Here is a 62,850-nt window from a genome sequence, read left to right on the forward strand (position 1 = left end):
TTTAATCAGTTGCCAAAGCAAACAGAAGTGCGGGGAGGTAACGAGGTACCTGCTCCCGCCGCCGGATCCAGCACCTCCGGCTCGGCCCCAGCCCCCTTCCCACGGTGTGTGCCGGGCCCAGCGCTCCAGGGCACTGCCAGGGGCAAACACGCTGGCAGCAGCAATGGAAAACCACCGCTACCCAGTTGCACCAGTTCAACACTGGGGCCAGGTGTGGGGTTCACACTCCCAGCGCAGCCCTGGAGCCCAGCGCTGGCCTCGGACCCTCCAGCGGCCCTTAGATGAGGCCTTTGCTGCGGTAGGAAATGGTTTCTCCGAGGATTTTGTTTGCCAGAGGAGAAAACTGGGCTGGAATTTGCAAGAAGAAAGTTTGAAGGGAATGGCAAAGAATTATTATATTAGTTTTCCAGAAGGAGCTTCCAACTGTGCCGGAGCACAGCGAACGTGTCCCGGAGCGACACAAACGGGGGGAATACCCAAAAGTGATTTTGGGGAAAGAATCCCTTTCCCGGGAAAAGTTTGGCAACTCGCAGATTCCATTGCCAGCCTCTGTCTGCAGCTAAACCAATTACTGCAGACAAATTGGCATGGACGCTCGCCTTGCCGAGCTCTCGGCCGCACAAAGGGCTCGGCTTTCCCTCCTCGCCTTCCCTCCTCGCCTTCCCTCCTCGCCTTCCCTCCTCGCTTTCCCTCCTGGCCTTCCCTCCTCGCTTTCTCTCGTTTTCCCTCCCTTTCCCCCTTCCCTGCCACGATTTTATGAGAGAGGAAAATTACTCGGATGCTGAGCGTACTGTAAGTAATAAGGGTTTTGAAAATAGGCTCCTAATTAAAAATGATACCACCGCTCGTTTGTTTTTAAGCACATATTAAACTTTTTTTTCCCTTCCCTGCTGCATTCAAATGTTGGGGTTGCTGGCTTGGGTCTTTTTTTGTGAAAACTGGCTTTCCGTGCCGTGATTCTGGTTTGATTTGATTCCCCCCTTCTGCCCCCCCGCCCCCCCCCGGGGTCTGCTTCGAATTAACGAAAGCCAAATCCAAGAAGCTGGAAAGGGATATTATAGAATTTTCCATGTCCTTATTATTTTTTTTATTAGCGGGACCAGGCAGCTCAGCAGAGCGGGGAGGGAAAATGGGGTTTGTGGTTGGGGGGGCTGCGTGAGGCACTGGTGGGGGGGCAGCAGCCCCCACCTGCAGCTCATGGACCTCGGGCTTGGGGGGGGGGCTTGTGGCCAAAGTGTTTAGCACAGGCGCTTGAGGTGCACCAGGAGATGGGGTGTTCTGTCTGAACATGGGGTTTGCAGGGTCACCTACTCTGCAGCACCCCAGGGTGGTGGCAGGGGACCCCCAAGGTGGTGGCAGGGGACCCCCAGAGCTGGCGTGGCACCCGCACCACAGTGTCCCAGCATGTGCCGGCCTGGGCACACGGAGCAGGCACTGAGGGATGCTGTGAACCTGCCGGAGGCTCCCTGGGGGATGTGGTGGCACTCAGGGGGTGTGGGTGCTGCTGGCTGTGACAGTGCCCCAAGGCCCAGGCATTGCCCCGGGGGCAGGTGCCCAGTGGGTGCTGCGATACCCCGTGGGGTCAGTGCGCAGGGCCAGGCACCCTGTGCAGGGTGGGGGCCTTGGATAGCCCTGGAAAGGGGGTACAGGGGCTGTTTCATGGTCCTGGTCCAGCCCTGGCTCATAAAGCCCAAATTACGGCCGGGCCCGGGGCTGGGGGCTGCGCATTAACGAGCAACTGGGGGCTCCCCCACCTGCCCCGTGCCAGGGCGAGGGAGCTCGGTGGGTTTGGATTTGTTCCCTGCCTGTTTCGCACTCGGGGCACTCGGAGCAGGGCCTGGAGAGTTAACACCAGCCACGCCAGCTCTTGGCCGCCGGCACATGCTCTGCCCGGCCCTGAACCGCCGCCAGCTCCCGCTCCGGCAACAACAGCCCCCATTGTGTGCCAGGCGCCCTGCGCCAGCACCCAGCTGCCGCCCGGGCCGAGGGTGCAGCGCAGGGCCACAAGTGGACTTTGTATCCCCGCTTTGGGCTGCTGGGTGGTGCTTTTTCTTTTTTTTTTTTCTTTTTTTTTTTTTTTTTTTTTTTTTTTTTTAATGGGAAGCAAGGAAAACAGGGCGTTCGGCTCCCGGCGTTTCGCCCAGCCGCTCTGCAGCGAGCCAGGAGGAAAATATTTTTTTAAAGACAATTGCTTGGCTCTTTTTTTGCCTTTTATTTTGCCTCTCCTTTTTTGCCTTTATTTTTCCTTTTATTTTGCCTTTCATTTTGCTTTTCATTTTGCTTTTCATTTTGCTTTTCATTTTGCTTTTCATTTTGCTTTTTTGCCTTTCATTTTCCTTTTTTCTTGGCCTTTCTTTTCTTTTTTTTTTCTTTTTACTTTCCCCCTCTTTTTTCTCTCTCTTTTTTTTTTCCCTCCTGCTTTTTCCCCCCTTTTTCTGGTTTCTTGGGTCTCTCCCTATGGTGGCCCCGGACGCATCGCCTCCGAGGGGCTGTGTTTACCCAAGTGGCACCGTGTTTGTCACCGGGGCTGGCTTGCTCCGGTGTCTAAATCTGTGGTGGGAGGCACATGACAGCGGGAGCAAACATCCTCCGCCGGCTGCCAGCGCCGGGGCTGCTCCTTCTCCCGTAGGACTGGGGCTGAAGCCTCCCAGCTGCTGCACCCAAACGCTGCCTCGGGGGCTCAGCCCAACCCTTCAGCTCTTTTGAGGTGAAGAAGGGGATCTGTGCTCCCCACGCCAAGCTGCCTCCCGGGGCCCAAGGCAGGATGTGTCCCTGCTGTGCCATTCCCACGGAGTTGCAGGAGAATCACCAGGTCCCTCTGTGTTCCGAGCGGGGAAGCCGAGGCACAGCTCCTTACTTGCAGGGGCAAATCAGACCCATGCGGGAGGATTTTCCTGAAGGTTTTTAAATCAGCATTCGGGGCCTTTTGGGGTGAAGGCTGTTGCCGTGGCAGAGATAGGGGCTCTTGCACCGCGCTCCTGGCTCCCATGGCACTTTGGACGTGGGTGAGCTCTGCTCAAGGAGCATCCCTGGCTGAGCATGGCGGGTGGTGGGGAAGGTGCCCATCCCAGGTGTGGCAGCACGGAGCCCACGGGACCCGCAGGCTCTCACCGGAATGCCCGCGCTGGCACTCCCCACCTGCCCGGCAATCCTGGCTGTGCTCCCAGAGTGGGGAGGAGGGGGAAGGCAGCGTCACGGGCCGGGAAGCCGAGCCAAATCTCAGCCCAGTGATAATGTTGAACATTGATTTCTGTATTCCCCTTCCTCCGGCCTGGCAGGACTGTGGGGTGCGCGGAGCCAGCAGCTCCTGCAGCCGGAGCCTCCGTCGTGGGGCATCCTGCATCCGTGTGTGCCCTGCATCCCAGCCAGCTCTGAGGCCCAGACCTGCCAGGGGGAACTTCAAGACAGGAAGAGCCTCCAAATAAAGGGTATTTTGGAGGAATGGAGGCACCATTTCTGAATCATGGCGGGGTTTGGCTGCAAGCAGGCCCTTCTGGGTGCTCTGCTGTGTTCAGCGTGTGCCAAACTGAGTCCTGAATCCCAGCCCTGCCCTGGGCTCCAGATAACCTGGACACCCCAAACACCCCTGACACCCTCCAGACATGCCCATGCTGCACCTGTGTCTGACACCGAGATGGGAGCAGGGCTGTGGGGAGCACAGTGCAGTCTCTGGGCTCCAAAGTGTCTCAGAAATGTGGGTTTCAGGTCACATTCCCAAATCCCTGGAGAGGACCCTGCAGCCCCAGCCTCCCGCACAGAGCAGGGGTCTCTCCAGCCTGGTGCATCCCAGAGCTGCCAAGGTGCTGGTGCAGGTGTCACCCTGCTCCTGCCCCATCCTTCCACCAGCCATGGAGGGGCCACGGCAGCACTGGCACCCCAGAGCAGCCCCGCAGCACCATCAACCCAGCTCCAGCCTCGGAGCTGGGAAGTCTGTCCCGAAACCAGTTCGACTAGAATAACTGGGAAGGCAACTGTGGTTTCTTTTCAGGAAAAAAGAGATCTCGAAAAAGAACTGAAACTGTTTTCATTTGGACAAAAATATTCCTAGACATTTTTCCACATTTTGCCAGCAAGAAAGAGCATTTGCTTTTCATTTTTCAATGGAAACCCAGAGAAATGTAATTGAAAATGATGTTTTCCCTGAGAAAGAAGAAAAAGGCAATTACTGTTAAAAATCCATTTTGGTAAAAACAAAGCAACTTGGTGAAAGAAAACCCTCCCCAAACCAGGCCTGGCCTGTGCTGACACGGTTCCCCCCGAGCTCTCATCCTGCTGGGGGCCGAACGCCGGGACCGGCCAATGGCCACTGGTCATCCTGACTCCCTTGGGTCCGGAACGGCCGGGAGCCAGGAATGGCCGGGAGCTGGGACCAGCCTGACAGCGGGAGTAGGACACAGCAGGACACCCCCACCACGTCCCACCACGTCCCTGCAGCCCGCCTGCATTTTGGAACGGGGTGTGAAGCAAACATGAGACGACCTCAAACACTCAGTCCCATGGTGCTTTTTGGAATAGTGATAATTAAATTCAGACTTTTTTCCTTTCAAAATGCCCTGGAAAAATCCAATCACTTTGCAAATCAAAATAAGCATTTCCAATTAATCCTCTAACTTGAACCACATGGCTTTTAGGGAACGCGGTTGCACTCTGCTGAGACGCTATTTTTAAACCGGTGACGGCTCCGGCGATGTTCCGAGCGTGCTGCAGACAGGCACGGCACGGCCCAGGCCGCCGGGGGCTGCCGGAGGGAGCTCGGGGGCACTTTGTTCCCCTCCCTGTCCCCCAGGTGTGCAGGTGCTGCCCTGTGGCCAGCGCAAGGGCAGGTGACACCCGGTGAACTGCAGGGACACAGCTTGAGGCTTCCTGAGTTCAGCCTTCCCCCTCCGACGGTTGTGGCCATTGTTGCAGAGGAGCAGCCACAACCTCCTGCTCCCTCCAGCCAAGGGGTCCCAGCAGCAGCACCCCCAAATTCCTCCCCTGGAGGCTGAGGCTGCACAGACTCATCACAGGCTGGCTGGGCACCGGGGCTGTGCCGGGGACAGGGGTGGTTGGGGGGTGTGAGGACAGTGCCCATGTCACAAATGGAGCATGAGGACATTAAAGCCTCCCCCCAAGCCCCTTCCTGGATTACTGCAGAGACTCTACCAATGGGGAAAAGCCCCGCTTACAAGGCCACTTTGCCTGGCACCACTCCCAGGTGTGTCAGTGAGAGGAACTGGTGGCATACTGGGTCACCTTCCCCTTTGACACCTCTTTTATCCCTGGGGACAGGAGCCTTGAGCCCGTGGTGGGTGAGGGCGCCCAGGTGAGGGATGAGGCCAGCTCCTGCCTCCCGGTCCCTGTCCTTGCCCCATTCCAGCAGTGGCATTTCTAGGGCCCCTCCATGGCGGTGCCAAGGCGGTGCTGAGCGGTGCCAGCTGCCACCCGCCAGGCCTGGGGGGTTATTTTTAGCCCTGGCTGGGGATTTGGGTGCTAAGCAGCCGGCACCTCACAAGCTGATTTGAGCACTAAGCTGAAAAGCTGGGGACGTGGCCAAGGCAGGCACGGATCCGGCCCCGGCCCCTACCTGCCCCCAGTGCTGGGGGAAGGGGCACCGAGCCCTCCGGGGAGGGGGCCACAGGCGAGCCTGCGGTGCTGTGGGGTGGCACCCCCATCCTGCTGCTTGTGCCCGTCACCCTCCGGTGCCCAGCGTGCCAGGGGCAGTGCCACTGGGGGGAAAGGGGGTGTTGGATCCCCTCCAGGCCGCGGGGGCTGGCGCTGGGAAACGCCGCCGTGGGCAGGGAGAGGCGGGAGCAGGCCCCAGCCAAAGTCAACTCAGCCACCGACGTTCCCAGGCTCCGTGTGCTGACGGATGCCCCAGTGCCCGGGGCCTGGGCAAGTGGGGTGCTATCCACCCCCCACAAACCCTCCTCTTCCTCACACGTGTGCTCCTGCACGTGTTTTTCCCCTGGGACTGTTTTGGGAGCAGCCAGGAGCCTGCAGCATCCCCTTTCCTCAGGGGCTGAGGCTGTGGTGGGGCCAAGGCTGGGTTTGGCACTGCTTTGGGCACTGAGCCAGCACGTGGAGCTGGGGCCGTGGAGATGCTTGGGGCCTGGTTCATCCCACTGTGGGGATACTGTGGAGCACCCACATCATCTGTGCAGGGAAAAATTAGGGTGCTGAGCTGCTCTGGGAGCCATGGCATAGGAGGGCCGGCAGGGCCAGATACTGGAGTGCTGAGAGCACCCTTGGCCTCAGCCCAAAACTTCCTGCTGTGTCCCCAACCAGCTCCTTGTCACCTTCATCACCTCCTGCCCATTCCTTGTCCCCCATGCTGGGGTCTCCAGCAGCCAGGCTGCTGCTTGGGAAGGAGCCATTCCCCTGCAGACACCAGCACGGCGACAGGCTGCGGGTGGCTCAGCACAGCGGGTGAATGGCAGAAGGGCTCACCTCGGCCTGTCTCCCGTCGCCCCTCACCAGCTCTAGGGTGGTGCCCGCTGCTCACAGAGCCCGCAGCCTCCCTGCCATGCCAGCTGGCTGCCAGCCCTGCCTGGCATCGGGGCCTGCCCGCTCCTGCCCGCACACGCCAGCAGCAGAGCTGGGCCCAGCCCCGGTGCTCAGCACCTGTGCCAAGGAGCACAGCCTGACCCCGCCAACACTGAGCCTGGCCCCGCACGCCACGCTCTGCTCTCGCACCCATGACGGGTCTGCTGCCCACAGCGGGGCTGCGGCACCCAGCACCTGCCATGCCCAGGAATGGGCAGCGTGGATCCAGCCAGCTCCGTTCCCCCTCCCGAGGGAGCCGCAGCATCTCCGGGCTGGTGGGTGTTTGGCAGACGGGCGCGGAGGCGGCTCTCGGCACTGTACCTGTGCCAAGCTGGCGGCTCCAAAACGCTGCAGATGCCAGCGGGGCATGGCTGGACCCCAGTGGTGGCTGGGGCTGCTGGGGGAGCTGATGGGGGGTGAGAGCGGGGACCAGCCCCAGCCCTGGGGGAGAAGGGCCCTTCCCTGGCACTGCCAGGCGGGGTTAGGGCTGTTCTGCGGGAGGAAGGAGGCGGCTGCGTGCGGCGTCCGGCCCTGCCGTGTGGGCTTCCCAAGCTGCTCGCCCTTCATTTCGGAGCTTATTAAGAGCTGGGCTTTGTCAATAAGGCACCATATAAAGCACATTGTTGTCTCTTAGCAACCTTAACTAGTTTAAGAAGAATTTTGTTTGGTTTTTTTTTTCGGAATATAGAAGAAATGCACCAGGAAACGGCTGCGCCAGCCGGGTTCATCCGGGAGCACCCGCTCTTCCCGCACGAGTCGGCGGCACAGCACAATGGCTTGGCCCCAGCTCCAGTCCCAGCTCCCGGCGAGCAGGGCCTGCTCCCAGTTACAAAATGGGAGTGCAGGGAGCACCGAGAGGCTGCTGGGGGAGAGACACAGATCCAGGGGTGGCAATGTTTGCGATGGGGAGATTACCAGGCTTTGCCAGACCCTGTCTGGGCAGCCTGCAGGGAGGTGGGGAGGGTGTGGGGGGACCCTGTACCCGGTGTGAGGACAGGAGGGAGCCTTGGCCATGTCCCATTATTCCCTGTGTCCCCAGCCCTGGCCCTGCACAGGAGCTGATGGGGTGCCATGGCCAAGGGCACCGGGCAAGTGGTGGCAGAACCACAGGTCCTGCACTCCTGCCCAAGTGGGACCAGAATGCATGGAGACAGGGCTCCCACCACATCCCTGCCCGGGCTGGACTGGGATAACTGGGCCCCAGCCTCTCACTCTGCATGGTGCTGGAGCTGGTTAATGGCAAACGGCGCCTGGGAGCATTAACCCAAGCGGGGGGGTGAGAAGGGGGGGTACAAACAGGCGCTGAGGGTGAATCTGCAACCACAGGAAGTCAGTTATTAATTCGAGGGAGACGTTTTGCCCCTTGATTTACTGTCATCGGGCCTTTATGTAACGGCAGGGGAAGGGTGGGCGATGCTGTGGGGAGGGGGTAGACGAGGCAGGGTGCAGTCCAGCATCCCCCCAGTGCCCCCTTCTGCTGCTCCCCGAGCCCCCCCATGAGAAAGGAGAAGGGGATCAGGGTGGGAGCCCACCGGCTCCGTGTGCCACCGTGTGCCAGGGGAACATGGGGGACCCTGAGAGAATCCTGTGCCTTCCCCCTGGGACTTCCTCCTCCCCGCCCCCCCAGTTCTCAGTCTGGGCCCCGGCAGGCTGTTGACATGGCTGGGGCCTCGTGTCCTCGTGTCACCTCCTGGGTCGGGGGACAGGAGCTTGCAGAGCAGCTGCCGCCTGCGTGGTGCTGGTGTGCAAACACGGGGGTGCTTGTGCACGGATGCACATGTGGATGGAAGCGCACGTGTGGCCACGTGGGCACGTGCACATGGCTGTGCGTGTGTGGATGTGTGTGCACGCGTGGGTGTGCTGGCACGCGCCGTTAGGTGTGTGTGCACACGGGAGCCTCGCTGTGCTCTCAGCACGCACCGTGGGCACGGCCACGCACACGCTGAGCACCGCACCGTGGGACCCACGGCGGCCCTGTGGCAACGCCGAGTGCCGGGGGACGCGGCAACCCTGTGGCAGAGGACACGCGGCGTGTCAGGACCCCGCGGCGGCTCTGTGGCGGGGGGACACGTGGGGTTCCAGGGGACACGGCAGCCCTCGGTGCCGGCTGGCGGGTGGCCCGGGCGGGAGAGGGCTGGGGGATGCAACACTCCCCTGCCTTCAATTGGCTGAGCGGTAAATAAATAAAAGGGAATTAAATAAATAGAGGCGAGTCGGTTTATATAATCGCTGGTACAGTTTGTCCTGAACCTCTGCACGGATTAGAGAGCTGGCACCAGCCGTGGGTCATTAGCAGCTGGGCTGAGCCCCCCCAGCGCGGCCGCCCCGGCCCCAGCCCCCGCCGGTGGCCCCCAGCCTTGCCCCCTATTTACCTACCCGGGTACTTTTTAACGAGAAACCTTGGGAAGGGCTGTGCGTGCGTGTGCACGGGTGTGCGAGCGCTTGCAGGGATGTGTGTGCATGTGTGAGCTCTGCAAACGTGCACAGGAGGGCACACGGCTCTGTGCGGGCACCTGCCCGTGCCCAGGTGTGCCAGAGCAGGTTGGTGTGTGTGCAAGGGGCTGCGCGTGTGGGTGTGCACAGTGTGTGCATGCACGTGTATTTTCGTGTTTGTGTGCACGGGGGCCGGCACACGCGTGTGCCTCTGTGTGTGGTGTGCGTGTGCACACGTGTGTGTGTGTGTGTATGCACCTCTGTGCACAAGCACGGGTGGTTTCCCTCCCTCTGCTCAGGAAAGCACCTTTCTCCCACAGCTCCGGGTTCTTCCTGGGTGCTGGGGTGTTCCTGCAAAACCATTTCGTTTCTTCCCTGCCTTTTGGAGCAGCGCCTGGGAGGTGCGTTTGTTGGGGTGTAACGGGAGCGCCCTCAAAAGCTGTGGCACCCAGGCAGGAGGTGTCAGTGTGCCACAGGACACACTGGGTGCCAGCTGGCCAGGGCGCCCGTGTCCCCCCGCACCCTCCCCAAGCACCCCCACGCCCCGCCCCCGGCACCGAGGGCTGCCGTGTCCCCTGGAACCCCACGTGTCCCCCCGCCACAGAGTCGCCGCGGGGTCCTGACACGCCGCGTGTCCTCTGCCACAGGGTTGCCATGTCCCCTGTCCTCATGCCCTCCCACCGTCGCCCGCAAACCTCGACTCCCCTCCTCAGCTGCCCCAAATTGCTCCGAGCGTCCCACGGCAGAGCGTCCCACCCCGGGGACGGCCGGCGGGAATCCCCGATGTCCCCAGGCTCGTCCCGGACTGTCCCCGCAGCGCCCCGCGGGGAGCCCCGAGCCCCACAGGACGCAGCTGCGCTGCCGCCCGGTGCCGGGGTTGAGTGTGCCCGTGTCTGTGTCCGTGCCCGTGACGTGTCTGTGCCGCTGCCGGTGCCCGTGCCCGTGCCCGTGCCCGTGCTAGTGCCAGTTCCCATGCCCATGCCCGTTCCCCTGCCCGTGCCAGTGCCCGTGAAGGTGCCGATGCCGGTGCCCATTGCCCTGCCCGTGCCCGTGCCGGTGCTGGTGCCCGTTCCGGTGCCCGTGCCCGTGCCGATGCCCGTGCCCGTGCCGGTGCCGGTGCTGGTGCCCGTGCCGGTGCCCGTGCCGGTGCCGGTGCCCGTGCCCGTGCCCGTGCCCGTGCCGGTGCCCGTGCCGGTGCCGGTGCCCGTGCCGGTGCCGGTGCTGGTGCCCGTGCCGGTGCCGATGCCGGTGCCGATGCCCGTCCCCGTCCCCGTGCCCGTGCCCGCGCCGGTGCCTGCTGCCGTGCGCGCTCTTCTGCTGCCATCTAGTGCCCACCCACGGGCGAGTCCCCGCAGGGCGCCTGTGGCTCGTGGCCTTCCCCGCCTGGGCAGTGCCCCCGGCTCGGTCTGCCCTGGAGAAGCCACCCGCGCCTTGGAGACACCTTGGTGCTCTCTCTGGGGAGGTGCCGGTGGGCTGAGCCCCATGGCTTTGGACCCTGTGGGAGTGGGCCCTTGGCTCCGAGGGGACGGGGAGCACCATTCCCCCTGGAAACTGGGAGAAACCCAGCAGAACCACGGTGCCCAGGAAGAGGTCAGTGGCATGGGTTGCTGCGATGGCACTTGGATGTCCCACCAAATCCCACCATCCCCATCTCACCGGGCACAGGCTGTGATGGGGGGGGTGGTGCAGGATCCTGGTTTTACCCACCAGTGACTATCCAGGTGCTCTCTGTCCCTGAAAGGGACAGTGCCATGGAGGGGCCATGGCTGGCACCAACCCCAGGCACCACCAGCCACCTCGCTGCCGCTGCGGCCGTGAACGCCCGACCTGCGGACCCCACCGCAGCCGTCCCCGACAGAGCCATTCCATGCAGGATGCTGGAGAGCAGCTTTCCTGCCTCTCTCCCGAGCCTCTCATCCCTGAGATGGATGGACGGCCTCACCCTGCGCTCGATACCTGCTGACTCAGGGACTCGTGCGCCAGCATTGACGGATCAACCTCTGCATCGCTGCCGGGGCTCAGCAGTAAATCGGCTGTGCCGGAGCCAGCCGAGCCCACGGAGCACTCGTGTGTGGATGCTGGCCCTGCCCAGCGAGGAGGGGGTGATCGATGGGGTGTCAGCAGAGATTCAGGCTCCTTGGGGCTTTGCTCAGGGACGTCTCGGCAGGAGATGCCGCAGAGGTATTTTTAGCCACGTAATTCATAGCTACCTCCAGCCTGATTAATTTTTTTCTCCTTTGGTCAATCCATCACACGTTCTTCCCCAGTGGATGGATGCGTGCTGGGAGCTGGGCGTGCTGGGAGGGGCTGGGGCAAAACCTGGACACTGGGGCCATTTCAGAAAGGTTCATTTGATTCTGTTTTCCATGGAGTAACACAAAACACCTGTACGGGGGACCCCAAATGCTGAGAAAACCCTTCTCAGGTCCCCCCCAGCAGGCCAGGGTGGGTGCAGCGGTGAGCACCTGTGGGGCTAAATTGGTTCTGGGACTGTGTGCTGACCTGGGCCAGTTCCTGGAATGCTCCAGCCTTTCCCAGGGCACTTTCCCAGCCAGAGATGTCAAAATGGGAGCCAGGGAGAGGCTGCAGCATCCCACATCTGTCGTCTCTCGTGAAAGCATTTCCACTCAGGCCTGATTCAGCAAAACAGTGTTTTTCCAATTGCTGCTGCACCCAGGATGAGGACACACAGTCCTGCGGGCTGCCGGCATCTCCCAGGGGTGCGGGCACAGAAGGTGGGTCAGGCAGCTGCTGTGCTTGTCCCTCGTTGGGAAATGTGAGCTGAGCGATTAATTTGGGTCCAGTCTGGGCTTTAGGCTCCCGTTTGCGCCTGCACCCATCCCCCCTTCCGAGCCCTCACAAACTCTGCAGCGTCACGGCACCAGCTACCCGGGTGGGACGCAGCGTTTGTGGGTGCACCACGGGGCACGCAGCAATGGGGTCACCCTGACACCCCGCAGAGGCTCTGGGCTCCTGCCAGTCCCTCTTCCGGCCGGCCGAGCGTCACCCACCGCCCCCGTGTCCTGGCGCGACCCGGCTTCCCCGCGCCAGCGGCTGCGGCCGGAGGCAGCGCGGGGCTGCGGGGGCTGCCTCAAAGGCCCGATTTTCTTGCTCTGAAGCCCCGGCTCTGTTCGGCGTCGGGCAGGGCAGTGGGATGCTGGGCAGCGTGGGTGATCCCGAGGGAAGGGGCACCGCGTTCCCGCTGGGCACGGGCGCTGCCAGTGCCCCCCACCTCCAGCCCTTTGATTCCGGCTCAGCCTCTTGCCCTGGAAACTGCAGCTGCCCACGGCAGGGTCGGGCAGGGCAGGATCTGGTCTCCTCTCCCTGTGCTCCGTGCCTGAGCAGCAGCAGAGCTGGCATGATGCCAGGCACCATCCCTGCATGAGGAGGGGGACACCCCAGTGTCCCGAGGGTTTGTCTCTGAGTGGGTTTGCGGGGCTCCCTTGCAAGCCTGAGTGTCAGCGGTGGCAGTGGCTCGTGCTTCCCAGCAGGAGTCTGCTCAGCATGTCTGCTTCCCAGTTATCCTGTCCTGGGAGAGCTGTGGGGTCCCTTGCAGAGGGTGATGGCTTCTCGGGAGCTTGAGGAGTGAATCCCCTGGCTCAAGATTTTACTGTGAAGCTGCAGAGAGATTTCTCTGCTTCCCAAAACCAGTCCGAGGTTGTGCCCAAAGCAGTCTTAAATCCAGTTTAAGGCCATTCACAGCCCCTGCCTTGGGCCAGGGTGGGTGCTGGGGGATGGACAGACAGACAGACACCCAGGTCCCCTTGCAGGCAACATCTCAAGGACAGGAACTGAAGGGACTGGATGGGGCTGGCAGAGGTGGGATGGGGCTCACACCAGCAGAGCCCTTCACTGCCAAGCAGGGAGATGCTGTTTCCTGCCAGCAGCAAAGATTTCTCCAAAACCACGTGAGCCAAGCACCTGGAGTGAGCTGGGGCAAGGACAGCCAGTCTGGGACCCAGGGCAAGGCTGGGATCAGTGGGAAACAATAGAAATCCAAGCCCCTGAAACAGGGAGGTGATCCCTGAACACACGTGGGTGGGTGAGTGGGTTCCACCCCAACCCTCCCTCCCTTGGTCCCAGCCAGGGCCATGGCACAACCTCCCTGTCATGGCCCCAAGTCCTTCTTCTGCCCAAGATCAGCTTCCCCCCTCCAAAATCAAACAGCCAAGAGCTGACCCTGCACCCCTGACCCGGCCGCCCTCACTCACCATCCACCAGGTCTTGGCCCTCACGTCGTAGCAGAGCTGCCACCTCACCGAGCCCTCGGCTGCCGGTGCTGCTGCCATGCCTGGCACCTCCGTCCCCACCGGCTACTCCAGGAGGTGGCTGGCATGATGCCCTGCTCCCAGTGCCATCACAGATCCTTTTTCCCTCAAAAAGCACTCAGAGCAGCTCCCAGCCCTGGGGAAAAGCAGCTGGATGGAGGCGAGGAATAATCCCAGTCCCAGAGTTCCTGGGCTGCCCCCGGGGAGGCGGGTCGGCTGCTCTGGGTGGCCTGGTGGGTGGTCACTGCCGGGCAGAGGCTGTGCCAGCGGCTGGACACGCCGGAGGGACAGCACCCACGTCAGCAGGACGGAGGGATCCTGGTGGGTGGGACAGCAAAGGGATGTGCTGGGTCTTGGAGGATTTGGGAGTTGCTTTGGCTTTGTCTGCCCAGGGAAGGGGCTGCTGCAGGTACCCCCTACAACCTGTCAGCCCCACACCAGGGACCCTGACACATCCGTGTGTGGGTGATGGGCTCCCATGTCACCCGTTCCAGAGCTGTCCTGTGTCCCCCAACACACATGTGCTCAGATGGAGGGGCCTTCCTTCTCCTCCTTCTCCTTCTCCTTCTCCTTCTCCTTCTCCTTCTCCTTCTCCTTCTCCTTCTCCTTTCTCCTTCTCCTTCTCCTTCTCCTTCTCCTTCTCCTTCTCCTTCTCCTTCTCCTCCCCTCCGTCTCTGTACAAACTCAGGGATGAAAACGGGGTGCGTGGGTATCTCGCCTGAGGGTCTGGGGGAGCCAGGCACCAGCAGGGCTGTGTGGGCTGATCTCTGCTCCCAGTGTGGGGGCAGGATCTGGGCACTGGTGGTTCCTGGCCCTGTCACCCTGGTCCCAGCGTGACCTGGCCCAAGGAAGTCAGAGGTGCCTCAGGGTGTGACATCCTTCTGGCCCTACTGTTTCCACGTGTGCTGTGGGGTTCTCCAAAGGATCCCAGGGGGGATCACGTCTGCCCCCTTCCCTCTGAGCCTGCTCCCCACCCAGGGATGAGCCATCCTGGATTTTGGGCTTGCCACAGGCAATTCTGATCCCAGTGAGTGCTCAAGGCTCTCAGTTGTCCACGTCATCATGTCCATTTATCATCTGTTCTCCCAGGAATTGTGATTTGATTTGGAGTTTGGAGGTTGTGGGCTGACCATCCCCATGTGTGGCTGAACAGCTGGCTCTGGCTTTGTTATCCTTAGGGACAGTCAAATCCTTCCCAGTGCTGTGCAGTGGGACAAACTGGTCCCTGCTGGGTGCCCTGCCTTCCCCCTGTGCCCCCTGCCCTCCTCCCCGGTGCTTGCAGACTTTCCAACCCCGGGGTTTTGCTGCAGGGATGGAGGAAGTTTTTGAGGAGGTTTGGGGTTTTTTTTTGGCTTTCAAAGCCCAGGAGTCACAGGAGAAGCTGGGTTTGTGCTGAGCTGGAGATTTGATGACATTTGGGGATATTCAGACAAGAAGCTTCTGGGGATGGAGCCAGCCTGCTGCCTGGGGTCCAGGGGGCTGGGGCACCACCACAGACACAGCGCCAAAGGATTTTGGGATGGGTGAGATGGCTGTGTGGGAAGGGAAGCAGCATGAGGGGCAAGTTGCAGGAATTCAGCTCCTGGAAATAATTAATTTCAAGGCACGGAGATTACTTCCTGATTTACTTTTTTTTTTCTAAATACCAGGTTTTTTATCCTTATTTTTGATCAAAAGCCAGGCCTTCTCTTGGGAAAAGAACTCTGGAGCTTCTCACGAACACTTCCCTTTCCAATGAGACTTTTTTCATCCGAACAAGGGTTTGGGGCAGAAAATAAACCCAAAGTTGAGCCGTGGTTGCAGCTGAGAGCTGGGTACCAAGGCAGGAGGGTGGCACCGGGCATCAGTGGGTGCAGGGGGAGTCAGATGGATTGAGCTGAGTGAGGAAAATCTTCCTGCTTGGAATCTTCCAGAATTGCTGTTTGGCTTGGAAAGGGTGGTGTGTGAGAATGTGAGTGTGCGTGAGAATGTGAGTGTGTGTGTGCCTGCACTACTGGTGTGTGTGCACAGGCAGGCACGTGTGTGTGTGTGTGTGTGACACGAGCACGTGTATCAGTGTCACACGTGTGTGTGAGTGACAGGAGTGCATGTGTCAGTGTCACACACGTTTGTGTGTGTGTGACAGGAGTGCGTGTCAGTGCCACACGTCTGTCTGCGTGTGTGACACGAGGGTGTGTGACAGGAGTGCATGTGCCAGTGTCACACACATGTTTGTGTGTGACAGGAGTGTGTGTCAGTGTCACACGTCTGTCTGTGTGTGTGACACGAGTGTGTGTGACAGGAGTGCATGTGCCAGTGTCACACAGCTGTGTGTCTGTCTGTGACACGAGTGTGTGTGACAGGAGTGCATGTGTCAGTGTCACACATCTGTCTGCGTGTGTGACATGAGTGCGTGTCAGTGTCACACGTGTGTCTGTGTGTGTGACACGAGCGTGTGTGAGTGACAGGGGTGCATGTGTCAGTGTCACACACGTGTATGTGTGAGTGACAGGAGTGTGTGTGTCAGTGTCACACGTGTGTCTGTGTGTGTGACAGGAGTGCATGTGTGTGACAGGAGTGCGTGTCAGTGTCACACATGTGTCTGTGTGTGACAGGAGTGCGTGTGTCAGTGTCACACGTGTGACTGTGTGTGTGACATAAGCGTGTGTCACACATGTGTGTGTGTGTGTGAGTGACATGAGTGCGTGTGTGTGACAGGAGTGCATGTCAGTGTCACACATGTGTGTGTGTGTGAGTGACATGAGTGCGTGTGTGTGACAGGAGTGCATGTCAGTGTCACACATGTGTGTGTGTGTGTGAGTGACATGAGTGCGTGTGTGTGACAGGAGTGCATGTCAGTGTCACACATGTGTGTGTGTGTGAGTGACATGAGTGCGTGTGTGTGACAGGAGTGCATGTGACAGTGTCACACGTGTGTCTGTGTGTGTGACAGGAGTGCGTGTGTGTGACAGGAGTGTGTGTGTCAGTGTCACACGTGTGTCTGTGTGTGACACGAGTGTGTGTGTCAGTGTCACACGTCTGTGTGTCTGTGTGCGTGACACGAGCGTGTGTATGTCACGTGTGTGTGTGTGTGCGTGACACGAGTGCGTGTGTCGGTGTCACACGTGTGCCAGCACACGTGGACCATGCGCTGACGGTGAGCGGAGCAGACACGTCCTGCTGGAAGCAGCTCTGCTGCCCCAGGGCCGCAGCGCTGGCAGAAGCAGGAGGAGATGCCATGAGCTGGCACCCAAAAATACATTGAGAGGCCTTGGTGGGGTTGGGAAGAGCCTCGGGCACATCCCTGCCTGTGGGGAGGGGCTCTGGGGGTATCTGGGGGGACCCTGAACCTCCTGCCAGGATGCGGTTGCGAGGGTGGGCGCTGTGGAAATGCCGTGTGCCGGGGCTGCGGTGCCATGCAGTCCTGGTCCATCGTCAGGGGAGTCTGGGAGGGCTTTGGCAGGCAATGGGGGGCAGAATGGGGAGAGAGCCCCCCCGGAGTGAGGAGTGGGGGGAGGTAGCCTCGGTGCTGGCACCCACCCTGGCATGTGCTCGCTCTGCCATTCCTGGGGCGGGGCTGTTGGGAAGCAGAGAGCCAGGAGGATGGATGTGGTGGGGAAGGGGCTGGGCTGAGCCAGCTGCTGCAGCCTGGGCACCTGGGGGCCCTGCCGTGGCATCTCAGCATTGCCCAGGGTGATCCTGCCTCCTCTGGCCTCTCATTGGTGCAAGTCCAGCTCTCCCTGCCTCAGTTTCCCTGGCAGGAAGGGCTCTGCCCGTTGCTACCCACCGTACCCTGTGTCCCTGCAGTGTCCCCCCGGGAAAAGAGAGGGAGATGGCAGCGGGGCTGTTTGCAGCCCGGCCCCGTGGGCCTCCCTGCTGCCCAAACTGGGTCACCCTGCCTGGGCTGTCACCTCAGGAGGGGCTGTGTGCACACGTGTGGGGGACAGGGGGTGTGCAGGTGTGTGAGGGCACACATGGATGTCCAGCTCCCATGTTCCCTGCCACCGGTGGCTCCGTCCTGCACTGTCAAGGGGCTGACCCACCCCAGGCCTGGGACTGCTTTGGGAAAGTCAGGCCCTGCTGCTCTTTTGGGACCCCTCATTAGTGTTGAGAGACCAGTGAGCAGGGTCAGGCTGGGGCACCCAGTCGCGCAGGTACCCTGTGTGCACATCTTCCCTCGTTGCTCCGTGCCTCAGTTTCCCTTGGCATCTTCTTTTGCCCCTGGTGTTCCTGACCCCACTTCCTGTGGCTCCCTGCAAGATGCGATGATCCCATAGGAGTGACATGGTGACACCTTTGCTCGTGCCACAAAACCAGCAGGATGGGAGTGTGAGTCCATCACCTGGCTCCATGGCAAGAGGAAGCCGGCGGGGACAGGATGAAACCTTGTCTGAGCTCGTGTCCCCAGCGATGGAGGTGAAGGTCTCTGCTTTACCCTCATGTGGGACCCCTTCCATGAGGGTCAGCATCTGCAGCTGGGTGCTGGTCCCTGTCTGGGACCACGGCAGCTTCTGCAGCCCCTGAGCTGGGACCACTGCCCAGAGCTGAGCATCTCTTTGGGATGTCACATGTGGTGGCCGAGAGGAGAGAGGGGACAACAATGGGGGAGTGACAACGACAGTGTGCCCCCACCTGCTCAGACCCATCCCTGGACATGCACAGCGCTGCCCGGGGGGGGGGGGGTGAGGTAAATTTTGCACCCCAAAACCACCCCTCCTTTAAGGCTGTGCAAGCAGGACACAACACCCCCCTCCCCGCCCCCAGCTGCACAAACCAGACGACCCCACCCTCCCAGGGAAAGGAGGGCACGACAGCCCCCCAAGGCTGTACGAGACAGACAGACCCCACCCCCCCGGCACGGTCCCTGCGATTCGGGCAGGAGCCTCCGGCCGTGCCGCGGGCGGTGCGGGTGTGGCCGCGCTCCGTCCCGTCCCGGCCCCGGCCCCGGCCCCGGCCCCGGCCCCGGCCCCGGCCCCGGCCCCGGACCCGGCCCCGGCCCCGGACCCGTCCCGGACCCGCCGCGGCCCCGGCTCGGGGGGGCTCGGGGGGGGCTCGGGGGGCGGCGCCGCGCGGGCGGGGGCGGGGGTGACGTCAGGCGCTGTCCGCGGTGCTGAGGGAAGATGGCGGCGCGCTAGAGCCGGGCGGCGGCCAGGGCCCCCCGCGCCCCCCGGCACCCGCACCGCCGCCATGTCGCTGCTCTGCGTCGGAGGTACCGGGGCACAGGGCACGGGCCGCGGGGACCGGGCGGGGGGCGCGTCCCGCAGCCCCTCTGCTCGGGGCGGGGAGGGGGCAGCGCGGGGCCGGCGGGGCTGAGGGGAGTGTGGGCAGCAGGGGGGGGCGGTGGATGGGGGGGGGGGGTCGTGGGAACGGCTCCATTCACAAGCACCCGGCGCGTGGATTTATGAATGAACCGGCGGGGGCGCGCGCGCGGCGCGGGAGCCGGGAGTGGGGGTGGGGGAGGGACGGGGCTGTGGGCGCGCCCTGCCCGCGCAGGGATCCCCCCGGAACCCCCCGGGATCCCCCCGAACCCTGACCCTAAACCCCTGCCGGGAGGGACGGGGCTCCCCCTGCGCCTCCCCTCGCCCCATGGGGACGGCGGGGGAGGGACGGGACTCCCCCGTAACCCTCCCTGGCTCTCCCCCCGCCGCTTCCCACCCCGCCCTGGGAAGGGGGCTCCCCCCGTAACAACTCCCGGGCTTCCCCCATAGCCTTCCACCGCCGTGGCGAGGGAGCTCCCCCCCATAACTTCCCACTGCCGGGGACGGAGGGGGCTCCCCTATAAGCCCCCCCCCGGGCTCCCTCCGTAGCCCTCCCCTGCCGTGGGGAGGGGGTCCCCCCGAGCCGCCCACCCCAGCCGCTCCTGGCTATCAATCTCCAGCTTCCCGCCCCCTCGGAGCCCCTTTTCTCCCACCCTGCCCCCCCCGCGTCTCTTCCCACACCCCCCTCAAACGCAGACCCCCACGTGCTTACCTCCCAAACACCCCTGCCCGTACACCCCCACCATCCCATCTCTCCCCAAATACCCCCCTAATCAACCCCCCCAGGACCCCACCCCTCACGCCTATCCTCAGGCACCCCCATCCTGCAGACACAGCCCTCTGCATTCCCAAACACCCCCTCATGAAAAACACCCCATACGTGCCCCCAGCACCCCACATCTATCCCCAACCCCCCAATTCCACCCTCAAGCACCCCCGGCCCCTAAAATCCCTCCAACCCCAAGCATCATCTTTCCCCATCTATTTATCTCTACATTTTCACTCCCCCAAACAGACCCCATGCACCCCAAATCCCACAATCTCTCCCCTCTTCCCTCTGTGAACCCCTAAATACCCACCTCAAATTACACCCCGAGCCCCAGCCCCACCTCCTGCAGCCCCCTATGCCCCTGCAGGTGTTGCCCCACCTGGGCATGGTGATGCTGGTGGGAGCCAGGGCAGCTGGGGGGGTTCAGGGTAGGAGCCTGGGGGTCTGGTGCTGGTGTGTTAGGGGATCTGCTGCCCAGTTAGGGGATCTGGTGCTGGTCACCCTATATTGGGATGAACCGGGGGGAGTGCACAGGGAGGGGATCCCGGCACCCAGCACATTGAGCCTTGCCCAGCTCGATGCACAGATGAGTCCTGCTGGCTGGGCCTCAGCCCCGCTGATCACTCTGGATTGAATGCTCAGTAAGGGGGGAGTAGAAGTCGGAAGGGGATCCCTTTACCCCCTTCCCAAGGCCCTGATGGGGATGGGGTAGCACTTGTGTGTCATGGGGTCATAGGATGGAGGTGGCAGAATGATATCTGAGACAAGGTGGGGCATAGGGTGTCTGGGATTCCCCCACGCCAGGTGAAATCTGGAGGAATATGGGGGCTCTCCTGGTGCTGCCCGAGTTCCTCAGGATGGGGGCTGTGCCCCCTCCCACCCCCTGCCATGTCCTTGTCCTTTAGGTGCTGTCACAGCCCCCTCTCCCCTGGCAGTGTCACAACTACCGTGCCCCCGTGTGCCCCCCAGCCAGCCCCAGATTTGGGGTACCCTCTTCTGGCGGGGGGGACGCCTCTTTACTCCCACGTAAAGGACTGTCACATGTGGTGACACCCTCGGCGGCGCTGGGGGTGGCTGCTGAGAAACAGCTCCGAGTGGGTTGGGGCTTCCCCCAGGGCCCCGTCACCACTCGCTGGTCACGCTTCTCATGCTATTTCTGGGGGTCCCGGGGGCGGGGGTGCCACCCCAGAGCCTCCCCCAAGCTTTCCCTGCCCCTCCTGGGGGGCTGCGGCCACGTGCAGCCCCTGGGGGCTTCGTGCCACGGGGTGTCCCTGGGTGACAGGCACTGGAGTGACCTGGGACTGTGGGGTGAGTGGGGACAGGAGGGGGTGTCTGGAGTGGCGTGAGGCAGACGGACAGATGGACAGGCGGGCGGACGGGCATCCGGAGAGACAGATGGAGAGACGGAGGGACAGATGGATGGAGGGGATGGGAGACGTGAGCACGGAGGCTGAGGGGTGGGTGGAGGGAGTGACAGAGGGGTGGAGGAACAGAGGGAGAGGACAGACAGAGGGGTGGATGGATAGATGGACAGATGGAAGGATGGACAGAGGAGTGCACAGAGGGATGGACAGAGGGTTGAATGGACAGACAGAGGGATGGACAGATAGATGTATGGGGGGATGGACATAGGGATGGGTGTGTGGACAGATAGTGGGGTGGGCGGGCAGAGGCATGGGTGGATGAACAGATAGGGGAGTGGATGGAGAGACAGGTAAATGGACGGACAGAGGGGTGGACACACAGGAGACGGACATGGTGGGTGGTGGGGTGGGTAGATGGACAGACAGGTGAATGGATGGATAGACAGAAGATAGAATGGATGGGTGAATGGAGAGGCAGGTAAATGGACAGGGGGTGGCTGGATGGACAGGGGGCGGCTGGATGGACAGAGGGTGGCTGGATGGACAGAGGGGTGAGTGGATGGATGGACAGCAAGATGGATGACAGATGGATGGGTGGATGGACGGAGGGACGGGTGGGTGGAGAGACAGGTAAATGGACAGACAGCAGGATGGGTGGATGGGGGGGACAGACAGACAGGCTTGTTGTGGCATGCCAACAGCCCAGCCCAGTTTTCATGCCATTCCCAGTCCAATCTCTGCCAGCTGCCTCCTGCCTCAATTTCCCCAGCTGGTCAATGTCCCCAGAGGGGAGCCAGATCCCCCCAGCCTGGGAAGATCCCAGCTTGTTGGTGTCACACAAGTGTCACACTGTCCTCAGCTCCTTGCCTGGGGACTCAGGTAGAATTTAGCCCCAGGGTGGCACCCCAGGACTCACCACCCCTGTTGCTAGCTTTGGGGACCCTTTGATGGGTGTGAGGGCAGCACATCCCGCAGATGGTGACAGCAGGACTTCTCCCTGGCAGGAGATGACAGCCAGGAAAGCCACGTGTTCCCTGGGTAATTGTTTGTTCCTGTCAGCTCGGGTATTTTTGGAGCTTTTCCTTCCTCTGCTCTCCCATTCCTTTTTGGAAGCAGCAGCTGGTGAGGAGTAGTGGGTGCCCCTGGGCCCGGGGGAAGGGGATCCCTGTCAGCCACAGGCAGGTTCTGGCTCCAAATGCTCTATTAGAATAGAATAATATCAATTTATAATATGTATCATATAATGTATAAATACCTTATATTTAATTTACATCATTATTACACTCAGTGATGCCAGCCATCCCCAGACAGCCCCCAGGCTTCCAACCTGGTGTCATTCGAGGATCTTTGGGATCCTGGAGCCTTGTGCCATCCCCCACGTGTGAATTCCCCATCCCTGAGTGCAGCTGCAGCTCCCGGAGCCCTGTGATTCCCTGGGAACATGGCTGCCGGTGACGTGGCTGGTGGCCTTCCTTCGGACAAAAGCCACCCAGCGTGTCACCCAGCTCTCGGTGGCACAGGGCAGGCAGCCGAATCCAAGGGTCCCCAGTTGTTTTCCGAGGCGATGATTCCCCCTGCCTCAGTTTCCCCGAGGCCGCCGGTGCCACGTGGCCTCCTCCCAGCCCTGCCAGGCACGTGGCTCTGGCGGCAGCCCCGCGTCCCCTCCGGCGCTGGTGGCGGCTGATAAGCGGCTGGCGAGTGGCACGTCTCCGAAATCAAATTACCTTTGATGTCGCCAGGGCTATTTTCATCCCTCCTCGGTCACGTTGGTCCTGCACCCGCTGGCACCCGCGTCATTTAAGCGTTCTCCGGGTGCTGTGTCATTCCCTGCCCGCCCGATCCCCTCCTGGCAGCCCCGAGGACACCCCTCGGCCCCGCCACCCCCGGCATGGGCAGCGTCCCTACCTGGCTGTGCTCAGCTCCTTTTTGCCCCCCCCACTGCAGCCAAAAGTTGGGGACCGACCCCCACCCAACTGGGTAAAGCTGGGGGGGGACAGCCAGGACTGGGAGGGTTTTCCCTGGAGCTGAGCAGGATCGGAGGGCCCCCTGCACACCCCAATGGGCAGGATGGGAACCAGCCCCACGGTGCCCCCGGGGGCAGACAGGGCTGCGGTGCAGTGGCGATGTTTTGGGGCCGTATAAGATTTTGAGGGGCTGTCTCCACTATCCCTGGGGCTGGTTTTGGGCAGGCCCCCACCCACCAGGTTTCCTGTGGGAAATCCTGGTCAGTGGTTTGGGAGAGCCTTAACCCTGGTCCTGCTGGGCTAGTGCCATCCAACTGGGCCTGGAGTGGGGGACAGGGCCCCCCAGACCACAGGTTTTCCCTCTGGATATGGATGGTAACATCATCTGTTTCTCCAAATAAATCCCAAATCAAAAGGGGGGAGGGTGTAACACTCCCTCAGCAGAGGAAGGCTGGTCATTTGGGGTTACAAGCTGTCCCAGAGTAGCAGGTTTTTTGGGGGAGCCTTTGCTCCCGTCTGATGCCCACCTCCATCTCATGTCTGATCCACCACCCTCATTTGGCATTGGGGATCCCAACACTTTTCCCAGCTGGCAGCTGGGGGGGTGTGGGGGGCAACCAGGACTGGGGTCCTCCCACCCCCTTGACACCCTGGTGGGGATCCCCAACCTTCCCCTGGGGTCTCAGCCTGATTCTCTTCTCTCCCTTTGTCCCCACAGTTAAAAAGGCCAAGTACGATGGGCCCCAAGGTAAGTGAGACCCCACCTGCCTGCCCACCTGAGGGGAGAGGGTGGGCAGCTCTTGGGCTGGTCAGATGTGGTGGGATCAGGGGAAGGGCTGGGGACAGGGGGCGAGGGGACCCTTAGCTCTGGAGGCATCATTTGGCAAGCTGGGAGGACACACACAGAGATGGGGGTGCCCTGGACAGGCGCGGGGGGCTCACATCTGCCAGCCCTGGGTGTAGGGTCCGTCCTGGGGCTGGCGTGCTGAGGGAAGTGTGTGTGGGTGGCAGTGGGCAGTGGCGGGGGTTGGGGACACACTGGGGGTCACTTCACCCTCTGCTTGTTCCCACAGAGAAATTTAACACCTACGTGACCCTGAAGGTGCAAAATGTCAAGAGCACGACTATCGCGGTGCGGGGCAACCTGCCCTCCTGGGAGCAGGACTTCATGTTGTGAGTGTCCAGGGGCTCCCTCGAGCTCCCCCATCCCTGCTGCTCCCCCTCACCCCTGTAAATAACACGGGGAGCCCCCCACTGCCCTGACCCCGGGTCTGGGGGGCTCACCTGAGTCCTGGGCCCGAGGGGACAGGTAGAAGCTGGGGTGGTCCCAGAGGGCTGCTGAGAAGGGGTAACCTGAGGGGGGTTAACTTCATGGGGGATGACCTGATACCTTTCCTGTCCCCAGTGAGATCAATCGGCTGGACCTGGGCCTGACCGTGGAGGTGTGGAACAAGGGGCTCATCTGGGACACCATGGTGGGCACGGTGTGGATCCCCCTCCGGACCATCCGGCAGTCCAATGAGGTAGGGAGCCGGGCACAGCCATCTCCCTGCTGAACCCCAAGAGACCTGTGCCACCCCCAGCTGTCCTTTGGGCCAAGCAGAGCCTTCCTTATTCTGCCTGAGGCCAGATTCTGTGTGCTGGGGTTGTGAGGCCAGGAAAGGGGGGCCTGGGAGCTCTCCTCACTCCTTTTCCACTCCACAGGAGGGCCCTGGGGAATGGCTCACGCTCGACTCCCAGGTCATCATGACCGACAACGAGATTTCGGGCACCAAGGATCCGACTTTCCACCGCATCCTCCTTGACACCCGCTTTGAGCTGCCACTGGGTGGGTACCCCATCCCTGGTCCCCAGGCCCGGCCCGTGTCCTTCCTTGCCCACAGCCCCAAGGATGCTCATGAGCCTTGGAGCTGGGGCTGAGGGTCTGATACTGTGGCCCCAAAAGCTCGAGGGCTGTTTTGGGCGAGGTCTGTGCACCAGCTGGGGTCTTTGCCCTCGCAGATATCCCTGAGGAGGAGGCCAGATACTGGGCCAAGAAGCTGGAGCAGCTCAACGCGATGCGGGACCAGGATGATGTGAGTGCAGCCAGGCCTTGGGTGAGGTGGCAGGGGCAGTGCTGCCAGCAGGAGCCCTCACCAGCCCCTCTCTCTCCAGTATGCCTTCCAGGAGGAGCAGGAAAAGCCTCTGCCCGTGCATGGCTCGCAGTGCTGTAAGTGCTGCCCTGTCCCTGCCCCGCTGTGGGACCCCCACACCCTCCTTTCTCCCCAATCCCACACTGAGGAATTTTAAGGGGTGGGCTCCGCATCTGCTTTGGGGCATTGGACCCCACCCCAAGTGGGGCTCAGCTTCACCCCATACCCTGTCCCCATCGCCACTCCTGTTGTCCTTCCTGTGTTTGCCGGCGTTCCTTTGCTGTCTCCCTGCTCCTCAGTGGGTGAGCCTTCCTGTGGGTGGAGGGAGCAGGGCATGGGAGCAGTGGGGCTGGCAAGGACGGTCCCCCCGTGGCGAGGGGCAGCAGACTGGTGATCGGGGGCTGCTGGAGGGGGGCCCCGCAGAGGCATTTGGGGTGGCAGCTCAGTTTGTCCCAACCCGTGCCTCAGTTTCCCCTTCTGTAACCGCCCCAGGGCCACGTATGGTTCAGTGCCCCTGTGCCCAACCCCAGGCCCTGTCCCCTGTCAGTGCCACCATGCCTGGCCATAGCATTGTCCTCAGCCAGGGTCAGTGACACCATGCCCACCCCAGGCACGGTCTCCAGTCCTGATTGGTATCACCATGTTCAGGCCCCGGCACTGTCCCAGTGCCAGTGTGCCCCATCCTGGATACTGTCCCCAGGGCAGTGTTCCCAACCCAGTGTGCCCTCTAGGGAGATGCTGGTTCCTCCCAACCAGCTGCCTCCATCTTTATTATCTCTGCCCCTTTCTTTGTAGGCAACTGGAATTATTTTGGCTGGGGAGAACAGCAGAGTAAGTATCCTGCCCACTCGTCTCTTCCCAGCCTGGGGGTCCCCAGCACATCCCTCTTTGCCTGGCCCAGGGCTCAGGGGACCTGGAGCTCGGGTCTAGCCTGTGGCCTTGTGCCATGACTCTGTACTGGGTGAGGACAGTGTCACCAAGTGCCCTGTCCTGGGCAGGGCTGTCCCCATGGGCTGGTGGGGACATGGCACCATGGGGCTCTGTGCCTTTGGGGTGTCCCAGTGGCAATGAGCAGCTTGGGCTTTGCCTCTGTGGTGGAACATTGATGGGGCAGAGGGAGGGTCCCTGCCCCCGTCCTCTTCCCCCGTCTGTATGTCCCAAATTCCCCCTCCGCCTTCCCCTCATCCCTCCAAACCCTTCCTGCGCTGTGAACATGTCAGCTCCCCCCTCACCCTGCCCTGGGCCCACCTCCCCAGCATGGTCCCACAGTGGTGGGGACACAGTGGTGGCACTAAAGGGTCTGTGCAGGGTGGGGGGAAGATTTGGGCCATCCCCTGCCCCACTCACTGTGGCCCCTTGCAGACGATGACCCCGACAGTACCGTGGACGACCGGGACAGTGACTACCGCAGCGAGACCAGCAACAGCATCCCCCCGCCCTACTACACCACATCCCAGCCCAACGCCTCCGTGCACCAGTACCCCATGAGGCACCAGCAGCAGAGCTCCCGTGACTCCTACACTGACTCCATGCAGAGCTACGAGATGGACTACTCGGACCAGGCTCCCATCAGGTAGTGTGGCCACAGCCAGCTCACCCTGGGACCCGCTCTCTCAACCTCCCCCGCAGGTGACAGAGGCCAGCAGGTCCCCAGGGTGACACCAGGGATGGCGCTCCCGGTGCGGTGGGTGACAGAGGGAAGGATGCTGAGGTGAGGAAGAGTGGGCTGGTGCTGGCCCCAGCCAAGCCTTTCCTTCTCACTAGGAAGTTTTCAAACTCTTTTGGGTCACTGCCCTCCTCTGTCCTCACTGGGTTTGGGGCCCCCCACCCCTGGCTGTCCCTGCTGGGAGCTGGACAGTGGGGTGTGGGCTGGCTGGGGACACAGACGTGGCAGAGCCCAGGCCAAAGTGCCAGCCCCATCCAGTGGACAGAGCCTCCCTGCCAGCGTCCCCACGGCAGCAGGGGGTGGCGGGTGGCGGCGGTGTGGCACCTGGGAGCTCGCTGACCATGTTCCTCTCCTCCCCTGGCAGACGCTATGGTAGCGTAGACTCTGCCGCAAACGGACGCAGCGACGCTGAGTCCGGTTCTGAGTCGAGCAGGCGGACCAGCCGCCAGCCTTCCCTTGAGAGCAGGCGGTCCCTAGACCTATCGGATAGGTGGGTGGCTACCTGTGCCGTGTGCCGTGTGCCGTCGCAGAGTGCTGTGGTCGGTCCTTGCAGCCATGGTGAGGCCAACACCAGTCCTGGCAAGGGCGGCCTTGTGCCACGCTCCCCGCCCCGGATCGGTCTGCTACAGGGACAGCAGTGGGATGCTCCAGGTGTCCCCCCAGCCCTGTGGTGTTCCTTCTTGCTGCTGCACCCCGCTTCATGGGGTGACATCCCAGCATCCTGGTCCCGCTTGCTGGCACTGCGACTGTCTGGCGGCACTGCTGCTCGTTCCTTGTCGTGCCAGCGGGTGTGGGACTGGGCCCTTGGGGACTCAAATGCCACCCCCTGTTCCTGGTCACCTGCCAGGGTGTGCCTGGCTGGGCAAAAGCCTCATGCAGTGATTTGGGATCCTGCAATGTGCCAAGGGCCCCTCTCCCAGCTCTGGCCAGGATCAGGATGGGGAGGTGTGGGGTTTCCAGGTGTGAGCTGTGTCTCCTGTATCCCTGTGCCCCAAATGCTCCTTCCCAAGGTACCTGGATCATGCCAGTACCCCTCCCAGCTGGGACTAGCCTGAGCCATCCCCCAGCACTCTCTTCCCTGCCATGTTCCCTGGCTTCCCACAGCCTGGCTCAGCCACTCTGGGCTCTGCCCATCCCAGCCCCTCCTCTTTGTCCCCTCACGCACCCCCTGAGCCCTGGCTGCCAGTGCTGGAGACGTGGTGTCGGCCTCTTCCTCGGCATGTCCCTGTCCTGTCTGCATGTCTGCTTCTGTCAGCCTGTCCCCACGGAGCCACGGGGCTGCCCTGTCCCTGGCAGCCTTCCGGGGCACAGGGCCCCTGTGGGCCCCCCAGTGCAGGCAGCTGTGAGAGGAGGGGGCTGGAAGAGCCGGGGGGCACATGGGGTGGGGGAAGGGGTCTGGCCTGGCAGGAAGAGTGGAGAGGGGAGCCTCGGGTAGGGATGGTGTTAAGAGGAGTGAGGGGGTTTAGGGGGTGTCCTGGGGTGGGGGTGCCTGGGAGGGCTGCAGGGAGCACTGGGACATCAGGGTAGAGGTTGGGTGACAGATCTGTGTGTCGGGGGCAGGACAGGGTGTCCGGCAGCAGCAGGAGGCAGGATCTGGCTGGGGGTGCTGCTGCCCCCACCCCTGGCTGGGGTGAGCCTAGGGGACAGACACTGTCACCCCCATACCCGCTCTCAGCCCAGGCACAGGCAGGGAGGTCAGACCCTGCAAGTGCACCTGCTTGAGGGGCTGCTTCCAGCCCAAGGATTCTCCTGGTTCTGTGCCTTCGGCTCCCAGGATGAGGAGCCCGATGCTCCCGATGGGAGCTGCACCTCCTCCTGCCCCTGGTGCGGGGCCCCGGGGCTCTGCCTGGGGTGGCACGGACCCACGGGAGCCCTGTCCTTGTGTCCCCTCGCCCCTCAGCCCCACAGGGAGCAGCCGCTACGCCTCGTCGGCCGAGCTGAGCCAGGGCAGCTCCCAGCTGAGCGAGGACTTCGAGAACGAGAGCCTGAGGGACTCGGAGCTGGACGAGAGGGACGGGGACTCCTACCACTCCTGCCACAGCTCCGTCAGCTACCGCAAGGACTCGCCGCGCTGGGAGGAGGAGGATGATGATGATCTCTACCTGGAGGAGGAGGAGGAGGAGTTCATTGAGGACTACAGCGAGACTGAGGAAGGCTACCCCAAGGAGGAGGAACTGGAGGAGGAGGAGGAGGAACTGCGGGAGCAGGACACCTATGAACCCCCTGAGCATGAAACATACCCACCACCACAGAAACCCCTGCCACAGCAGCAGCAGCAGCAACAGGTCCCACAGCAGCAGCAGCAGCAGCAGCAGCAGCCCCAGCTGGTCCCACAGCAGAAGCCTCAGCAACAGGAAAAGAAGGAGGAGAGGAAAGAGGAGAGGAAGGAGGAGAAGGACACCTCTGCCCCCCAGGAAGCCCCTGAGGCCCTCCAGGCCCAGCGAGCAGAGGAGGAAGTTCCCATGCAAGAGGCAGCCCCGGAGACTGAGCCCCCAAAACCGGCTGAGAGGTAGGAGGGGGAGCTGGGCTGTGGTGTCCCTGGGATGGCACTGTGCCTGGAGGCACTGAGGATGCTCTGGAGGTGGCTCAGAGATGGTGCTGGTGCTTGGCGCAGGACCAGGGACCTTCTGTCACGTCTGGAGCTTTGCCAGGTGCCTGAGCCATGGGGGAAGCCCACCTTGTGCCACCCAGGCAAGAGCCAGCACCCTGGGCACTGCCCTGGCCCAGCCACCCCCTGTGCTAAGCACAGCTCAAGCTCCTGGGGCTCCAGGGCTGCAGGTTCGTAACCTGGGACAAACCTGGGGCTGGGGGAATGGGGTCTCGGGGCTGTGATTCCTCTCCTCTGGCACAGGCTCTTGGCACCCTGGGTGGAGCTTGGTCAGAGGAGGAGATTTCCTTCATGGGAGTCAATCCTCTCCCTAGGCCTGGTAAAAGCTCATCCATGGCCTCCTGTGCTGTACAGGTGAATTAATTGGTGGTCAGGGTCCTGGTGCAGCATGGGAATGATTCCTATCTTGGGGACAGAGGATTCAAATATCATTATTGACCATTTCCACTTTCAGTGAGTGTCACTCCTCTGTGCAGAGGTGAGCTGTGATGGGCTCTTTCAGCCTTTTGTTTAGTTTAAATTACAGACCAGGAATGGGGAGTCTCTAATTTAAAACAGTGTGTAATGAGTTGTTTTTAAAAGAAATGGATATTTAAGCCCAAGACCTGGCAGGAGCCTCAGGTCATGTCTGCCTGCAGTGCCCATTGGGCAGGGGGCTCAGGGGGTCCTGTGCTAGGATTTGGGGACAATGGACTAGTGCTGGGGACCATGGATTGTGCTGGGAACCCCAGCTTGTGTTGGGACCCCCAGATTAGTGCTAAGGGCCTCAGATTAGCACTGATGACCCCAGAGTAGCACTGGGGACTGTGGATTAGTGCTGGGAACCAGAGGTTAATGCTGGGGATCCCAGATTAGCACAGACAAAGCCCCCCAGGTTTGGGCAGGTTCATCTCCTGAGCACCCCACGGCCTCTTCCCAGTGTGTTTCTGGGCTCCTCTCTCCAGTGTCACATCACACCAGGCTCTCCAGGAGACTGGTATGTTTGGAGGATTTCTTTTCTTTTCCTCCATGTCTTGATTTTGTAGGAGAGGGCAAAAACCCCCACAACATCCAGCACGTCCAGGCAGACAGTTTTCCCTGGGCTTGGAACCACCGACGTGTTGGGTGCCCTTTGCCCCAGGAAGTGGCCAGAGGATGTTGTGCTGGGGAGGTGGGGGGCAAGGGATGTTTAATTCACACGCTTGTGTCACCAACTGTCCCCTGTGTGTCACTTGGGTGCCCAGGGCAGGGTCTCCTGAGGGTGGGGAAGCTTCTGGCTTCTCCCCAGCGTCCTGCCCTGATTGTGCTGCCCTTTGCAGCAGGACCTGCTGCCAATTTTCAGGTCCTTCCTGGTACCGAGAGGGGGTTTTGCCATGGCCACGCTGTCTCAAGGCCCATCAGGATCCCCAAATCGCAGCCTTAGGCCTGCTGGGGGTGTGGGGGCTGCTCCCCCCTCCCTGGTGCCATGCTGGGAGGTGACAGGGGGTGTGTGTGCTTGCAGGGAGCCGGCAGAAGAGGAGGTGCAGGACCCCAAAGCACGAGCCAAAGCCAACTGGCTGAGAGCCTTCAACAAGGTCTGCATGCAGCTGCAGGAGGTGAGGACCCCCTGGCCACCGCCACGGCCCCGGGCTGGGGGCACGGCCCCTTCCCACACCTGGGCAGCTTCCAGGGACATCCACGGACCTGGGGGTACCAACAGTGGTGGCCCACAACCCCATTCCCACCAAGTGGGACGTCCCGGAGGGGCCGGGAGTGCTGAGGACCCCCCGTGTGTGCTGCATGCGTGTGCTGGTGCGAGCCCCCCGCCCTCTCCCCTCTGTTGAGTTGACAATATTTTGTTTTGTTTTTAGACTCCATCCTCCATCTTTTCTTTTTGTTTTGGCTCTGGATTCGCTCCCCGGGGTCTCGATCCCCCTCCCCACCGCTTCTCTTTTCAGTTGTCCACCACCATGGCCCTTGCACCCGCGTCTCCCCTTCCTGCAGGGAAGGGATGTAGGCTGCCTGCAGGTAAGCATGTCCACCTGGCACCTCCCAGCCACGTGTGTGCCTTCCCTCTGTGTGTGTGTGTGTGTGTGCAGGGATTGCCCATGAAGGACGGGCAATGGTCTCTCTCCTCCCTTCTCCTCCAAAATAATTCCCTCCCTTCAGGGGAGGTGGCACTGCTGGATGATCCCTGCACACACACCCTCTTCCATGTGCTCTGGCTTTTCCCTGCTCTTCTTTCCAACTGCTGTGGGTCCCTGAGGACCTGCTGAGCCTGTATGATGCTTCTCCAATCCCACAAGCCCCGAATTTTCGCACAGTGTAGCCATCCCCCTGCTTTGCCAGCCTCAGCCCCTCTACTGAAGCCCACCCACTGCTCACCCAGCTCGGCCTTCTGAAGATATTTATTCCCAGTGCCAGCTCTTGGCTGGGAAGAGCCCCCTTGGTTTTGGAACACACTTTTCTCTGCCCACCCTGCTCATCCTTCCGTGCTCCCGCGGTGCTGTGAGCACTCACTGCCCTGGGGGGCTGTCCCCATGCTGGTGGCTCCTGCTGTGCCCTGACACTGTCCCTTGTTTTCCAGGCCCGCGGGGAAGGTGATGAAAAATCCCTGTGGTTCAAAGGCGGGTGAGTACAAGGGGAAGCTGGGTACACTCTGCCCCCCGGGATCTCAGCCCCCTCCTCATTAGGATGTGATTAATGAGCTCAGCAGTGAGCTTGTGTGGGGAAGGGTTGCTAAGCTGTGGGCAGGCAGGGAGGCCAGATTTTTGGGGCTGAATTTTAGGGCTGGCCAGTGCTTTTGGAGCAGCCAGCAGACATGACATCGCTCTGTGACCCCAAGAGCTGCTGCCAAGGGGGAGAGCGAGGAGGTGAGTTGGGATGGGGATGAGGTGGGGTGGCAACTCCTGCTTCCCTCATGGAGCGGTGTCATGGGCAATCCTCAGCATCTCACCTGGACAGGCTGGAGGTCTCAGTCCTGTCTTGCCCTCGCAGACATGCCCTCTGCCATGGACCTGGGCAGAACCTGGTAGGTTGCCTGAGAACCCCCAGATCACTCCAGGGATTTCTTCCCGACAGGGCTGTGAAGTGCTGTTCCTGCCTTGGGTTCCCTTGCAGCAGAACTCGAGGCTCACCTGCTCAGTGCTCCTCTTTGGGGTCCCAGAGGGAACCCCAGCTCCCCAGCCTCACGCTGCAAAGCCAAAGCTGACTAAGCCAAATGGGCAGCTTTTCTCCTGGGTTTCACTGTCACGCTTCACATGGGGAAAAATCACAGTTTTTGCCAAAATCCCCTTCCCCCTCAGTTTTTAATCCAGTGATCCCTGCCCTGGCTGGGCTGGTGGTGGGGATGGGGATCCCATGGGTGGGTCCCAGACCACACAGGGGTTGCTTTGCAGTCATATTCACCAAGTCCTAGATATTGAGAAGAAATCCTTTCCTGTGAGGGTGGGGAGGCCCTGGCACAGGGTGCCCAGAGCAGCTGTGGCTGCCCCTCGATCCCTGGAAGTGTCCAAGGCCAGGTTGGCAACCTGATCTAGTGGAAGGTGTCCCTGCCCATGGTAGGGCATGGAATGAGATGGGCTTTAAGGTCCCTTCCAACCCAAACCATTCCGTGATTCTACAAAGCGCTGAGTGACCACGGGGCAGCAACAGGGGGCCCCTTCCTGCCTCAGTTCCCCCTTCCCCGCTGACTCTCCTCTCTCTTGCAGGCCTGGTGGCGGGCTGATCATTATAGACAGCATGCCGGACATTCGCAAGCGAAAGCCCATCCCCCTAGTTAGCGATTTGGTGAGGTTCCCCCCAAGGCACCCCCCCACAGCTGCCGGCTTCGCTCCCGCTGCGCCCCACCGGACTGCGCCGCCCGTGCCCCGCTCCCCAGCTGCCTCTAACATGGCTTGTGTTCTCTGTTTTCTTTCCTGTGGCCTGGCTGGGCCTTCCCCGCGGCAGGGGGGCGGCTGTAAGGTTTCTGCGCTGCATTAACAGCATGCCCGACATTAAGCCTGGACGCAAATCTCTCCCTCTAGTCAGCGATCTGGTGAGCGCGGTGCGAGGGGTTAAAGAGACAGCGCCCTTGGGGGCTGCCGGCCAGCCCTCGAGCCCCCAGCCCTGCCAAAGGGGGGCGGGGGTATCCCACTCTGCGTTGGGGGGCTCCTGGCCCTCCTTGCAGTGGGGAGCTGGGCTCTCCCTTACCCGAGGGTGCTTCTCTTTAACGGAGCTCTGGTCCCTACCCCAAGCATCAGCCTAAGGTTTCCCAGGGCTGCATCTGGTTTCCCATTTTTTTACTGGTGCCGTGTCCCTGGTCCCTCCCTGTCCCAGCTGCCATAGGTCCCTGCAGCTTGGACCACGCTGGTGCTGGACAGACAGATCCCCATACCAGGGGAGGGCTGGCAGTGGCTTTTCCAAGTTGCCCAGACCCTGTGCTCCTGTCCCCACTGTCCCAGTCTATGGGGTTGGAGACCCCCCGATGTATGGGCCCCCCACGATGGGGTCCCCTCCAGCCCCTGGGCTCTGTTGCACAGGATCACTCTGCTGGTCCTCTCCCGCCCCTGATGATAAGAGACAGCAATTTTGGAAACCAGACACCTTTTGCCCCCAGAATTAGGTGTCCTTCTCCTCCTTCCCCCTCTCTTCACACCTTGTCAGCTCCACTGTGTGCCCTCCCTGGGGTGCCACCCTCCTGTTCCCAACCTGCCTCCCGGCCATCCCCCTGCCCCCTTGCTGCCCCCAACCCGGTGCCCCCACCCCAGCCCTCTTGGGCAGCCGCTGATGCTTCTGCACTGTGCTGTGTCGGTGTTTTGGGGGTGGGGGGTGATGGGGTGGGCAATGTGTGGGGTTTTGGGAGGGCTGCTGCCTTTCCCTGCTGGGATTTGCAGGCTGCAACCAGTGCTGGGGCTTGGGGACACAGTCCCTCCCACCAGGGACTGCTCAGTGCTGGAGGCGGGGCTGTTGCCCCAATTCCCACCGGTTATGGCAGGGAAGGGGCTCTCCTGGGAAGTGTTTACACTAATGGCTCTTTATTCCCCCCTCGCTGGCTCTGGCTGCCCACAGGCCATGGTAAGTGCCCCCTACCCCATCTCCCCCTGGATCTCAGACACGTGGTGAGAGGCTCTGCTGCACTGGAGCTGAACTGGGAATGTCACGGGTTGCTGAACTGGTTCCAGTCCCACTGCACAGCGGTGCTGGCATCAGTGGGGGCTGGGCTGTCCCCACTGCCTTCCATGCAGCCAGGACCCCTCCCTGTCTGGGACTGGGGTCTGTCCTGGGTGTTTCACAGCCAGCTGGGAGTGGAGGAGGGACCTCTCATGGTCTGCTGGATCTGGGAACTCTCTTTCTTTCCCACAGTCCCTGGTCCAGTCCAGGAAAGCGGGCATCACATCCGCGCTGGCCTCGAGCACCTTGAACAATGAGGAGCTGGTAGGTGCTGGGGTGGGCTGGGTTGGGGATGGCTGGGGGGGGGGGGGAAACTGAGCCTCGAGGGCCAGGCCAGTGGTGAAGGTGCAGAGTCTGTGCCCCACCAGCATCCTCACCAGGATGCTCATGGATGCACCCAGGGATAGAATTGTGGGATCATTTATTACTATACCCCGTAGCCGTAGGGAGGAGAGGAGAGAAGATCCAGCAGGCAGGAATTGTGCAGCAAGATTGATTTATTTAGTTATTTTACAAACTCTTTTATAGACTTTTTTCTTCATAGTCTAATTGGACAAAGGATCATCCACCCCTTGGGGTGATTGGCTAAAATCCTAAAACATCCATTGTCAAAATATTTTTCTACTGTACCATAAACAAGACTTTTCAAGGTTGCAGATGTTCATAGTTTATAGAACTTCTGCTAATCTCTTCGAGAGAGAGAGAGAGAAAAGTATCCCAGGGGCTTAGAAAGAAGCAAGAAAATTCTTGCAGTATTGTATCCACAATCATTGAGGTTGGAAAGGACCTGTAAGATCGTCAAGTCCAACTGTCAACCCAGCAGCACCACCATTAAACCACGTCCCCAAGTGCATCCTCTGCTTCAGCATTTCTCCCCCCCTCTCCCCTGTCCCTGCACAGAAAAACCATGTTTACAAGAAGACCCTGCAAGCCTTAGTGTACCCCATCTCCTGCACAACCCCCCACAACTTCGAGGTGTGGACGGCCACCACCCCCACCTACTGCTACGAGTGCGAGGGGCTGCTGTGGGGCATCGCCCGGCAGGGCATGCGCTGTGCCGAGTGCGGCGTCAAGTGCCACGAGAAGTGCCAGGACCTGCTCAACGCCGACTGCCTGCAGAGTAAGGACCTGGGGCCCACAGCCTCGTCCCTTCTCACCTTGGAGAGGGAGGAGGGAGCAGCCCGGGAGAGCTCCGCTCCTGACTTGGGCGTGGGAGAAGTGTTGGGCAGGGCAGACTCATCCCGGGCAGGGGATAGATCCTCCAGGTTTGAATTAATGAATGCATGGAATTGTAGAATTGTGGAATTGTTAAGGCTGGAAAAGGACCTTTAAGATTATCAGGTCCAACCATCAACTCAGCGTCCTTGTGGTCACCACTAAACAATGTCCTCAAGTGCCACAGAGACACGTTTTTTGAACACTTCCAGGGGTGATTCCACCACTGCCCTGGGCAGCCTGTGCCAGGGCTGGACAAAATTTTCGGGGAAGAAGTTTCCCCTAATACCTAAACCTTCCCTGGTGCAACTTGAGGCCATTTCCTCTTGTCCTGTCCTCAAGCCCACCACTCCAACCTGTGAGAGCTCTTGTCTCTCTCCTGGGTACCACCAGCCCCCCACCCCATCTCACCCATGCCTGTCCTCTCCCAGGGGCAGCGGAGAAGAGCTCCAAGCATGGAGCGGAGGATCGGACCCAGAACATCATCATGGTGCTCAAGGACCGCATGAAGATCCGGGAGCGCAACAAGCCAGAGATATTTGAGCTGATCCAGGAGGTGTTTGGGGTCAACAAGACCACGCACACGCAGCAGATGAAGGCGGTCAAGCAGAGCGTCCTGGATGGCACCTCCAAATGGTCAGCCAAGATCAGCATCACGGGTAGGCAACCTGTCACCTTCAGCCTTGGGGACCATGGGGATGTTCCCATTGCTCAACCCCTCCTCCTGCCAGGCAGCTTCAGCCCCTGTGGGGACACAGGTGTCTGTTTTGGGGGTCTTGGTGAGGCTGTGGCACTGACTTCTCTCTCTGTCTGTTCTCTCTGCCGTGCTGTGCTGTGCTGCAGTGGTTTGTGCCCAGGGCCTGCAAGCAAAGGATAAGACAGGTTCCAGTGACCCCTATGTCACTGTCCAGGTTGGAAAGACAAAAAAAAGGACTAAAACTATCTACGGCAATCTCAACCCAGTCTGGGAGGAGAATTTCCATTTGTAAGTTCACCCCCAGTCTCCCCATTCCCTTCCCTGGCCACCCGTGGTCGTGCCAGGCTGTGCTGGCTCTTGCCATGTCCCTGTAGGGTGGGGAGAGCCAGCCGGGCCTCATCCTGCCCCCATTGAGGGTGGAAGGGGTGCTGGGGGCCCTTGGGGTGCTGTTTTGTGCCATGGGGGTGTGACTCCAGGGGCTGATCCAGGCTGTGCTGGGGCTGCCTGGGTGTGGCACAGAGCCCACCGGGGAGGGTTGGTGCCCCCGCATCTGCTCTCTTCCCCATTTCCTGCTCCATGCTGGGCTGGTCACTTTTGTTTAGGGAAGCAGTGATGGGGAGTAGCTGGAAAGATTTCCCTGCTCATCCTGGGGCTTGCCCTTTCTCGCCTCCCCAGCGAGTGCCATAACTCCTCTGACCGCATCAAGGTCCGTGTGTGGGACGAGGACGATGACATCAAGTCCCGCGTCAAGCAGCGCTTCAAGAGGGAATCTGACGATTTCCTGGGCCAGACCATCATCGAGGTCCGGACCCTGAGCGGGGAGATGGACGTCTGGTACAACCTCGGTAACCAGCTCCCCACCCCCGCCCTGGGCTCAGCAGGGTGACACATCCTGCTGGGGATGGGACCCCCAGTTCTGGGCTCCAGGGGGGATGTGCTGCCAGCCATAGGCTGATGGCTGTTGCAGCAGGGTCTGCTCTTAGGAACACTTGATATCAAAAGCCATCAGGAACAAGTGTTTTCCCAGGGTCATTTTCAGAACCCTTTACCCAGGAGGTTCTAGAGCACCAGCCCCCTGCAGAGGGGAAACTGAGGCACAGAAAGGCCACGTCTCCAGTGGCTGGACATGTGGCCAAATCCCAGCTCAGCCTGGTTGCATGCGGTGCTGAGTGTCCCCTCAGCCCTGGCCCTGTGCCAGAGCATTGTGCCCCTCTTTGGGGCTGGCAGTGAGCAGGGTTACTCCAGGGAAGCCTCACACCTTGTCCCTCTCCCTGCACCCACAGACAAGCGCACAGACAAGTCAGCAGTGTCGGGAGCCATCCGGCTGCACATCAGCGTGGAGATCAAGGGTGAGGAGAAGGTGGCTCCCTACCATGTTCAGTACACCTGCCTGCACGAGGTGAGCAGCCCAGGCAGGCACAGGGGGCACGGCCCCCTCCCCAGCAATGCCACCCTGCTACCACACACCCTGGGGAGCTCACAGGACTCATTTGTACCTCCAGAACCTGTTCCACTTTGTGACGGATTTGCAAAACAACGGGGTGGTGAAGATCCCCGACGCCAAGGGGGATGATGCCTGGAAGGTGTACTTTGATGAGACAGCACAGGAGATCGTGGACGAGTTTGCCATGCGCTATGGGGTGGAGTCCATCTACCAGGCCATGACGTGAGTCCCCTACTCCCAGCTGGTTCAGAGGGGCTGCACCCACCCCCTAGGTGGAGGGTTACTGTCCCCATCATCCTCCCCTGCTGCCATTGGCACCCACCTTCCTGCCATGGGTACAGACTTGCCCCAAACCTGTGCACCCATCCCTCCCCTTCCCAACGACCTCTGGCACAGCCTCATCTCAAGTCCTGTGTCCAGTTTGGTCACCACAAGATCAGAAGGTTCCAAAGCTGTTGGAGAGTGTCCAAAGGAGGGACACGGAGCTGGGGAAGGGTCTGAGGAGCGGCTGAGGGCACTTGGCTCGTTCAGCTGGAGCAGAGGAGACTGAGGGGAGGCTCCTGGGGGCTGCAGCTCCTCCCGAGGGGAGGCGGAGGGGCAGGGGCTGAGCTCTGCTCTGGGACAGGGACAGGAGCCCAGGGAACGGCTGGAGCTGGGTCAGGGCTGGGATGGATCTCAGGGAAAGGTTCTTCCCCTCGAGGCTGCTGGGCACTGCCCAGGCTCCCCAGGGAATGGTCCCGGCCCCGAGGCTGCCAGAGCTGCAGGAGCGTTTGGACAGCGCTCTCAGGGATGCCCAGGGTGGGCTTGTTGGGGTGTCTGTGCAGGGCCAGGGGCTGGAACAATGATCCCTGAGGGTCCCTTCCAACTTGGGATTCTTTTGGATTCAATGACTCATGCACCCCAAACCCTGCATCCCCTCCCATGGCCCAAAGCCCTCACCTGCCACCTCTCTCCGTAGGCATTTTGCCTGCCTCTCCTCCAAGTACATGTGCCCTGGGGTGCCAGCGGTGATGAGCACCCTGCTGGCCAACATCAACGCCTACTATGCCCACACCACCGCCTCCAGCAACGTCAACGCCTCCGACCGATTTGCCGCCTCCAATTTCGGGGTAAGTCCCATGGTGCGTAAACATTCTTTTCTTTTTCTCTCCTTTCTGTGGGAGGGGGTGGGGGGGCTCGGGGAGCAAAACGAGCTGTGCAAAACACCTCACTCCAAACTGCAGCCAGGCAGCAGCGGTGTCAGCCTCTGCTTGCCCCAAAAATCATCCCGCTCTTGTTTCTCAGGAAGGAAAAGGGCCACCACCTTGCCAGGAGAAGGGCTCAATTTGCTCCCCTAATTACTGTGGGAGCCTGAGCAAAGTGGGATGCTGGGTGACAGCATGCCAGGAGAGGGGACACCTTGGTGGCAAAATCAGAAGCTTGTGGCCATGAGCCACCCTGCAGTTCGTGGGGGGTCTTGCACAGCCTCGTGTGCTTTGGGGGACCCTGGCCTGCTGCAAACTCAGCCGGTTGTGCCACCACTGCTGGGTGGTGAGTGGGGCGAGTTTGCGGCAGGGCCGGGTGCCCCTCGGGGACATGGGCGAGGAGGGGCTGAGCCCTCGCCTCGGCTCCCCCCGTGCCATCCCAGAGGCAGGACATGGTCGCTCTGGATGCGCGTGGGTCGAGCCAGGGTCAGTGCCCAGCCCCGGGTGCAGCAAGGAGCTGGGTAGCCAGGGACACAGCCAGGGCCGAGCACAGCTCCGGGCAGCTTTGGCTCACCTCCACGTTCCCGTCGCAGGGGGTAGCTGGAGCCGAGCGAGCTGTGCCTCCGGATCACGCAGGAGGAGGAAGCCGTACCAGAAACCCGCCTTTTCTCTAATATGGAGGATTTTAAAAACTTGTCTTTTTCTCTTTTTTAGAGAGCCTAAGGTTGGGTCCTAAAGTGCCCGGCCATGCCGCTTTAACCCTGAGTACCCGTCGTGTCCAGTGTTAGAGTGCTGCAGCCGTTCCTTGGGTGTCGGGGACGCACGGTCCGGCCCAGGGCCCGGCTGGGCCATCCCGGCGAGCGCCGAAGGTTTGCGGTGGCCAGCACAGGCTGTGGGTGTGGCCGAGCCATGGACTCGCTGCCCCGTCCCGCCCCCGTGTCCTTACCCAGGACTCAGACGCTGTTCCGGGCTCTCCGGAGCCCTGCGGGTCGGCCCTGACCCGGTACAGCCAGTGCTGAGGGGGGAACCCAGGGCTCTCATGGGGGGCCCACATGGCTGCCCAAAGCCTCCCCACCAGCAGGAACGCAAAGGGAAATGCTCCCCAACAACATTTTGGGGCCAATATTGGGAAGAAATTTTTCCCTGTGGGGGAGTGAGAACTGAGGTTTCCCAGAGGAGCTATGGCTGCCTCATCCCTGGAAGTGTTCAAGGTCAGGTTGGACAGGGCTTAGAGCATCCTGGTCTGGTGGAAGGTGTCCCTGCCCCTGGCAGGGCCTGGAACAAGGTGGTGCTTTAGTCTCATCCAGTCTGGGCTTCTGTGACCAGTTGCTTTACCATCAGCTCTGACCCCTGGTCCAATCCACAACCCCAGATGGGATTTGCATCCTTCTGCCCTGTGCTCCCTGGGTGGGAGCTGGGCTGAGCTGAACTACAGCCCTTCAGCCCTGATGGAGACCCCCCCACGGGGTGTTCCTTGCCCACATCCCTCGATGCAGCCCAGTGGGACAAGTGAGGAGTCCATGGAAATGTCCAACTCCTGGGGCCACCGTAAAGATGGGCAACCACTGTACATCCTTTCCCTGCCCTTTCTCCTGAGCTCTTGGAAATCCCCAATTGAGTGGCTACTGATCCTGCACCCTCTCTCCCAACTCTTGCCCTGAGCCCAAGCTCAGAGCTGTTCCAGTGGGCAGGGCAGACAGAGCAGCCTGTCAGCCTCCCAGCAATGACAGGGGACATGTGGGGCCACCTCTCCATCCTGAACCACACCTGGCACGGCCACGTGTGCCCCAGGAGTTGCTGAGGCCTTCAAGTGAGCCCCAGCCACTGGCAAGGAGATGCTCTTCTCTGCAGGCAGGGCTGGAAGGAAGGAAGGAAGGAAGGAAGGAAGGAAGGAAGGAAGGAAGGAAGGAAGGAAGGAAGGAAGGAAGGAAGGAAGGAGAGGGATGAGCAAGGACTGGGCTGAGAGCAGAGAGAGACAAGGGATGGGGGAGGGGGTGGGTCCCTCCCCCCTTTCCCCTGTTCACCTGCCCCCGGGGCGTTTCTCCGCAGAAAGATCGCTTTGTCAAACTCCTGGACCAGCTGCACAACTCCCTGCGCATCGACCTCTCCATGTACCGGGTAAGGTGCCTGCCCTGCCTCAGTGTCCCCACCCAAAGCAACAGGTGGCTGTTCCCTTACCCTCACTTGCCCCTGTGAGTTTTGAGGGCAGCTCCCCTCTTTCCTTCCCAGAACAACTTCCCTGCCAGCAGCCCCGAACGGCTGCAGGATCTCAAGTCCACGGTGGATTTGCTGACCAGCATCACCTTCTTTCGGATGAAGGTACTGCTGGGGCCCCACTCACCCAGCCCCTCAGGGAGCCTGGCTCTCTTTGGGCCTGGTTCTCTGGGGGTTGGGGTTGAGCTGGCCCATGGTGCTCCTGGCTGGGTGTCTGGGGTGCTCTGAACACCACACCCTCCCTGCACACCAGGTCCAGGAGCTGCAGAGCCCTCCTCGAGCCAGCCAGGTGGTGAAGGACTGTGTGAAGGCCTGTCTCAACTCCACCTACGAGTACATCTTCAACAACTGCCACGAGCTCTACAGCCGCGAGTACCAGACAGACCCGGTGCGTGGGGCAGGGGGGTGCCGGGCACTGACCTCCCCATCCCCTGCCCTTCTTCTTTTCCTCGTGCTCCTGCTCCCTCTCCAGAGTGCTCAGTCCTGTGCAGAACAAGCCCCAAGGCTTGGGCAGGCGTTGAGCTGTGGGGTTGAGACCAGGACAGATGAGGGGGCTGCATGGGGCCTCCAGGGTGTTCCCTCTCGCCCCCTTGTTAGCCCTGACACAAAGTTGAGCCCTGCACTGGGGTGACCGGAGTCTCCACTGTGTCCCCATCCCTCCAGACTAAGAAAGGCGAGGTGCCCCCTGAGGAGCAGGGCCCCAGCATCAAAAACCTGGATTTCTGGTCCAAGCTCATCACCCTGATTGTCTCTATTATCGAGGAGGACAAGAACTCCTACACACCCTGCCTGAACCAGTGAGTAGGTGCTGGGGAGGGGGATGCTGCTGTGCCCGCAGGGGGTGCCCACGTGGAGGCAGTGGGATCTTCAGGCCTTTGGAAGTGGTTGTAACATCCGTTCTACAGATGGGAAGGCTGAGGCTGCTGGGAGGTGTGTGAGGGAGGCTGTCCACGTGGAGGGCTGGTTCACCCTGTGTTCATAGCCTCGAGCTGTGCCAGGGGAGGCTCAGGTTGAACTTCAGGAAGAATTCATGGAAAGGGTGGTCAAGTATTGGATGGGGCTTGGAGTCCCCATCCCTGGAGGTGTCCAAGGGAGGCCTGGATGTGTCACTCAGTGCTCTGGTCTGGTGACAAGGTGGGAATCGGGCACAGCTTGGACTTGATGACCTTGGAGGTCTTTTCCACCCTGAATGATTCTGTGATTCACGCTCTCCCCTCGCCCCAGGTTCCCCCAGGAACTGAACGTGGGGAAGATCAGCGCTGAGGTGATGTGGAACCTCTTTGCTCAGGACATGAAGTACGCGATGGAGGGTGAGTCCCGCCTGCCACCCTGAGCCGGAGAGGGGGGAACCAGGCAGGAGCTGTCCTCAGCTCACACCTCACCTGTTCCCTGGGCAAACCCATTTCATCTCCTCATCGTCCATGCCTAGCTTAACCCCCCCTAGAAGCACTTCCACCTTCACCGTGTTACCCTGGAGCTGCCCCTGGAGAGCCAACCCCCAAATTTGGGACTCCAGGTGACCCCCACGCCCTTTCCCCGTGCAGAGCACGAGAAGCACCGCCTGTGCAAGAGCGCAGACTACATGAACCTGCACTTCAAGGTGAAGTGGCTGTACAACGAGTACGTCACCGAGCTGCCCTCCTTCAAGAGCCGCGTGCCCGAGTACCCCGCGTGAGTGCAGCCCTGGGGCCGGGCAGGGGGGTGGGCACCACGAGGGCTGCTGGCCTCACCACGGATGGGTCTCTCTTCCAGCTGGTTCGAGCCCTTCGTCATCCAGTGGCTGGATGAGAATGAAGAGGTGTCACGGGATTTCCTGCACGGAGCACTGGAGCGGGACAAGAAGGATGGGGTATGAACAGGACTGGGGACGCAGTCTCGGGGGCCCAGTATGCCCAGTATGTCCTGACTGGGGCCAGCATCTCCCCCACACGCCCTGCTGACACCTCGTCTCACTCCCACAGTTCCAGCAGACCTCGGAGCACGCGCTCTTCTCCTGCTCCGTGGTGGACGTTTTCTCCCAGCTCAACCAGAGCTTTGAGATCATCAAGAAGCTGGAGTGCCCCGACCCCCAGATCGTGGGGCACTACATGCGCCGGTTTGCCAAGGTGGGCACCTGCCAGGGCAGGGGTCAGCACCACCCCTGGGACCCCAGTCCCAGCCCTGGCTGGGGCTCCTGGGCTCTCTGTGCCTCCTCCATCCGGCTGTGGGCAGCCAATATACCACCAGCACACCCTGGGACACTCCCAGCTTTGCTAGCACAGGAGATTAATTAATTAATTATGAGCTAATTGATTCGTTATTTGCTTAATTAATATAGATTAATTAAAACTGGCTTGCTGCAGTATAGCAGGGAGTTGCATGCAGGCTTGGTGGCTGTTGCCTTCGCAGCTGTGCTGGTGATGGAGCTGCCCATGGAGACCAGTTGTGCTGGATCTGGCTTCCAGTGGCTGTGCCCATGTGGCTCCTGGTGCATGAACGTGAGGCAGGTGTGCCCAGGTGGGCAAGGAGGCCAATGGCACCTGGTTTGTACCAGCAGTGGTGTGGCCAGCAGGACCAGGGCAGTGACTGTCCCTGTGCTGGGCACTGCTGAGGCCCCACCTCAAATCCTGGGGTCAGTTCTGGACCCCTCATGACAAGAAAGACATCGAGGAGCTGGAGCGTGTCCAGAGAAGGGAACAGAGATGGGGAAGGGGCTGGAGCACCAGGAGCAGTGGGGGAGCTGGGAAAGGGGCTCAGCCTGGAGCAAAGGAGGCTCAGGGGGACCTTGTGGCTCTGCACAAGTCCCTGACAGGAGGGGGCAGCCGGGGGGGGGTCGGGCTCTGCTGGCAGGGAACAGGGACAGGAGGAGAGGGAACAGCCTCAGGCTGGGCCAGGGGAGGTTTGGGCTGGGTATTGGGAAAATTTCTTCACTGAAAGGTTTGCCCAGCTCTGGCACAGGCTGCCCAGGGCAGTGGTGGAGTCACCATCCCTGGAAGTGTTCAGAAAACATGTGGATGTGGCATTTAGGATATGGTTCAGTGATGAACCTGGCGGTGATGCTGAGCTGATGGTTGGACTTGAATTTATAGGGCTTTTCCAACCTTAAGGATTCCATGATTCTATGATTCATGGGGCCAGAGGGTCTGGGGGTCCCCGTATGTATCCAGATACGAGGTTGTTTCGCTGCTGTGGGACTCATGGTTTCCTTCTCTCCCTCCTTCCCCTCTGTTGCTGCTGTCTGGGTGTCTTCGTTGGTGCCCTGTTTGGCTGCAGACCATCAGCAATGTGCTGCTCCAGTACGCTGAGATCATCTCCAAGGATTTTGCCTCGTACTGCTCCAAGGAGAAGGAGAAAGTGGTGATGTATCTCCCTTCTGCTGTCCCCACACGGTGGCCCCAGCTGTCACCTCAGCTCCAGGGCGGGTCGGTCCCTTCCTCATGGCAGTTCCTGACACGCTGCCAGGGTGGCTTCCATGCCATCCCTGTCCTGATGTCCCCCAGTGCAGGGCGGGAGGGTCCTGGGGCTGTGGGCAGCTGTCCCAGCCATATTTATTGGTGCTGACGCCCCTCTCCATCCCACCCCTCCAGCCCTGCATCCTGATGAACAACATCCAGCAGCTCCGTGTCCAGCTTGAGAAGATGTTTGAAGCCATGGGTGGGAAGGACGTGAGTGTGGGGGGGTTCCAGGAGGGAGCCCGGTGGGGGGTTGGATCATTCCCTTCCCCCAGAAGTAGCCCCTTCCCCAGTTCCCGGTGCTGGGAGCAGACCCCTTCCTCACTCCTGTGTGGGATCACGCCGTCCCACCCCACGGCACGCTGCTGTCTCACCATGTCGGACTGGGAAGGGCTTCACCCTGCCCAGGGATGCATTTGGGGTGCAGAAACCTCCCTGAGGGCTGGTTCAGGGACCCTGTCAGCTTCCCCAACCTGTCCCTCCTGCAGCTGGACACAGAAGCCAGTGATATCCTCAAGGAGCTGCAGGTGAAACTCAACAACGTCCTGGATGATCTGAGCCGAGTCTTTGCCACCAGGTACAGCTGGGTGGGAGGGCAGGGGCAGCGGGCAAAGGAGAGGTCTGGGGGTCCAGAAGCTGTGGCTGGGGCCAGGCTGGGGGCTCTGGGGAGGAGGTGCTGAGCTGCCTGTGTGTTGTGGTCCCCAGTTTCCAGCCACACATCGAGGAGTGCGTGAAGCAGATGGGTGACATCCTGAGCCAGGTGAAGGGCACCGGCAACGTCCCCGCCAGCACCTGCAGCAGCGTCGCACAGGATGCTGACAACGTCCTGCAGCCCATCATGGACCTGCTGGACAGCAAGTGAGTGTGGGGGGCAACTGGAACCCCACCCTGCCCCTCCTGGCCTCGTCAGGGAGTGTGAGGGACCTGCAGGGTCAGGGTGACGCGTGGGGTCCTCCAGCGCTGTCTCCTCTGCGCAGCCTGACGCTCTTCGCCAAGATCTGCGAGAAGACGGTGCTGAAGCGGGTGCTGAAGGAGCTCTGGAAGCTGGTGATGAACACCATGGAGAAGACCATTGTCCTGCCCCCACTCACAGACCAGACGGTGAGTGATGGAGAGAGGGACCAGGGACCCTGAGACATGGGTGACTGACTGGAACCAGTGTGGGACATTGCTGGCCAGGTGCCCTCACCCGCACCTGAGAGGGTGGGGACTTCACTGACATCTCCAAACCTGTGTCCAGCTCCTGGCTGAGGAAAGGATGGAAGAGAGATAGGTCATCCTTGCCCCAGGACCTTCTTGGATAGCTTTGCCAAAGGACCTTCCTGCCACCTCTGCTGTGGCATCAAGAGGGGACACTGGCCCTTTCCTATCCATCCTTCCCTCAGAGCTGGGGCAGCATCCCATGCTACACTCACCCACACTGGCTGTGGGCATGCTCCCTGTGCCAGGAGGTGAATCCAGAGGCTCCTGGAATGCTGGGATACGCTGCCTGTTGGTCTTCCTGAGGGGCTGGGGGTTTCATGAGGATGGGGGCATATTCCCCAGCAGGGCTGAGCTGTTCCTTGCTCCTGGGGATTTTAGGGAAGCAGAGCAAACCCAGGGAATGGTCCCACTCTGAGGCTCTGTATCACATCGCTGTTTGTCTGCTCCCCCAGCACCTGAAGCTTCCTGGGGTGCTTCCCTCGAAGTCAGGCAGGAAAGGGTGACACCGAGTGCTCTGGACCAGCACACACCTGTTCCTGTCTCTCTTTGGTGGCTTTTGTCACTGTTACAAAGCTGGGCTCAGGTTCTTCCTTGGAGTTCCTGGAGCTGTCAGCCTTTATGTCACTTGCTGGGGCTGTGGAGCTCCTGTGCTGTGTCTACGAGGGGCAGCACAGTGGTGACATGTCAGCCCCCAGTGGTGCCACCTCACTGGCACCGTGTCACAGCCCTGAGCCTGGCTCAGGTCAGCCCCACATCACTCCTGACCGGGCTCACACACCCTTGGCCAAAGGTGGCCAAATCTCATAGGAATGCTGGTGCCACTGAGACCCAGTCCCCGTCCCAGTCCCCATCCCAGTCCCTTCCCAGCCGTGCTCTGGAGACACTGGGGCCTGTGCTAGGGCAGAGGAAGGGGCACGGACACGTGGCTCTGTTGGGTGATTCTCCTGAGGGCAGACAGTTCCTGGAGAAAGCTGTGCTGGGACTGGTCCCTCAGGCAGGGGACAGCCTGCCTAGGTGTCCCTGGGTGCCAGCCTGCAGGGTGGCCGGACAGGTTGGTGGTTTGGGGGTCCATGTCAGAGCTGAGTGTTGAGTGGGGTCCCTGGAACTGAGCCCTCCTGGGGCAAAGTCCCCCCAGTCAGGAGGGACCGGGCAGGTGGGGATGGGGCCCCTCGGGGGCTGTGGAGGCCTGCGGTGACAGGGCAGTGACAGCGAGTGCTGTGGATGGGGGACACCCATGGCCCTGTTGGGGGTGGGGGGCAGCCAGGGCTGGCACTGGGGAGGATGGAGGAGGCGGGGACCGACACTCACGTCACGGTTGTTCTCTCCAATTGCTCCTCTCGCCTCTCAATGGCAGATGATTGTAAGTACGGCAGCTCCCTGTCTGTCTGTCTGTCTGTCCGCTCTGTGTCGGTCCTGGCCTCGCCGGTTCTTGTCTTGTGTGGCTGCCCGTGCCCTGCCCACACCCTCCTTCGGCTCCTGACCTGGTCCAGCTCCTGGTCCCCAGCCCTGTGCTGCCCGCCTGGCACTGGCTCCTGGCCGGCACATGCCAGCGGCCCCTCCGGGATGTGGTGGGTGGAGAGGTCTTGGACAGATCGGCAGTGTCGGGATGTGGGGAGGGACAAGGGCAAGGGCAAGTGGTGGGCTGGGAGGGCACGGTGATGGCAGTGCCAAACCAGGACTCGTGCTGAGGGAAGAAATGCCACGGGAGGCACGAGCAGGGAGCGGTGCGTGCCTGGAGTCAGGGCTGCTCTTCCTTTCCCTCGTGCCTCAGTTTCCCCTCGTGCCTCAGTTTCCCCTCAAGGCCCTGGCTGGGGTCTGGCTGTGCTGGGGGTGAGGGCAGAGGCTGTCCCTGCCAGGAGGAAGAGGAGGAGTCTCTCGGGGGGACACCGTGGTCCCTGGCCCCGGTGCTCGGTGGCGGGGCAAGCTGCTGGCATGGGTTGTGAGGCTCCTTCCCTGGTTGGGATACTACCCTGGGAGCCTGGACTCCTGGTTCCCTTCTCGGCATCGCTGCTGGGTCCTTGCATGGCTTTGACTGAGCAGTTTCCTTCTGTCCTCTTCTGACCAGTCTGTGGCTGTGGGTTTATGCCCCTGGGGGCAAGGAAAGGGCAATTCCCCCCCAGTCCTGTGCCCACCCCTGCTGTGACTCAAGCACCCATGCACGAAGAGCAGTGGGAGTGAGCTGTCGGGTGCTGGTGCCAATCCCTGCGGGAATAAACACCCCTCTGCTGTCCCCCAACACCTTTTGTGTCCAACAGCAGCATTTGGGGAGGCCTTGGGGGCAGCCTGAGACCTCACGGGGACCTCATGGGGACCTCACGGGGACCCCATGTCCCAGCCTTGCTGAGGCTCTGAGGACAGAGCAGTGTCAGCTCTGTGTGGTACAAGCTCCTCTTGTTCACCCATCACCCCGTGCCAGGGCCAGAACCCCTCCTGGTAGCCCTGCTTGGCCCTCCTTGTGCTGCTTGTTCCTTCTGAGGCTTCCTGGCCAGCTGACTCCCTGCTCCCCTCTCCTGATTCCAACATGCCCCGGTCCACCCTGAGAGCTGAGTTTGTCCCCCCCCCCGTGGCACTGCTGCCTCATTTCACACAGTTTCTCTTTCCTGGATCAGTGTGGGGTTGTCACTGGGCCCAGCCCTGCACAAACCAGAGCTCTGTGTGCTAAACCCAAATCCCAGCTACTCCCTCCCTGCTCCCTCCCCAGCGCTGGGAGCACCTGCCAGAGCTGGAACAGGATGTGTGGGGGCACCAGAGCCTGCCCACACACAGCTGGATCCTGTATTCCAGCGAGGATCATCCCTCATGGATTCAGCATCCCTGCATCCCAGCAGTTTCCCAGTGTGAGGACAAGTTCTCCAGCAGTGCAGCTTCCTGCTTTCCAGTGGGGATCCAGCACCCTGGTGACACCAGGCTCTCACTGAGTATCTTGGTGGGGACCAGTCCCCCACTGGCTGTCCTTCAGGAGCTCATGATGTCTCTGCCACCTGTGCCCCTGTGTCCTGTCCCACGCTGTCCCCCCCACCCCACACTCAACCTCTGACATTGCTTCTACAGGGCACGCTCTTGAGAAAACATGGCAAGGGGACAGAGAAGGTAAATAGCTGTGGGCTCCGTGTGTGTCACCGCCCCGGGGCCACACTCGTGGTCTCTTACCCGCCTGCTGTGGAGGTCCCGGCTTGTCCGTGCTTCCTCTGTTGTGCTGTCTGGATGTGCTGTTGCCTGCGTGGTGTCGTGGTGAGGTGTGCTGTGCTGTGTGCTGGGGACAGTCCCGGTTCTGTGTGTCCCCGGGGCAGGGAGCGGGGGCTCTGTGGTGTTCAGTCCCCATGGGGCGGATGTGGGGTGTCACCCGTGCCCACGGGGGACACTGCCCCACAGCCCTCAGCCCCAGCTGCCTGGCTGGGACAGCGAGGGGTTGAGACTCCCTGCATGGGAGACCCTCCCACAACCCACTGTGGGGGGCTCAGGAAGAGGGGGACCCCCCATCCTGGGCCCTTCTGGGCACAGTGGGGGCCCTGGGGCTGCTGAGATCCCCCGGATCTCTGAGCCTGCTCCCCCTTCCTTGCTGAGCCCCAGCCCTGCCCCAAGGGCTTTCTCCAGCACATGGGCTCTTGCCCTGTCTGGGGGCTCATCACCACAGGGTGGGGGGCCCAGGAGTGACCCCAGCCTGCTCCCCAAATCCTGGTTCTTGGGAAGAGCCATGCCAGCATCTGTCTGGGCAAGGCCTGCGGCTCCCCCTCCTCTCCTGGGGGACACTGGCTCCTGCCCAGTTTGCTGAGTGTGCTGGGGGAGCTCATTCCCTCTGATCTCCCAGCCCCAGACGGGGTGGGGAGCAAATGTGCCCCCCTTCAGAAGAGACCTGCCACACTCATCACAGCTTCACCAGCACCAGCATTGGGCTGAGCCTTTGCAGCTGTGCACTGGTGCCAAACCAGGGACACCAGTGGAGAACTGGGCACAGCCAGAGGAGAGTACAGGGCCAGAGCCCTCACGGCTGGGGGATGTGGGGGGCCTGGAGCCGCGGCCGAATGCTGCTGGGGCCACCAGTAACTGTCCCTTGCTGTTCTCTTCCAGAGCAGGGTGAAGCTGCCCAGTCACACTGAAGTAAGGACATGGCTCTTCTGCTCCCCACTTGGCACTGCTCTCTCCCCTTCCCTCCTCCCTGCCCCTTGTCCCTTGTGCTCTGGCTTGGGGGCTCCCAGCTCAGTACAGTGTCCTGTCCTGCTCTGTTTTGGGGACACCAGTGTCCCCAGCTCCCAGCCCATCCACAGACTGGGGGAGATGGGAACAGTGAGGGTGGAGTTAATGGGATAGAACTGAGTGGGCAGAGGGGTGGGCACAAAGGGTTAATGGGGGGATGCAAAATGAGGGCACGGAGGGGGCAGACCCCTGCAGAAGGTAATGGTTAATGGGAGAGATGCTGAGGTTTCTGTGTTGGGAAGGACTGGAACTACTGGTGCTGGGAGAGGGAAGGTGGCGGAGGTCTCTGGGCCCCAGTTTATCCAGTTACATTTGCACGCTGGAGGAGCGTGTGCTCAGCCCAGTGAGAGGTGCCAGCCCAGGGCAGTGAGCGGGATCTGCCCATCCAGGGGGCTGCTGTTCCCGTGGACACCACGGAATGGCTCCATGGCCCCAGCCATGATGGGGGCACGGGGCAGGCAGAGGCAGCCCGGGTCTCCCACCTGGGGGGCTCCCTGGAGTGCCAAGGGGCTGGGAACCTCCCTGAGACCGGGGGCTCTGTGTAGCAGGGGCTGTTTGGTGGCCGTGGGGTACAGGCCACATCCTCCCCGTGCCCGCTGTCCCTCGCACTCGCTCTCTGCTCCCACCACGTCCGATGTCCGAGTGGTCAGTGCTGTGCTGTGCCAGGCCCTGCTGGATGCAGGAACAGGTGCTTGGAGCACAGGCAGCAGGATGGGACTCTTGGGATGAGCTGCTTGTGCTGAGCAGGGCATGAAGTCCCTGATGCCGGGGTGACGTCCTGCCCTGGGGTCCCCAAGCCTGCAGCCTCACACCTGTGCTGAGAGCTCGGGCTGAGATGGGGGCTGCCAGCCTGGTACCTGTGTCACCTTCCTGGCTGCCGTCCCCTGGAGCCTGGGGGAGCCCCTGGAACTGCAACAAGCTTCTGGCATGATGTGCCCAGCCTGCCCATGCCACCCCAGCCTGGCTGCTCACCGGGGCCCTCCCTGTCTCTTTGCTCTCTGCAGGGCACACAGATGATTTTCAACGCCGCCAAGGAGCTGGGGCAGCTCTCCAAGCTGAAGGTGAGGGCTGGGGGTCACCGAGCTGAAGCTGAGGGCTGGGGGTGCTGGGGTGCTCTCTGTTCAAGGGTGGGTGCCAGTGCCACTGCTGCCAGGACCCCACCACTGCCCCCTTGCTGGCTTGGCTGGGGTGGGGGCAGCAGGGTCCTGGCCCTGTGCTGAGAGCAGGATTTGTGCCCCCCAGGACCACATGGTGCGTGAGGAAGCCAAGAGCCTGACCCCGAAGCAGTGCGCTGTGGTGGAGCTGGCACTGGACACCATCAAGGTGAGGGCACTCTGGGGCGCTTCGGGTGCCCCTGGGGCTCTGACCCTGAGGCACAGACACGGGGAGCACCAGGGGGACCCTGGCAGAGCTGCTGAGCAGCCTGAGGCCTTTCCCCCTCCAGCAATACTTCCATGCCGGTGGCGTGGGGCTGAAGAAGACATTCCTGGAGAAGAGCCCCGACCTGCAGTCGCTGCGCTACGCCCTGTCCCTCTACACCCAGGCCACGGATCTGCTCATCAAAACCTTCGTGCAGACCCAGTCGTCGCAGGGTAGGACACGCTGCCCTGGCCCCCCTGGGCCCTCGTCCTCCCCACGGGCTCGGCTGCCCCATGGCCAGGACCCACCTTGGCTCTGTCCCAGTGGGGCTGGGGGTCCCAGCCAGGCTCACAGTGGGGGAGAGATGGGTGGGGAAGGAAGGGCTTTTTCCTCCCATGGTTTGCAGGTGAAGAGGGGCCGTGGGTGCCCAGCAGCAGCCTGGCACTCCCCAGCCCCCAGCAAGAACAGTGGGTCCCCAATGCCAGGACATTGCTGGACTGGCATGGAAGTGGGGCCTGTGGGTAGGGGGAAGGTCACCCTCTGGCCAAGTGTCACAGTGTTTGTCCCCTCTGGATGGCCCCAGGCACCCAACACAGACCAGTCCACTGGATCCAGGTGCGGTGCCAGGGCCTGTCCTGGGCATGCTGGGTGTCCAACCCCCTGATTTGGGCTCCAGGGTGCTGGGGTGCAGTGCAGGATGCTGGGCACCTTCCAGGGCAGGATGAGCCCTCAGCTCTAAATGCTGCCCTTTATTCTGTCCCTTGGCTGCTTGAGGAGGGCCTTGAGATGCTCGGTGGTGGTCAGAGGCCACTGCAGGGTGCCCCAGCCAGGCTTGTCTGCGTCCTCGGGGAGTGGGACGTGCGTTTGCTGTCCGTGAGTCTCCTTCAAGGGACGTCTGTCCTGTCTGTGCCTCCTGTGCCAGCCATGTCGGGGGCGTGGGGTTGGGTCTGGTGGGTGCCAGCACCCCTGGGTGTACCCTGTCCCCAGGAGCCCACACTTGGAGCTGGGGGTGCCTGGCACTCCTGTGTCGCTGCAGTGTTGTCCGGGTGCTTGGCCGTCAGTCTGTCTGCGAGATCTGATCTCTCTTTCTCTTTGTTTCCCCCCCTCCCTCACTGTTCCCGTTCCCCCCACACATCATCTCCCTCCTCTCTTCTTCATCTCTTCCCTCCTCCCTTCTTTTCCATCTCCTCCCTCCTCTCTCCGTTGTCATCTCCTTCCTCCTTCATCTCCTTCCTCCTCTCTTTGTGTACTCTGTGCCGTGTCTCTGTCTCTTTCTCTCTCCTTCCCACTAGTTCATGGTGGGAAAGGGATTAGGTTTACCCTTAGTGAAGAGGTTTATCCTGAGAAGGGTACGTGTGCTACTCGCCCGCCCCTGCACCTGCCTGCCGCCGGCCTGGGCCAGTAACAGTCCCGGCACCACGGGCTGGGGGGGCCTGGGGACCCCTCAGCATCGCCGGCCTCGGGGACCCCCAGAACGGGCAAACTCCCACTCCCAGGGCTGCTTTGGGGGGCATTTGGAGGAACTGTGCTCAGCCATATTGACCACCCCCAGAGCGGGTTTGAGGCTGTCCCCTTGGGAGTAGGGGTGTCTGCCCACACGCTCTGGGCACCCCACATTGTCCCCAGCACTGCTGCCTGGGGGTGGGCACCCACAGTGACCTCCCCGTGGCACATGTGGCCCTAGGGGAGGCCATGCCACATCCTGTCCCCTTCCTGCCCACCCTGCTGCCCTAAGGACCATTACTAGCCCTGCTCTGGCACGCTCCGTCTGCCTGTCTTGGGGTGCAGGGAATGAGCCCCCCACGGGCCCTGCTTGGCCTCCATCACACCCCGCTGGGGGCCGGGGCTGCACCCCCGCTTGGCCTTCCATGCCCAGCCCCCCTCCCCAGCCATCGCCTCCATCCCAGCTCAGCATGGGGGGCGGGGGCCGGGGGCATGGAGGGGAATGTGCCATCGCCAGCCTCGCTCCGGCCTGGCACCCTCAGTGATACACAGGGACACGTCCTCCTTCCCACCCTGAGGGCTTCCCACTGAGCCGGATCTCCATGGCCCCATCAGACCCACAGAGCCTCTGTCCCTCTGCCTTGCACCCCATCCTTCACCATGGGTGCATGCACAGCTCTGGGGTGGCATGGGAGGGGGGGCTGACCTGTTGGTCACAGGTCACCCAGGTCCCCAGGCTTGGGGACTCCTGGGCTTGATGTGGTCCCTGGGATGGAGGGGTACGAGGGGGCAGGTCAGCCTCCGGACACTGGTAGGGCTGTGGCTGCCCTGGCCAGATCCCTCCTGCCCAGTGCTGTGCCCATGACACTCTCACCCCTCCATGGCCAGAGCAGGGCGAGCTGGGCCACTGTCCTCTGCCCCATCCCAGACAGGCCCCTCAGCCCTGCTTGGGCAAGGGGGCGTTCACAGCGGTGGGATGGCAGAGTCAGCCTGGTGCTGAGAGTGTCCTGCCATGTCCATCACAGCTGCTGCACCCACACTGCTGTGCCTACAGCCCTTTGGGCCACACCCCGCGGTGGGTGACCTGCCTCCTCAGTGGGGTTAGCGTTGGGCAGGGGATGTCAGGAGCACGGGGAGAACAGGCGCTGACATCTTCTCCCTCTGTCACAGGCTCTGGTGTGGATGACCCCGTTGGGGAGGTGTCCATCCACGTGGAGCTCTTGACCCACCCCAGCAGTGGCGAGCACAAAGTCACCGTCAAAGGTGGGTTCTGCTGGCCAGGGTGCCGGGCTCCAGCAGGTGACAGTGCTCCATGAGCCTCACCTGTCCCCTCCTTGCAGTGGTGGCCGCAAATGACCTCAAGTGGCAAACGTCGGGCATCTTCCGGCCCTTCATCGAGGTCAACATCATCGGGCCCCACCTCAGTGACAAGAAGAGGAAATTCGCCACCAAATCCAAGAACAACAGCTGGGCCCCCAAGTACAACGAGAGCTTCCAGTTGTGAGTGGCACCGTGGGCTGGGGACGTGGGGACAGGCTGGGGGACGTGTCCCCCACATGTGGGGACCTCCTGGGGTCTGCCAGTGAGTTTGCTAATCCCCAATGGGATGTGTTTTAGGTATTTTCTCATTGGTAAAAGCAGGGAGGGGGGAAGGAGTAAAAAGGAAAAGGCTTTTTTAGGGGTGGGGGTGGGGACAGCAGCCATGTAGGGGCTGTTAGAGGGCTGGGATAGGGGTGAAGTGTGACCCCAACACTGCCCGTCCCTTGTCCCCCCTCAGCACGCTGGGGACGGAGACGGGCCCCGAGTGCTACGAGCTGCAGGTGTGTGTGAAGGATTACTGCTTCGCCCGGGAGGACCGCACCGTGGGCATCGCCGTGCTGCAGCTGCGGGACATCCTGCAGCGCCCCGGCTGCGCCTGCTGGCTGCCCCTGGGCCGCCGCATCCACATGGACGACACCGGGCTCACCGTGCTGCGCATCCTGTCCCAGCGCAACAACGACGAGGTGGCCAAGGAGTTCGTCAAGCTCAAGTCGGACACGCGCTCGGCCGAGGAGGGCAGCAGTTAAACTCCTCGAGCCCCCCAGCCCTCGCCCCCTGCTCCCGGCCCCCTGACAGAATCCTCCAGCCGTGTATAAGCCATAGGAGTGGCCACAGAGGAGTCGCCGTCGCGGCCCTGGGGAGGGCGTGCTGTGGCTGCAGTGACAGACCCTCCCCTCCCTCCCTGGCCACGCTGGCTGGGTGACAGCGGTGCCGGGCACAGCCAGGCCCCCGTCCTGCCTCGCAGGAAGGTGCTGGGGCTGGGGGGCTGCAGGAAAGGGCTGGACCCGAGCCTGGGTGAGGGGCGCGATTCGCCCTTCCCCAGCCTGTCTGAGATGGAGGAACCCCAGTGGCCCATCCCTGAACCTCCACTGTCCCACCCAGCCCCAAACCTGACCGAGTGATGCAAGGAAAGGGTTGGGGAGGGTGTGTGTGTCTCGTGCCATGTGCGGGTGTTGGTGAGTGGCTGGCACAGCTCGATGGCCCCTTGTCGCCATCCCTGGTGTGCCCTGAGGGCAGGGCAGCTCCCAGCCCTGAGCACCTGTACATATGTAAATACCTGTACATACAGGGCAGCTGGACAGGCTGTGTCCTGCACCCGGAAGGGCTATTGGGGCTGTTGGGTTGGCGGGTGCAGCCCCCACGTGCCCTGCACAGGGTCCCCTCCCTGGCTGGCAGCAGCATCACCAGGGTCGGGAGCAGCAGGGAGCAGCCCCCGGCCCATATCCTGTCTTCCCTGCCTTGCTGCCACCGTGGGCTGCCCCACTGCCCCCCACAAGGTGCCAGGGCTGGGGGGAGGCAAGGGCTGGGGGCACCAGGGCAGAGGGACTCATTTCCTCTCTGCTCTGGCCGGTGGGGACCAGCATCCCTGAGCAGTGCAGCCCACGGGATCTCCTTGGCCCAAGCAAAACCCTTCCCACCCCGCCCCAGAGACCCCCTCCCTCCAGTCCCCCAGTAAGCACCAGTTCTGTGCCCCCAGTTCCCCAATGAGCACCATTTCTGTGTGGTAAGTGGTGTGCATGTCTCGTGCGAGTGCCTGGGAGGCCTGGGTGTGTGGTGGTGGGGTGGCCACCCCAGCCGGCCAGTTTGCCCCGAGTCATGGGGCAGGCAGAGGCCTCATGACCCCACAAGTCAATACAGCTCTCTCAGCCCCCTCCCATCCCAAAACAGGGTACCCCGACCGGCCCCCACGCTCCTTTTTCTAGAGGGTTTGCCTGGGACCAAAGGGTTTCACTTTCCTCTCTCGTTTCTGTTCAATGTTTACACCCTTTTTCTACCGGCTGCTCCTGCACGGCCAGGCTGGGGCTCGGCCCCGCACCCCGACCGTGGTGCCCCTGGCCCTGTGCCCCCTCCCCAGACTGTCCTGTTTGGCATGTGATTGAACTGACCAATTCTGCTCCTGTAGCACAGTGTCACCGATGCCTGTGTGTCTGTCCCGCCGGCGGCGGCGGCTCCCATGGATGCATGACAGTGAGATGTTTTGCACTATTTTGAATTTTTTGGGCTCTGTAAAAATATTTTATTATAACTGACATTAAAAAGCACACCCTTCACTGTGGCTCCTGTGGGGAGTTGGGAGGGGACAGGCACCTGGGGGCCCCCCCAGCTCCACTCCCACCCCAGTGCAGCACTTCCACCTTTAAAGTGAAAACCAGGCATATCCGACCCCAAGGATAACCAGCTCCAAGATTAACCAGCTCCAAGGACTGACAGCCCAGGGATGGTCCCTGCTGCTGCTCAGCCTCCATGAGGGTGCCTTTGCACTAAGGATAGGTGTTAAACAGAATCACAGAACACAGAGTCCTGGAATATCCTGAGCTGGAAGGACCCTCAGGGATCATTGATCCAGCCCCTGACCCTGCACAGACACCCCAACAACCCCACCCTGGGCATCCCTGAGAGCGCTGTCCAAACGCTCCTGCAGCTCTGGCAGCCTCGGGGCCGGGACCATTCCCTGGGGAGCCTGGGCAGTGCCCAGCAGCCTCGGGGGGAAGAACCTTTCCCTGAGCTCCATGCCCAGCCCTGACCCAGCTCCAGCCCTTCCCTGGGCTCCTGTCCCTGTCCCAGAGCAGAGCTCAGCCCCTGCCCCTCCGCCTCCCCTCGGGAGGAGCTGCAGAGCTGGGACAGACCTGTCCTGGGAGGTGATGCTGCTCCCGAGCACAATGCTGATAATTCCCAGGCCTGGGAGTGATCAGGGACAGCCAGCACAGCCTGGGCAAACCCATCCCTTGCTGCTCTTGTGGCCTTCCATGCTGGGGTGACTCTATCAGCAGAGAACGGATGAGTTGTGGCTGGCACCTGCCTGGACTTCTGTGAGGCTTTTGACACAGTCCCTCGAAACACTTTCCTGCTAAATTGGATTGATGTAGATTTGATGAATGCAGGGCCCTGATGACCTACAGAGAGAGCTGGGGCTGTTCCTGGGGTCTGGCACAGTCCTGCTTCACCCTTGAGAATTGTGGGCCTGCCACCAGGCTTTGCTAGAATCATGGAATGACTTAGGCTGAAAGGGACCTTTAAAGCTCAAGTCCAACCCCATCCTGGCTCTTGGGCTCATCCCTTTCCAGTGATTCATGGTGGATACACCATTTCTTGAGGGTTCCTGGAGTAATTAATTAGCTTTAATCATCATAATTTCACATGGGGCTCCTGTCCCTGTGTGAAAAGAGAGCAGAAGTTCCCTGGGAGGCCACGGTAGCTGGCAGTGCCAGGGAGCTGTGCCCTTGCAGCCCAGGAGGTGCCTGTGGAGCAGAGCTGCACCTGCAGCCCCTGGAGGAGCCTGCCCAGAGAGGGGGATGTGCTCTACGGTGGCTCTGACCCCGTGGAGAGGCTGTGCTGGGGCAGAAGCTCAGGGATCCAGCCAGGGTGGGTTCATGGAGGGCTGGCACCCATGGGAGGAACCCCACGCTACAGCAGGGGAAGAGGAGGAGGAGGAAGGAGCAGCAGGGACAAGGGGTGATGAACTGACCACAAGCCCCATTGCCCATCCCCCATCACAGCTGTGGGGGAGGAGGTGGAGAATTTGGGAAGGAAGTTGAGCCTGAGGAGAAAGGAGAGCTGGAGGGAAGTTGTTTTAAGGTTTATTTCTATTTGCCATTATCTTCATAGGAGTCAATTAACAACAATTTAAACAAGTTCCCCCCAGCTGAGGCTGGGAGGGTAAATGCTGAGTGATCTTCCTGACTGGACCTTGATCCAGGAGCCTTTTGGAGGGCAGAATCCTGACCCTGGGGGCCTTTTGGCAGCTATATAAATATCATGGGGAGTTTGAAACCAAGTACTGCCCTTCACTCCCATCCCCGAGGGCTCCCTGGAAGCCGTAAAAGGCACTAATTTTTGGGATCTGTACCTCAATACATCCAAAAGGCTCTGAAACGCAGAGATGGACACACCTGCTCTCAGTACCAGGCTTCAGGGAGCTTCAGGATGAGAGGAAACGGCCTGAAGTTGCACCAGGAGATTTATATTGGATATTAGGGAAATTTCTTCACTGAAAGCAGGGTCAGGCCTTGGTGCCCAGGGCCAGAGTGGAATCAACATCCCTGGAAGCATTCAAACACTGCAGAGATGGGGCACTGGAGGATGTGGCTGAGTGGTGAACATGGGTTGAGAGCTGGACTTGAGTCTTTTCCTACCATGATTCTATGAACTAATTAGGACCTGAGGTACATAAAAATCAGTTATTTTAGAATGTGGCCTGCTGAAGTCATGGCACGTTAATATTTGTATTACAATATGTTTAAGAGTAAAGACAAAAAAGGGATTTTTAAAATATAATAATTTATGCACCAGCTGCCCACTGTGAGCAGGACAATAATGAGAGAGTTGCCCTCAAACCCTGTTCAGGAAGTCCAAGTGAAGCTCTGAGCAAGCCTGGTGGCCACTTGGTCTGTGAGCTCTGGGATGTGATGCTGGGCACTGGAAAACCCAAACCCACCTTAAGTGGGAAAACGGACTGGGTGTAACCAGACTCCTTTAAGCCTGGAGAAGAGAAGGCTCTAGGGAGACCTGAGAGCTCCTTTCAGTGCTTTGAGGGGCCCCAGGAGAGCTGGAGAGGGACTTGGGACAAGGGTGAATGGCTTCCACTGCCAGAGAGCAGGACTGGGTATTACTGGTCCATCCTCCCACCCACCAGATCTCACCTCAGTCACAGAATGGGAAACAGTTGGATTCTTGAACTTAAATTCAAGTCCCTCTGAGCCCTGACGCTCATGCCACTTCATCCTACCACCTTCATGCACCTCCCAGTCCTCAGGTTCCCAAAGCCATTGTAACTCAAGACCAGGACACAGCATTTTCATGGGATTGGTTCATCTACTCCTGAAGTGGATCCTGTTTATGGAGAAAGGGGAGGCTTGTGTTCAGGAGATACTGCAATTCCTCAGAGGAATTCCTTGAGACAGGAGGCTGTGGGGCAGTGTTTAACTGGAACTGCACAGGTAGTTCAGGGAGCAGTGTACAATTATTTACTCTTTCTCAAGAGGAGCCCAGCCGTGGTTAACTGCAGCAAACCTCTCTAGAAAGGCTCCTGCTCCTCCATGACTCCTGCCAACACTCCTAACCCGAACAGGCTGAGGAGTTAAAGTCTGTGTGACATCAGCTAAGCCAGGTCATTCAAATAAATGCTCCCTGTCTTCACAGGAAGCAGGTAAGTCTGTTCCAAGCCTGCTGACCACCCCTTCTCTGGGGCCAGAAGAGCTCCCTCCCACCGCCCTGCAAACAGCCTCAACGCCAGAGTTACCTGCAAAGACTTCTCTTAACTCCAAAGGATTAAAACATGGCCAAACCCCCCAGTGCAGGACTGTCAGGGGCCCTGCCTGTGCCACAAATAAGGCACCCAAATTTCAATAAATAAACAACTTTGCAGTCAAAAGGTGCTGAACCCCTGCCTTCACAGCCTTCCCAAACTTCAGAGGGTGCAGATACCTTGAAATGGGGCACTGGCAGCAGCCCAGGGGCAGCCCCAGGCTCAGTGGTGGCCAAGGAAGGCCAGGTTGAGGGTCTCAGGGATGTGGAGCTCACCCAGGGGCAGCGGGGAGGCAGTGAAGGGCAGGTGAGCAGGGAAGAGGTGGCTGGTGTCCACCAGGAGCTGGACTGTACTGGTCCTGCAGCCGCCTCTGTGGGGACAACAGTCACATCAGGACTGCCCCAGCGTGGGGGTGTCCATGCAGGGCAGCCCCCCGGGCCCCACTCACCTCCACGCTGCTGCTGAAGCCCCACGGCCGGGGTGTGCGCCCGGAGGAGCTTCACAACCTGCACGAGAGGGCGGGGACGTCAACAGGGCAGGGCTGGGCACATCCTGGCATTTCTGGGCACAGCCTGGTCCCCACCCCAGGGCAGCCCTGGTGCACCCAGAAGCCCCATGGCAAGGTGGATGCCCGGCAGGCAAGAGCTCCAGCCCTCCCAGTACCTGCTGGGGTGACAGCACCGTGCAGAGGCTGCAGAGAGCTCCAGCGTCCTCCTCTGTCACCTTCTTCCCCTGCAGCAGCTGGGCAGCCTGGACCAGGGGCTCCAGCTCCTCACAGAGCTCCTGCTCTGCTGCAGCCCCTGTGCCCACAGCCACTGCTCCACCTGGCTGATGTTGCACCTGCCAGGGACACGGCTCAGGGCAGGGCATGAGCCACCTCCCGCCACCCCCAGGGACTCGTGCCCCACTCGGGGACTGACCTGAGCTGGATGCCACAGCTCCACGAGCACGTGTCCTTCCTCAGGAGCAGGCAGTTGAGGGTGGTGCCACTGATGAGGAAGAGGAGCTGGCACAGGGCCTGGTGGCCCACGCTGGGGGCCAGCCCATGGCGGTCCAGAGTGGTGTGGAAAGAGCCCAGGCACTGCAGCAGCTCGGACAGGGAGTGGGCAGGGGCTGAGGCTGAGGAGGAGCGGTGATGGCCAGGGGTCGGGGGAGGACAAGCCCTGGATGGGCTCGCTCTCCAGCATGGCAGCAACTAAAGGGTACAAAAAGCTCATCGCAGTGGCTCACAAACCCTGGGTGGTGCCTCAAGCAGCCAGGCTCTGCTCTGGGGCTCTGTGTCCCAGCTGGGGGTACAGCAGGGCTCCCACATCGTTCCCTAAGGAGTCACTGCAGCTCATCCCAGGGCAAGGAAGGGGGCAGCCCCAAACCCACTCCTGTCCCCCAGCCCCTCTTACCCAGTTCTCCTCGAGCTGCAGCACGTGGTGCTGCAGCCCCTCCTGGCCCTGCAGCTCCTGGCTCAGGGCTGCCTGCTGTTGGCTCAGCTGCTTCAGGGAGCAGATGTCGAGGTGCAGCCCCTGGACCTCCTCCTCGTTCTGCTGCTTCTCCTCCCTCAGCTGGCTCACCAGCAGCCTGCACACCAGCACAGGGAAACTGAGGCACTGCAACCCCACCCCAGCCCTTGGGGGGCTGCCGAGGAGGCAGAACTGCAGAAGCAGTAGCTTCTTTCCCCCCCAGAAGCTGCAGAACTGGGGCTCGCCCCCTGCCCAGGCACCCTGAGGCAGCACAGCCCCAGCCTTTCCCCTCTGAGCACAGAGCACACGTGGCACGGCCCAGGAACGGGCTCCACCAGTGCTCAGGAGGTTCTTGTGGAGTCCAGGACATCCCACCTGCTCACAGAGCTGCTCTGAGCACAGTGGGATGCCCCAGCCCCATCCAGGAAAACACAGCTGGGTAGGCCTGATGGAAGGGGAGTCAGGGGTGCCCCACACCCAGCTGGGTGCCTGCCCCTCACGAGGGAGGATGGGGCTGCTTCAAAGAGGATTTGCAGCTGCCCAGCACCATGAGCCAGGCCACAGCTGGTTAAACACCAGGAAAAGCCCCACCAGCAGCATGGGGGAGCCAGCCTCAGCTGAGACCATCTCCCTGGGAGCACACTCACCTGTTGGCAGCCTGCACTGCGTCGTAGGCGTATCTCAGGTCATCGCCCACCACCTGCCCCGAGCTCCTGCCCGGTCCCGGCATCTCCGCTGTGTCCTGTGCAGGGGAGAGCAGGGTGAGACCAGTCCAGACCCAGCCCTGCCAGCCTGGACACAGCCTGGGCCCAGCCCTGCTCATGGCATCAGGGCAGCAGCTCACCCTGCACTTGAGGAGTTCCAAGCATTTCTTCTCCTCCAGCTGCACTGAGCCCTTGAACCTCAGCAGCTCCTCCCAGGTCCGAGCCAGCTCCTCCTTGGGGAGGAGATAGGACTTCTCCAAGGGGTCCTGGCCTTCCACACCACTCAGGGTCTCACTAGCAGGCTGTGGCTCCTCCAGCCCCTGTGCACAGACAGGGCTTGAAACAGCAGCCAGTGAATCCTGGGGACAGCCCTCCCGAGGGGACCAGCCCCCAGCCAGCTGCCTTGGGGCACATCTGTCCCCACAGCCAAGGGAAGGCACAGCCCACTTGTCACCCCCACCGCACTGTCCCCAGTGTCCCCACTGGCCTCAGCCTGCAGGCCAGAGCTGTCTCTCGAGGGAGCCGTGGACACAGAGGAGGACCAGAAGCTGCTCTCAGAGCCCTAGAAGCTCTCTGAGGAAGGGGATTGTCTCCAGGTGCTTTGCTAAGTGGGGAAGAGAAGGACGAGGTTGATCCTCTGCTGCCACATCCCCTGGAGCAGTGACAGCCTCGGGAGGGCACCTGGGCTGGGGACCCCCAGCAGATGAACTGGGGAATCCACTTCTCCCAGAGGAGAGCAGCCAGCACTGCCCACTCCGCACGAGGAGCCAGGGAAGGGGTTGCCTGGAGGCTCCCATTTCCCGGCCAGGCCCTCAGCCTGTGGAAGGCCACCTCATCTCGCAGGGTCTCATATTCCTGCTCCAGGTGGGCATATTCCTGCTCCAGGCTCTGGTAACGCTCCTGCTCCTCCTCCAGCTCCCACAGCAGCCCCTGGCTCTCCCGTGCCACTTGCTGGTGCAGCTCTGTGGGGACGGACACAGCGGGGAGTGGGGACAGCCACGCCGTGACCCCTCGGAGAGGGGATGTGCCTCTGCCTGCAGGACCTGCTCATACCCCGGGGGATGAGGGGGTCAGAGCACCCCTTTTACCTTCCAGATCCTGACTGCTCCAACGTGTGCTGGATCAGGGCATCTCTCTCCTCCCCCAGCTGCAGCTGCACAGCCTCCATCTCCACCAAGCGCTGCGGGAAGGCAGAAGGGAGGTACAGCCTGAGCCCTGCCCAGTGGACTCCCACTGCATGTTCCCAGGAGAGCCCCGTGGAGCCCTAGAGGAGCAGGAGCATCCCCCAACAGACCTGCCTAAGCTCCTCGACCTCTGGGCCCAGGCAGCTGTGCCCCTCCAGCTGCTCGACCTGGACATTGCCAGCCATGTCCTCCTGCAGCCGCCGGAACTCATCCTGCAGGTGCTGCAGCTCCTCGCTGTGGGCAGCCCTGAGCCCTGAGAACTGCT

General features: G+C 61.2%; 2 protein-coding genes across 2 annotated transcripts; one reads left to right on the forward strand and one right to left on the reverse strand.

Annotated features, from left to right (window-relative positions):
• The first annotated feature begins 18,349 nt into the window (after nt 1-18,349).
• UNC13A (unc-13 homolog A) lies at nt 18,350-55,437 on the forward strand. The gene is made up of 42 exons (XM_068997315.1): nt 18,350-18,414; nt 23,279-23,308; nt 23,634-23,733; nt 23,966-24,083; nt 24,265-24,388; nt 24,562-24,635; nt 24,715-24,769; nt 25,488-25,523; nt 26,055-26,265; nt 28,259-28,867; nt 30,447-30,540; nt 31,512-31,555; nt 32,635-32,713; nt 34,268-34,339; nt 34,976-35,195; nt 35,722-35,949; nt 36,134-36,275; nt 36,663-36,832; nt 37,271-37,386; nt 37,490-37,653; nt 38,390-38,552; nt 40,665-40,733; nt 40,845-40,934; nt 41,083-41,217; nt 41,493-41,626; nt 42,054-42,139; nt 42,374-42,500; nt 42,582-42,678; nt 42,791-42,934; nt 44,082-44,165; nt 44,396-44,473; nt 44,749-44,837; nt 44,966-45,118; nt 45,238-45,361; nt 48,515-48,553; nt 49,532-49,561; nt 50,662-50,718; nt 50,900-50,980; nt 51,102-51,249; nt 53,630-53,722; nt 53,800-53,959; nt 54,237-55,437. The coding sequence occupies exons 1-42, from the start codon at nt 18,393-18,395 to the stop codon at nt 54,523-54,525; spliced, it is 5,178 nt and encodes a 1,725-aa protein (XP_068853416.1). The 5' UTR covers nt 18,350-18,392; the 3' UTR covers nt 54,526-55,437.
• Nucleotides 55,438-57,564: 2,127 nt separating this feature from the next.
• LOC138099739 (uncharacterized) lies at nt 57,565-61,843 on the reverse strand. The gene is made up of 7 exons (XM_068997207.1): nt 61,542-61,843; nt 61,345-61,439; nt 60,164-60,362; nt 59,907-60,083; nt 59,692-59,749; nt 59,519-59,613; nt 57,565-58,828 (listed from the first exon to the last, which is right to left on the reverse strand). Exons 2-7 carry the CDS (start codon nt 61,425-61,427, stop codon nt 58,811-58,813), a joined length of 630 nt encoding a protein of 209 aa, XP_068853308.1. The 5' UTR covers nt 61,428-61,439; nt 61,542-61,843; the 3' UTR covers nt 57,565-58,810.
• Between the last annotated feature and the right edge of the window lie 1,007 nt (nt 61,844-62,850).

The sequence above is a fragment of the Aphelocoma coerulescens genome, chromosome 28, assembly GCF_041296385.1.
Source record: "Aphelocoma coerulescens isolate FSJ_1873_10779 chromosome 28, UR_Acoe_1.0, whole genome shotgun sequence".
NCBI classification, from domain to species: Eukaryota; Metazoa; Chordata; class Aves; order Passeriformes; family Corvidae; genus Aphelocoma; species Aphelocoma coerulescens.

Excerpts from the sequence above, each read along its gene's own strand:
- UNC13A (XM_068997315.1), top strand. The coding sequence starts at position 18,393 with ATGTCGCTGCTCTGCGTCGGAG. Across the intron at positions 30,541-31,511 it reads TCTGCATGCAGCTGCAGGAG|GCCCGCGGGGAAGGTGATGA; the intron begins GTGAGGACCCCC and ends CTTGTTTTCCAG. Across the intron at positions 41,218-41,492 it reads GCGAGTACCAGACAGACCCG|ACTAAGAAAGGCGAGGTGCC; the intron begins GTGCGTGGGGCA and ends CCATCCCTCCAG.
- LOC138099739 (XM_068997207.1), bottom strand. The coding sequence starts at position 61,427 with ATGCCGGGACCGGGCAGGAGCTCGGGGCAGGTGGTGGGCGATGACCTG. Across the intron at positions 60,363-61,344 it reads GCAGTGCAGGCTGCCAACAG|CCTCAGCCCCTGCCCACTCC; the intron begins GTGAGTGTGCTC and ends GCTCCTCCTCAG. Across the intron at positions 59,614-59,691 it reads GCTTCAGCAGCAGCGTGGAG|AGGCGGCTGCAGGACCAGTA; the intron begins GTGAGTGGGGCC and ends TTGTCCCCACAG.